The 72,089-nt window shown below is 35.0% G+C and overlaps 2 protein-coding genes across 2 annotated transcripts; both read right to left on the reverse strand.

Moving 5' to 3' along the window:
• Positions 1–21,154: 21,154 nt before the first annotated feature.
• LOC149827833 (AAA-ATPase At3g28580-like) lies at positions 21,155–23,502 on the reverse strand. The gene is made up of 2 exons (XM_090019677.1): positions 22,927–23,502; positions 21,155–22,476 (listed from the first exon to the last, which is right to left on the reverse strand). Exons 1-2 carry the CDS (start codon positions 23,352–23,354, stop codon positions 21,411–21,413), a joined length of 1,494 nt encoding a protein of 497 aa, XP_089875803.1. The 5' UTR covers positions 23,355–23,502; the 3' UTR covers positions 21,155–21,410.
• Positions 23,503–38,284: 14,782 nt separating this feature from the next.
• LOC149827834 (AAA-ATPase At3g28580-like) lies at positions 38,285–40,495 on the reverse strand. Its single transcript, XM_090019678.1, has 2 exons — positions 39,985–40,495; positions 38,285–39,459 (listed from the first exon to the last, which is right to left on the reverse strand). Exons 1-2 carry the CDS (start codon positions 40,410–40,412, stop codon positions 38,397–38,399), a joined length of 1,491 nt encoding a protein of 496 aa, XP_089875804.1. The 5' UTR covers positions 40,413–40,495; the 3' UTR covers positions 38,285–38,396.
• Between the last annotated feature and the right edge of the window lie 31,594 nt (positions 40,496–72,089).

Raw genomic sequence — 72,089 nt, forward strand, 5'->3', positions numbered from 1 at the left:
AAGAGAAGTTGCCATTTATGTAAAGAATTTTTTGACCTAATATTAAGATGAGCAACAATAAACTTCTTATCATATCATTAAATGACTAGATTCTAGTAATTTAAGTATTGCTGGGTAAAATAACATGGAGCAGATTTTTACTTCGGAAATAGATATCACACTACAAAAGATACATACTGTATTTTACTATAAACATTGTTCTACTTTTCAGTTGCATTTTGTTTGTGAGACTTTTTTCTTTCCTACTATGCTATACAAAATCACCCTCACTGGTTGAGGGATGTCCTGGCTTTGATTACGACCTTCAAGAAAATTGATCAGATGTGCTGCAAGGTCATGCCGACCAGTTTCCAAAATAACACTGGATTTAGCGTCAATCAATTCCAAAATAACTCAATGTGATGCTTGGTGCAAGATACACATAGGTATTTATAGGCTAGCATTAAGCCTAAAATTGAGAGACTTGGACATAACAACCAAGGAGGCTAGAAGCCATCCGCTTCCCAAGCTAGATGACTTAATTGGGAGTAAATACAACTTAATTTCTAAGAGGAGTAATTGCAAATTAATTTCTTTTAACATTCTCTTGGCTTTGACCTTACAGCAAGGGGCACACATCTAAGGTATCAAACCTGTGACATCCTTCAACTTGGAGGACTTAAGCTGACCTGCCTAGCTAAGTGTGCACCGCTGTTGTGAGCTTTGTTTGTCAAAGACTTGTCTGAAAAATGGTGTAATAGAAATATGTTAAAAGTGTGATGAACATGATGGATTTATTGATAGCTAAGTTTGCATAATAATATTTGCAAACATCCTTTTAAGCCAAAACCTTGAAGCTTTGCAAATACCTAACTAAGTTTGCATATATAATAAGAGATTTGTATAAAAAAACTATGTAAACTTTCTGCTAAATTGAAGCTCGTAACTTCGCAAATATCCTGCTTAATTCACATATATCTCACAAAGTTCACATAAAAATATATGTGAAGTTAATCTGAACCACGTAACTTCACAAATACTGGACTAGAGCTGCATATTTGGAGTGAACTTTCTGAAATTGAAACCTCTCAAAACTTGTGGGGTCAGCATAAAAATAACTTGTTCATACAACTTCATTCAATTCATTCCCTCTAAACATGGTTATAGATATATTCATTTCATTCATTAAAAAATGAACCTATTCAAACATATATATTCATTTCGGTCATTCAAAAATAAACTTGCTCATACATATAATCATTTTATTAATTAAAAAATAAACATGTTACAAACATTCAAAGTATATAACTCAACTTTAGAGGGTTCAACGAATTACGTCGCAGAGAGCCATTAATTGATGAATAGGGAAATACTCAATATCAGGGATATCATTTTTTGGCTTCTTAATGTTAGTCAAATTATTGTTTTTGTCCGCAAATCCTCTTTCCTCTCTAGCAAATGATTGAGGTGAAACCGCCTCCTCTACAATCCGACTCTTTAACCTGCAAATCTTGCAATCTAACCCGACTCTTTAGCATTTGTAGGTTCGATTTGTGGCTTCTTAATACTAGTCAAATTGCTATTTTTGTTTGTAGACCTTCTCTTCTCTCGAGTAAATGATTGAGGCAAAATCACCTTTTTTGAGCACTCTCCACAATTGAGACATGCTCCTCTTGATGAGGACCATCAATATCATTCACCACCACAACATCTCTACCTCCTATCTTTTCTAAAATCTTGTCCACCTCAGTCATGACATCCTCCCCTTGCGGTTCCAAAATCTTTTCCACAATTATTTTTTAAAGCGAAAACAAACCCTAAAATAAGAACCATCATTTTAAAAATTGAAGCATGATAATTAATGCTTGTACACACTTTCACAAAAATATGAGGGTGTTCACATTTAAGTCTTTAGTACATTTGTAAACCCCTTATGCAATATTTATGAAGTTTTGACATGTTTTAGTTACAAGAAGTTCACAAATACATTTGTGTAAACTTCATTCTATATATGCAAAGTTAAACTGAACCACATAACTTTGAAAATACTGAGCAAATTTTGTGTATATTTTATGCAAATACTGGACTAAGTTCACATATAGCTCACCGACTTCCTCATCCTCACAAATATTAGTCATTATTCACCTATATTTTATGAGAACTTTCTCATCCTCACAAATATTTGTCATTGTTTGGTTATATTTTCTGCGGACTTCCTCACAAGAGTTATTGGAGAAATTTATTAAAAAATACTAGATAAATACAAAGAAGCGATTCATTAAACAACTCAAAACAAATCCTATATTTTGCAAAGCATACATACTCTAACATACTCTTATTCATATTTTCGCCTATCGTGGACAACCTCAGCATATACACTACACTTGTATAGCACAATATCCTTGTGTTTTGTTTTGTCTTTTCACCTTAGGTCATCGTGCTTTACGAATTACTTTTATTGGATAGACATGTATAAGAGTTGATAAAGCAATGCGTGTGACATTATCCACCATCAAAAGGAATGTATATGCATTATATGTAGCTCAATATGATTTAACTGTAAAGAACTTGTTGCAGTAACCCTCTGGTAGCTTGCCCTCGTACAAAATGCATGTTATTTCATGTTCGCATGGAATTATGCTAACATGCTACTCTTCACAAGAGCATTTTACTTTTCAAGATCAATACTATAACTGTGAGATCGATCGCAGAATTTGGTGTAAGTTTTATGAAATAGATTTCTAAGAGATATTTTTGATAAAAATGGTTTATGCAAGCCAGACACCAAATAATAAAAACCAGCTCACAGGGTAAAAACTCTGAATCAAGCTTCACAACAGTCAATGTGCAGGTCAGTCGGTGCTTGATGGAGCAATGTAGGATCTTCTGCTGGATGTGCACAGAAGCAGAAAGAGAAGGGAGAGAGAGAGTGAGAGGGTTGATGTTCATGGCCTCCTTCAGGATAGATTTCTTTCTCGGATAATCCTGCAGTGCAGAGACTGAGTCTTAAATAATCATCTTCGGGGCACTTAAGTCTTTACAATCACTCTTTTTCTAGAATCGTTATTTTTTTTGGCACTAATGGAGGAGAGGGTACTTAAGTCTTTGCAATCGCATCAAACTCCAATGCTAATTAATGCTGACAAACATGGGGATACGAAACGCACAGGCTTAAATATGTGGTGCTTTTTGGGACCCCCGAGCATGAGTTGCCCTGTTCGGGGGGGGGGGGGGGGAGAACATATAACCTGCTTCGAAAACAAAAGGAGGAGAAGTTGGGCTTTTTTCTTTTTTTTCAAAATTGTCTGCATCTCTTACCTTTTCCTCTAGAGGACCGGAGTAGCCCCACAGGATACGTGGTTTGATGCACATGCTGGGTCAGTTGTCAATACAAAGTCCATCTTTCGTAGATTCAATTTGAAATTGGAGCGTGCCAGAAATCTCATCTTTGCAGCTTATATGATTTTTATGCAGTTTTTTTTTTCGTCTTTTGGAATAATGGAAGAGGTAACTAGGGAAAACTCTCTCTCTCTCTCTCTCTCTCTCTCTCTCAATTGGAAAGATACCACAAATGGAGTGTAAATGGGTCGGTTAGGGTTGGATCTGGGTAAGGTCCTGTTAGGCTCGATTCCTAATCGGGTCCAAGAATTTGACCCAAATGCAACCCAGCCTGATTCTGGTATGGGTTCAATCCAGGTATGGTCAAAATTGAGGACTCATATAAGTTAACAAGATCGGGTATGTATTGGGTCGGGTCTTGAGTAAACACGTTTTTAATAGTGTCTAAGAATTAGACCCAGGCCTAACCATTTTAATTGGGTCGAGGTATGACAAAAAAAAATATAGAGCCATATGAATTAATGGGTTTGGGTATAATCGGTTTGGTGGCATTTTAGCTCGGGGATTAATATGATTGGTTACCATTTAGTCAAAATTTAAATATGTAAATTAATGGAATTGACAATTCATTAAGAAGATTATTTGCTAATATTACTTAGCAAAACGGGTGTGAACCAGTTCTAATGGTGGATCATGTCTCAATAGGTTCGGGTTTGGTTCAGTTCAAGTACAAAACAGGTTTAGGTACATCCCGTCAGTCGGGGTATCAAACAGTTTTGAGTACATGTCGAGTTTGGGTTTGGGTTGATCGATTTTATATTTTGTGGAACTGTATAGGTCAGTTATAGAAAATGGGTCAAGTCAAAATGGATTCAGGTTTTGCATTCACCATAATCAAGAACCTACCCGTTTTTATCTATCGAATCTATATTTTGGGCCTGACCTGAACCATGAGTCTACAAGTATCGGGTCAAGCCGGGTCTAATCGGCTCGGAATGTCGAGTATACCCCCACAAAGTAGTTTGCTTCCATTTTAATCCCCATCAAAAGGTTGTTAAGGTCTGACACCAAAGGCTCTGTTTGGAAGCCGGTATTTGGGAATAAAATGCCAAATGTTAGATCTGCTAAATCCAGGATTTCAAAACATTGGTAATTGACAAATCTGTCATCTTTTAGAATCCATTTGCAAGATTCCAAATAGAGCTCACATTTTTCCTGCCAACTACCAGCTCCCAAACAGCAATAGAATACTTGAAAGCTAGAAAAACACTTTCATAATCCCATGGCAACTAGAAAATATCATTACCATCACTATTAGAAATAGGGGAAAACCATGTTATAGTTCAAACTATCAATTTTAAAATCACCGGCCCTTGTTACTGTTAAATAGAAGGTCCACGATCCAGATCCAGGGATGTCTCATGAGCTGGGGTCTACACTCAAATTCCTTACAATCAGAGTCCAAGAAGCATGACACATCTTGTAAAAGCTCATGCAAGAGGACTCTCTCCAAGAGTCTCTCATTCAATAAAGAGCTAGCAAGAAAGATTTCTCAAGGTGAAACAGTCTTGTATGCTTCCCAAAATCAGTTGTACTCTTGAGAGTTAAATCCGCAAGAACTCTCTCTAACGCAGTACAACAATATAAATAAAGGGTGACCCTCTCCTCCTCTCCGTCGAGGGAGATAGAGAGAAATCATTGACGTAGGTCACATTAAGATTGCACCACATTAAATATTTGTGTGGACATGTGTGTGTTCCTCTTCCTTGAGCGTGTGCACCAACGTGTTTTGAAGCTTTACATGGTATTAGAGCCAACCAAGGGGAGGGGGGGGGGGGGGCAAACAAGGGTGTAGCAAAAAAAAAAAAATTGTTTGATAGTCGGGGGGGGGGGGGGGTTCGAGTGCCCCCGAAAAAAAAATTTGAGATAAAATAAAAAATGGCTACAATTATTAATAAAAATCTATTTCATATGGACAAATCAAACTATTTGCTGCAGTCAGGGCTGGGCTGGGCTACAGAAATGAATAAAAATCTATTTCATATGGAATCAGGGCTGGGCTAGGACTGGGCTTTAAAAAAAAAATGTAACTGTTTCGGGAAGTTACAGCCCAGTCCTGCGCCCCTTTAGCTACGCCTTTGGAGCCAACCAGCTCCTAGCAACTTCCTGGGCGTGTAATCCTCATTCCCTTGGTCATGATCCTCATGACATCTAACCCAGGTTCAGCTATGTCAGGCTTTTCTTCCCTTGCGCCCAATCATGCTACTCAGTGAAATGTTTTCTTGATGCTGAGGTAAATCAGGCTTGATAGACACAACTATCTCCTATGGATATCACAAATAGAATCAATAATGTTCTCACAAGATCTCATCAAGTATGTTGATGAGTCATTTCTTACTCTCAGTCAATTCATAAAAAAAGAAGCAAAATTGAAACCAAATCTTGAATTCATGGTATGGAAGCGGGCAGATCAACTAGCCTTAAGTTGGATCAAGGCTACTATCATAAAGCCCATTCTTAGTGAAATTATTTGCATATCTTTAGCTCAGGAAGCATGGATCACGCTGAAATGATTCTATGATTTTCAGTCTAGTCTTTGTATTCTACAGTTAAAGAAAGATATTCAGAACATCACGATGAAAGAGAAAATTATGGTAGAGTATTTAAACAATATTAAGTTTCTTGCGTGAGTGAACCAATTTCCGATGAAAATCTCATTCGCTACACCCTAAATAGACTTTCTATTGAATATGAGAAATTTACTATTTTCGTCTCTATTCAAGATAAATTACCCATATTTAATAGTTGATGTTAGCTCCCAGATCGAAAGCCGGAGTGTGTTAGTACGTGGATTCCATCTTTTTATGAGCATCAAAATAAGTGAGCCCTTAACCTCAAAAGCATAGAGTCAAGCAGCTAACAAGTTGAATATGATCAAGTACTCCTCGTAATAGAGCGCAAACAGTCACTCGATTAGTAAACCAAGAAGGAGGAGTGATAGATGGAACAATCCAAGGGTTGATTCCTACTAAATCAACCATGTTGAACAATCTACAAGTTTTGGTCAAGTCAAAATGACTTGTATTGTGTGATCCCCACTATGTAAATAATATTTGATATTTGCTTGGAATTAATTAATTAGAAAAATCTACAGTAGTTGATTTTGGTTTTTTGTAGTATTTTTAATTCTTTTTAATTTTTGGTACTTAGATCTAATGTTTCCAGTACTTAGATTTGAACCTCTCCCTGCTCTAGCTGAGACATCAACCCAGTTTTTGATAGATTGTCCCCTAGAGCTTGACTTGAGACTCATATCGTCTTTACTCAAATATGCATATCACGAAAACAACCATACATTACATGTTATCATCTCCGCAGACTTCACTAACGATCAAGAGAATAGATTAATTGAGGTTTTACAAGAACATAAAGCAGTGATAGGGTGGGCAGTGGCTGATCTTAGGGGGATCAACTCATCATTTTGCATACACAGGATTCATTGCGAAGAAGGATTTAAACATGTGCAAGACATGCAAAAGAAGTTAAATTCCAACATGAACGAAGTGGTAAAGAAAGAGGTTGTCAAGTGGCTAGATGCAAGAATAATCTACCCTATCTTAAACGGTCTATGGGTGAGCCCAGTTCAAGTGGTCCCTAAGAAATATGGACTCATATTAGTTGAGAATGAGAAGGGGGGAGTATTCCTATGAGAACCACGACAGGGTGGTGAGTCTACATCGATTATAGAAAGCTTAATGTAGCAACGAGGAATGACCACTTTTTGTTGTCATTCATTGATCAGATCTTGTAGAGACTTGCCAGGCAGAGCTACTTCTGTTTCTTGAATGGTTATTCAAGTTACAACCAAGTAGTTGTGCACCCTGATGACTAGGAGAAGACTACATTCGTGTGTCCCTATGGCACCTTTGATTTCTAGTATATGTCGTTTGGGCTTTGCAATACCCTGACTACTTTTCAGCGGTGCATGATGACAATCTTATCAGATATGATGGATGATGTGATGAAGATTTTCATGAACGATTTCTCTGTGTATGGCTCTTCTTTTCATAATTGTCTCTACAAGTTGATAAGAGTACTCAAATGTTGTATGCAGATAAATCTTGTGATCAGTTGAGAAAAGAGTCACTTTATGGTCTAAGAGAAGATTGTGCTCGAGCATATTGTGTCCAAGAGAGAAATTGAAGTGGACTGAGCCAAGGTGGAGTCAATCTCCCACCTACTACTATGAGATAGCATTTTTAGGGCATACAGACTTTTATCGACGGTTCATTAAGGATTTTAGTAAAAATTCAAGATTGTTGTGTGCTTTATTGGCCAAAGACCAACCTTTTGATTTTGATAAGGAGTGTAGGGAAGCGTTTGATACTCTTAAGGTGGCTTTGACCACTACACGAATTCTGAGGTCCCTTTATTGGACACTCCCATTTGAGATAATGTGTGATGCTATCGACTATAACATTGGAGCTATTTTAGGATAGAGGATTGATAGGAAACCCTATGTGATTTACTACGTAAGTAGGACTTTTTTTTATGCCCAAAATGAATTATACCACAATAGAGAAAGAGTTGCTCATTGTATCCTTCTCATCGACTTCCTCGGTTAGGTCGTAAGTTGAGTTTCATATAAACAATATAAATAAATATATATATATATATATATTGTTATATTGTAATATTTTATTCCAAACTTTTTTTATAGATATAAGCATTTAATAGCCTCTTGCATATTTGTGGATGGTTTTTGTATGTTTCTTTATGTTTTATTTAATATTTGCCAAACTTTTTTTGTAAAAATGTTTCTCTATGATTCCATTTAATAGCCTCTTGCATATATGTTTCTCTATGATTCCAAACTTTTTTTATAGATATAAGCATGTATGTTATATTGTAAAAATTTATTGTTGAGGATTTACTATGTTTAGGTTATATATATATATATTTATATATATATATATATATTTGTTTGTGTTCTAGCTGATTTATGTTTGTTTGTCCTTTAGTTAATATTTGATATTTTTTATATTGGTGTAATGAGGCTAGGGTTTACTATGCACAACCATTGGTTAGAGGTCAGGGGGTTATTGTGGGAAAATGATTTTTAGAGTGGTTGTTGTAGGTAGTTATATTAATTGAATGTATAAAGTATATATAGATGATCTTTTCTCACATGCTATTTTTATTCGATAATTGATATGTTGTGTTGTTAGTGTAGGCAGTTAATGATGAACTCTTAAATGGTTAGAGTACACTACCATAGCACTAATGACCCTACTTGGAGATCTATAATCGTCTCTAAAAATGGGAGTTATAATGAATTTATGATTTTGATATCTTATAAAATCATATATGTGAAGGAGTTAATGATCCTTCGATACAGTTTTTCTTCAAACCTAGATAACCAACTTTTAGGGATGAATGTATTGGATGATGATGATGTAAAATCGATGTCATTTCGTAATGATGTTTATTTAGTTTCTTACAAAGTTAAAGAAGAAGTGGAGAATGTGCATCTATCTATTTGAGGCACCATCTATCGAGCTCAATCCTTTGGTGATCATCCATCTGTCCCAAATAGTGAGTGATATTGACATCTCAAACATTCAACTCAGTCAAGTAGAGGACATGCAATTGCTTGAACCGATTAGGTGATATAGATATTCGACTTGTAGGCAATGAAGAATGAACAATTGATGTAGTACATGATCAAAGGATCATTATAGAGAATGTGGAACCACATGGGATGACCAATTGTGATCATCGCAAAATTTTTCCTCTTGTAGTTTCCTTCTCTTCCTTCTCTTTTCCTTTCTAACCTCTATTTTCCCTTTTTGAAGGATAAAATAAAAGACAGAAAAAGAAGAGAGAAGAGAAAATAAAAGAAGAGAGAGATGAACTCTTTTGCGAAGGTCTCACTTGACCTTAATTTTGAAAATATTTAGAAAAATTACTCGCCTTCGTTTTGAAATATTTGCGAAAAAATTGGGAGACGGGATTCGCTCGTCGGTACGAGGTTCGACCATTCTTGGCGCCTTTACCAGGGGTAATCGAACCAATGATCGAATTTATGCCTTTTTGCTTTGCCTTAATATTATCTAAGAATTTATGCTAAGTCAAAAAAATGCACAGAGAATCATGCTTGTGCAATGTAAATACAGAAATGTATGCTTTTGAGAAAACACTTTTGGAAATCTGAGATTTTTCAAGTGATTCTGAAGTAAATGTGATAAGGGAATGAAAAAATGATTTTTGAATAGTTGAAATTTAACTTAGAACTTGAGATAAATCTGAAAAGATGTTTGAAGTTCTAAGTCTTTGAAATAATCAGAGTTGGGAAAATAAATCTTGAATTGAAAAGAATGAATTGAAGCTGAGAGAAAAAGAAATGAAGTTTCAGAGTCAGAATTCATAATTGGGGTAATAATTGTTACCCGTTTGGGGCGTGCGACGAAACAACAAGAACTATGTTCTGCGGAACCGTTGCTATTTCATTCCATTCTATTCAACAATTGACCAAAATTGGAATTAATTGCAATTGGATCAATCAATCATCAAATCTTGATATGGGATGATTCGCTTTGATGAATCTCTTCGTTTGTATCCATGTGAGATAATGATAAAGACAAGAAAGAGTTCACGAATAAGATTAAAAATCAAGTAGGTTAGGTGGGTCGAGCTACATAGCCGTAGCTACATATTATATGTGAACTCCGGTGTATGCTTAGAAGAATGATTCCAGGGTCCGATCCGATACTTTGAATTTGAATTTTGAACCTGGATTCAGGAGAGGAGATGAAATTTGAAATGGAATTGAATTCCAGATTCGAAGTTTAAAATCAGGATGGAATTTGGATTTTGAGAAATCCAAATGGAGTTTGAAAATAGAATTGGGTTTAAGAGATCAAGATGAGAAATAAAAAATGGAATTGGTTTTTGGAATCTGGAAATCAAGATAGACTTGGATTTAAAATCTAGCATCCTAAATAGATTTGGATCCAAAGTCTGGAATCCAAAATGGAGTTGAATCCGGAATCTGGAATCCTAAATGAAGTTGGATCCGAAGTCTGGAATTCTAAAATGGAATTGGATCCAAAGTCTGGGATCCAAGAGGGAGCTGAATCCGAAATCTTAAATAAGATCTGGATCCAAAGTCTGAGATCCAGAATGGGGTTGCATTTAAAATTTGAAATCCTAAATGGGATCTGGATCCGGAGTCTGAGATCCAAGATGGGGTTGGATTCGGAATCTGGAAACCTAAATGGAATCTGGATCCAAAATCTGAGATCCAAAATGAAGTTGAATTATAGAATCCTAAATGGAATTTGGATCTGAAGTCTAGAGAAAAATGAAGATTGGATTTGGAAATCTGAATCCAAAGCGGAATTGGGTTCTAATTGAGATTTTGAAAGTCCAAAAATGGGACTTTTGAAGATGAATCTGGGTTTTGAAAACCCAGATTAAATTTAAAGCTTAGGAAAAATTGAATTTTGAGATTCGAAATAAATCTCAAAACTTTGATTTTGAATTTGAGAATCAAGACTCAATGAAAAATAAAGGATAGACTTGATTTAAAGTTTGAGTTTTTGAGATGAATCAAGAATCTTAAAGTTGAACTTTGAAATTGGATTGAAAATTAAATCCTGAAAATGAATTTGGAATTTTAAAGTCAAATTGAACTTTGAAATTTGATTTGAATTGGAATTTTGAAATTTCAAAGTCAAATTGGACTTTGAAATCGGATTTTGAACTTTTGTAATGAGATAGAATTGATGAATTGAAATAGAAATTGAAGAAAGGATATTCAAGATTACTTGGATTTTGAAAAAAAAGAAATTTGAAAATATGATATAATTCTATCCTAAATGATGAATGAATTTAGAGAGTTTGAAATTGGATTTGAAAAGCATATTTCATTCTTTAAATGAATTGAAATAAGATTGAAGATATGATACATCACTGACTATGGTCATTGAATGTATCATATAGTAATCATATTTAAATTCAAGTGAAGAATAAAACATATTTTGGTGTTTTTATAGAGTTTAAAATGAAATTAACTCTCAATTATATCCTGACTATGGCCATTGATATATATTTTGAGTTAATTTTAAGTTAAACCCTAATAAAAGAAGAAAATATTTAAAAAAAATATGATGATTTTTCAAGAGAGATCCAGTGTGGATTCAGTGTTATTCCATAAAAAATAAAAATCCTAAGTTTTGTTCACATCTTGACTATGGCCATTGATGCAAATCATCAACTTAGGATTTACTCACCTCTTATAAAACGGTGCACGTTTCATTCGTGTGCCCATTTGTAAATTTTTGAGAAATAAGAGGAAAATGATATAAAAACAAGTAATTCTATGAAAATGCATGCTCATACATTCTAATCTAGTACAAAAATGTAAATGTTCTCATTGATATGAGAACAAGTATTTCTAAACTAGGAAGGGAAAATCACATTTTCTACATGATCCCTGCAAAATTTCAAGTTTTTAGCACAAATGTAAGATACTAAATATAGAAAGGAATCTAAGATGCTAATTCAAGATTAAGAATGTATATAATAATGAGATGATATTTATTAATGAGAGCATTTGAAATGTATATCCATATACTCCTAGATATAATGTTTAGAAGAGTGCCTACACACTTGCATCCTTGGAGAAAATCCATTTGGACAAATGTTAATTGCATGCAAATTAACCACTTTGCAAAATACAGGTGGTGTCTAGGCAAAGTGTAATGGAGTGTGGAGGCATATGATGTTGTGAAATCATCAAAGAAAAATATGGGAAATGAAATGGCTAAGGTTGAATATGAAACTGATGTGGTACCTAATGCAATGAATGGGATGGATGGTGGGAGTGTAAAATGAAGCTGTAAAGGCAATGAATACAATAGTACATGCATGTGAAGAAGTGAATATAATGCAAGTAAGGTAAAGTAGCTGATACAGGTGTTTGTGCACGCATTAACGAGGAAGTGAAGGTGAACATATAACGTGGGTGGTAGTAAGGAATGAAAGATATACAAGGGCAGCAGGGGCTATGACTGATGAAACAGTGGAGTGGATACATGGTGGAATATGCTTGTTGTGTAACGAAACACACAAATACACAGGGAATCTACTATATGTATGAAGTGTATGCTAAATGTAAGTAGCTGGGGTAGTTGACATGTGTTATGTAAAGGCCAGATATAGGCTGATGCAGGTGTTTCAGCAGTGTTGCTGAGTGAAGGGTAGCCTGTTATGGGTGTTTAGATGATGAAAGTGTGGGAAGCAATAAGCGATTTGCTGTTGTAGGTTTAGAGTATTGGGAGAATGGAAAGTGGAATGTCAGGTGGTGTGTAGAAGACGACAATGGCAGCATGTTGTTGGTGATGGAATAGTGATGGTGTTAATGGAGCTGTAGCTAATGGAGGTGAGACTATGAGGGACTGCTAGCAGGTAAAAGGGTGATGTAGGTGGGTTGTGTGGTGCGACATATGGAATGTGCTATACAACAGGTGGTGAATAGTACAGGTTGCAGAGAAAAAAAAAAGAAAGAATAAAAAGAAAAGGTTTTTTTCTTTTAACAACAAGTATATGGTGTGCTGGGGGGGGTGAAAATATATGGTCAGTGAGGTGAAATGTCAGGATGGGACTGGAGCTGGACTGTGGATGTGATTTAATTCTCTAGCATCAACAGGCATTTGATATTGTTCGCATATTGCAATGCAATCTTTGAAGTGTAACTTGATCTTCATCCTCTAATTCAACACAGATCTGTTTACTGGATTTCTCTTCCCTAAGATACCAGCAACACAATCAAGAGCCTTTGTTGGGTAATCGCTGGATTAACCATTGGAGTCGTTTCTTCTCAAGGTGCACCATTGGCCCGTATTTAGACACCAAGCTGTCAAGAAATTCATCAAGCCGACCCTCCATATGTAATTTTTTTTTTTTTTGACATTATAGCTCTTTGTAGCTCCTTCATATTACAAACAACCATTTTCTGAAAATAAACGAGCGATTTTTGACAGTTCTGTCCATTAGATCGACTTGCGATATGTCTCAATTGACGTATTGACAGGTTATGGTATTGTCATATGCCTTTTATGAGCAGAACTTCTGTCTTCCTCCACTAGAGTTATAAAAAAAAATGGGAATGTTGGTGTCTTGGAAGAGCTGAGTCTGTCCCTGCATCTTTTCCTCTCTTTTTTTTAGGCACATGATATCAACATGATGCACACCAGAGTAATGACATACGGATGATGCAAGGTATACAGCAAATGGATGCAAAAAATTAATAAAGATGGAGTGCATATTTATGTAGAAAAGAAAAAAAACATGGTATATAATACTGAATATGGAAGATGTTGATATATATATCTAGTGAAATGAGAAGAGTGAAAACATGGTGTTGTAGGTGGATGCAGCAACGGTTGTGGAAGTCAATGCATAGATATGAATTAGAAGCCACAGCAGGAGAGATACCATAATAGAGAAATGCAAGTATGCTTGACGGCAAAAGAAAAAAATATAATAATACTATGACACCCATCTCATTTGACTTCAGTAAAATAAAAATGCAGAGAGATAGAAACATAGGTTCAATTCCAGAGTTGCAAACTTCAAGATGCACAATGAAACCTCCTTACGTATCTTCAAAGCCTGACATGGATATACATAAAACAAGCTTGAACAGTATTTGCCAGGTAAGATCCTACTGAAAGGAAAGACCCCTCAGCTTCAATTATAACCAGATTTTGTCATTGGCACCCATGCTTTGGCTGTACCTCTTAGGGATTTGATGGCAAGAGATATCAATTTCATAACAATATCTGTTATGTTTATCTTATTTGCCAGAATCCCCTTTAGAGATTGTGGTGACATAACAAACACACATAATTGAAGGGTTACGAACTGTAACCAGGCTTCCTCCACCAGTAACAGTACTGATTTTCAAACTTATACAGGTTTTTTATTTGTACATGATAACACATCAATAATGCGGGTCACAATGCTATATGGATGCAGAATGGTGCTAAGTGTTGGAGAATGCCCTAGACACGACTGAATCCTGATGTGGATGGGATTGGTTTTGGATAGAAACCATTGCGATATGAACAGAATACACTCAGTAATGCCCGATATGCCTATATGGTAAATCAATGGATGTGATTTCTTTTTTTTTTAACACTTAGTTGGACATCACATAGAGGCTGGATGATGAAATTTAACAGATGGAACGATGCTAACAGGCTTGCACCACCCCTTTTGAATATGAATGGGTGATTCTCTATCACCAGACTAGAGATTTTGACGCTCACAGGAGATCAATCATGCATTGTTTTGGGGAATTTAATCTAAGGCTTATGGGATGGCTAAACCAGACCACGTATATGCCTAATACAAACCATATAGGCGTTGGGTGGAGATCGAAAATACTGAAGTCTAGATGTTTTGCAGAAATAACAAGATAATGAGATGAAACTAAGACGCTAAAATGCAAGAATCTTGTGCCCAAAATGTTGGAGTATGAAGGAAAGGCATACAACCAGAAAATATGAATCTAAGTAACAAAACATCATAAGTGAACCAAAAGAAAGCAGTGGATGACCCATGAGCTAACAAATAAAATAAAATAAAAAAAGATACAACGAGCAATCTAATGTAATGAAATTTAAGACTAGAATGGAATATGGTGAAACTGGAATGAACGAAATATAATTCTAGGCTTATTAAAACAAGAAATCGAATGCAAAAAGACAGAAAAGAAAAGAAAAAAAAAGGGAAAGGAAAATAGGAAATTATATATTGGAATCGATGGATTCCGTCAATATGGCATATCCATGGACCGAATTTGCTATATGCAAATCGGGGTTAGGGAGAATGTGTTAATGAGACAGGATAAGAGAAAACCAACGGAAATGTAAAAGAAAACAGAAAACAACAGGGAAGAGGGAAAGAAGAGGGGTTCTTACCTTGTTCGCAGAAGTTCTGAAGGAGAGAGCTCCCTCTTTTCCTAACGTTGAAATCCTCTATCGCTGAAGAGAAAGGGGGAGAAGATGAGCGTCCAGAAGGAGAAGGCAGAAGACTGGATGGGAGAAGAAAGGAATGCGGAGGATCGAAGATGATCGATACGAATGGCAACTTAGTGGATGCCCCTCCTGCTTCTCCGTTCCTTTCTTTTATAGAGAAAGGAAGAAGAATCGAGAAGGAGGGGTTTGTTAGGAATCAACGGGGGGAGGCGAGATCGACTGATCGAAGGGTCCTCCGCCCTTTGGTCCCTGCAATGAACTTTCGAGAGGGAGTCGTTGCACATCTTGCTGCAGGGGTCCTACTTTTTTTGAAATTTTTGAAACAATGGTTGTTTTCAAAGGAGTTCTTTCTAAAAAAGGGTTCTAGTGAAAGTAAGTTTCAGAAGAGGTTTTTAAACTATTTTTTTTTCATTTTCTGTATTTTTTGTATTTTTTTGTTATTTTTCTTGATATTTTCTGTATTTTTTGTATTTTTCGACAATAATACTCTAAAATTTACGAGAAAACAAAGGATTTCTAATTTTTTTTTGTAAAATTTGAAAATATTTACAAGGGAAGGATTTTCCCAGAATTCAAGGTGATTCTCGTAAAAATCCTTAGAAAAATGGGTTTGGATTCAGAATTTGAGGAAATTTTTGAGTTTGGACCTCGAATCGAGAAATATAGAGCAGTGAATCCAAACGGGTGCCAGATGGACTGTCCGAGCCATTCAAAACTATTTTTTGGTATTTTTGTAATTTGAGAATTTGGACACCGAGACTCTTATTTGGATTTTGAACTGGATCTGAATTTTAGTTAGATATGTAAAATGACTTTGACTCCAGTAAATCCGAGAAATAAACTGAAATTTTGAGCGAAAATGACTCAAATTACTCAAAAAATGAGGATTAGGGGCAAAAGAGGGAATATTTACGACATTTTAAAAAATTTGGGATGTTCACACCAATGTCAGTGATCTTTATTACAGTAATTTAAATGGCATCTTGCCTTCTTGGGTAGATGACAAAGTTTGATACAAGTTGTTGGACTTAATAATTTATGCAGTAATTTGAATGGACTTTATAAAATTTTATGTGTTATTAAAGTTTTTATGGTTAATCTTGAATGTTAAAAATACAAGAATGTTGATGCATGAAAGCAAAATAAGTGATAAATATAATGAATTTTGATTTAGTTTGTGTAATTGAACGGTCAATTAGTGGCAGCAGCTATCACGTCGATAATAAAAAAATAGATGATATTAATGATGATGATGACTATTCCTTGTCGATGAGAGAGGAGGAAGAAAGTGATGACATGGGATAAATGATATTTGAGAAGTCGAACCCTTGGTATGTTGTATAAGTTATATGAATATGTGTTGGGCAGTATAATTGTTTTATGTTATTATACTAATGACATATGGTTGAATAGGTTTTCATTTAATGAATTCTCCTACAACGCAGATCAATTAAAAATCACTAAGGTAGAGGCATTTTGTTTGTATGATAACTTGCGTAATAAACAAGTTAATGAATGTGAACAATTTTAGTGGCTAACAACAAGCTTAAATGATCAAAAAATTGCTTTCGACAAAATGTTTAATGATCTCTGATACTGTCACAAGTTTTTGAAAGATCGTGTGATAAAAAATAGCTATAAAGCAAAATTCATAAAGAGTTATAATAATAGTCACTATCATATGCACAAAAAAGAACCCATATATGACAATTGATTGCCCCTAGAAGATCCATTGCAAAAAAGTGCACATAATATTGTTCTTTCAAGTGACGAATATCAAAGCAAGCATACATGTGGTGGACTAGAAAATGTTGTTTCACAACCAATGATCTCCTATATCTTGCTTAGGGGCTAAGTAAATGCGATGAGTAATCAAAGCTTCTCCCTAATATGTATAAAGTGTCTCTTCCTCACATTCTTTCTTAACATCTTCATCGTAAATAAGCTTACTATCAAACTTCTGACTTGGTTCTTTGTGAACCTTGTCAACAAAAAGAACCTTGGACCTGCATGCAAATGCCCTATGACCCATTCCACCACAAGTATAGCACTTGATGGTGTTGCTTGATCCTACAGATCATGATTGAGAGGTGGGGTGGGCTAGGAACCTGCCCTAACTAGGTTCATGATTGCATGGCTTGTTTCGAAGTTGTCTTTCAATAAGTCATAAACTTGTTGCACCAACTCTAAGGGTATGTACAAGTTGTCTAGCATCAATTACAAGATGCCTGACAACAGCTCAAATCCCTTAATGAAGGTGGTGGATTTCTCGAGGTGAAAAGTGACAAGCCGAAGGAGAAGAATGCGCCAGGACACGTTCATGATGAATATGTGAGGGTGGACCAAGTTCTCATAAATGAGAATTTGGATGTGGTTTGTGATGAGCTTGTTGATGCAACCCCCTGCAACTGACATGCATCATCTTTACCTACAGCCAATTAAGGAGGTTACAACCACTTTTTTGTTGGGAAAATGAACTAAGGAGTTGCTATATGGTTCGTTCGAAGAGTTCTTCAGGATGCTTTTCTCCTATTTGAATCATTTGATGAAGGTTAACTGAGGATCGCTAGGGTATATTGAGATCAATCAAAAATATCAATTTTAGTATATGTTCTTATCCTTTCATCTAAGCATCGGTGGTATTTGAAATGATGTCCTCTGGTTCTTATGGTTGATGGCATACTACTAAAAGAAGATACACAAGTATATTATTGTCGATTCATAATATTGATTCTTATGGTGAGATATTTTCGGTAGCATTTTCCGTTATTGATAAGAAGTTGAAAAATTCATAGATATGGTTTTTGAAACATCTAAATAAAGAACTCATATAATTCAATGAAATTAATGAGAAAATACAATTTATAGTTATCTCAGATAGGCATGAAGGTCTAAAGTATGATGTCCATCACACATGGCCTATATGTCATGTTTGATATTTCATGAAGCATTTGACAAAGAAGTTTTCTAAAAAAATTGATTCATAACTCAGTGCACTTTAGTGGAGTGCAACTCCAGCAGTCACGAGATGAGAATGTAATTATTTTCTTTAAAAAATTGAGAGCAAAACAAAGACGTATTCAATTATGTTGTCACTGATGTGAAATCAGAAGATTGAGATAATAGTCACTTTCCAGTAAAAAGATATATGTGCTTAACGTCTAATATAGCAAAGAGCTTCAATTCGTGGATGCTCTCTGTATGTGACAAATCCCTAATTTCTCTTATTAAAAGACTTCATCTCATGTTGATTGAACTTTTTAAAAAAAGAAACAACATCGAGTGGCATATGTCAGGTGTCGTGGTGCCGAAGGTCAAAAAAAACTATAAAGAAAGGCACAACAACTACATGTTCAAGTAAACAATGACATGTGAATATTTGATTTTTTGAGAATAAAGCATAGATGATTATAGTTTTTTTAGAAAAGTAAAAGAAAAAGTTTTACTCTATATTGGCATGTAAAAGACTCTAAGTATATTTTGAAAGTATAGTGGCACGAAATATTTGTGAAAACAAACTCCTTAATTGCCTAATGCTTCTTGAATTTGAATCTTATGCATACATGACAGAGATGTTTGTGGGTAGCATGACTGCAAACCCTCACAAGAACTTACTCATCTAATGGGTTAACCCAGGGGTTTAAAGGGTTTGTTGTATATGCTAAATGCAATTATGGTTCCTATGAAAGTGAGTTAGGTTTTTGTTTTGTTTTGTTTTGTTTTGTTTTTTTTTTTTTATTCACGGTCAGTTTGCTCGAGGACTAGCAAACGATAAGCATGGAGGAATTTGAACATGCATGTATTTTGCATCTTATTCATATATTTTTATGCATGATTCATCAAAAAATTACATTAAAAGCCCATTCTTGTCAATATTTTTAAGAAACTATTTTAAATTAGCCCTTACAGAAGGGGGGTTTGGGGGCTCCTCCCAGCGTGGGTAGCATCGTTCAAAGTGGTGTCTTTGTTGTTGAGTCTAGTTTATTCCTATAAATTTTCAGCGATTTCTATTGTCATTTCATTCCCCATTTTAACTAAAAACCAGACCCCTATTATCCTGTGTTATTTGAGTTGCACAACACCATTCTCGCTTGACATCCACATCTTGATTCTGACATGCTTCTTGTTGGATTTTTCATTGATTTCTTTTAACCTTGCTTGAAACAAACATATGTCTTTCTCACCACGACACCTTGTGCATTTTTTAACCAAGAAAACCTGCTGACACTGAATCCAACTTTTAAGTCATAATCATTATAAAATTTATATGCCGCTTCCTCATTATTAAACTGCATTTCTTCTACCGGAACATAGTCAATTGTACTTCCATGTACATTCTCAGTGCCTACACTTTTGTAGTGTTGTGCAACTCAAATAACACAGAATAATAAGGGTCTGGTTTTTAGTCAAAATAGGGAATGAAATGACAATAGAAATCACTAAAAATTTACAGAAATAAACTAGACTCAATAACAAAGACACCACTTTTTACGGATTTAGAATTTGACATTTGATTAGAGAGATATGACCCTGACAAGTTGGTCCTAATTCGGGTAGCAATTTACAACGATTTGCTTACTGAATAACACTACAAATCGCTATAGTGATTTGCAAAAGGCACTACAAATCGCTATAGTGAGATCCAACAACACTATAAATTGCTATGATGCTCGTTGGAGACCCAAAAACACTATAAATCACTATAGTGATGAATACACTACAAATCGTTGTTGAAAGACCGGATAACACTATAAATCGTTGTGGGGCTCGTTGGAGACCCGAAAATACTACAAATCGCTGTAGGAAAGCCCGACAATACTAAAAATCACTGTTGGAAGGCCGAATAACACTATAAATCGTTGTGGGGAGAAAACACAATAAATCGTTGTAGGAAGGTCCGACAATACTACAAATCATTGTTAAAAGACCGGACAACACTATAAATCGCCATGGGGCTTGTTAGAGACCCGACAACTCTAAAAATCACTGTAGGGGAGTCATTGAAAAAATCATGGGATAGAAACAGAAAAAAAATAGAAAAATCGTGGGAAGGGTTGTTATGAAAACCTCGAGCAAGAAACAATCGAAGGAAACATGAGCCCCACGATTAAATAAAACGCTTTATTGCACTTTTTTGATAGTTAAAAGAGGGAAAGAAAATAAAAAAATTATACAAGGCCCCAAAAAAATTTGGCTAGGACAGATCCGCGCCGGGGGAAGCCCCCACCCCCCCCCCCCTCCTGTAAGGGCAAAAACTCTAAATAAGGCTCCACAACGAATCAAGTTGAACGATGCTACCTACGCTGGGAGGAGCTCCCAAAGCCCCCTCCTGTAAGGGCAAAAACTTTGAATCAGGCTCCACAACGAATGAAGTTAAACGATGCTACAGCCAATGTGCAGGTCAGTCGGTGTTTGATGGAGCAATGTAGGATCGTCTGCTGAATGTGCACAGAAGTAGAAAGAAAAGGGAGAGAGAGTGAGAGGGTTGATGTTCATGGCCTTCTCTAGGGGAAACTCTTTGCCTCCCTTGATTTCTTCTCTCTCTCTCTATAGAGAGAGAGAGAGAGAGAGAGAGTTTTACAGTATTTTACGGAGAAGGAAGAAGAAGAAGATGACAATGAAAAGTTCAAACAAACATTTTTTATGGCTCATGTTCGTTTCGTCGAATGACCATCGGATCGCCGACTCACCATCGTTTTGCCGGATCACCATCGGATCGTCGGCTAAGATTCGTTTCGCTGTGTAGACTTTGAAGAGTCAACATCATCCTCGACTTTCTGGATAAAGGATTTGTTTTCCTTTTTTGATGAAAGGGTACTTAAGTCTTTGCAACCGAACCAGACTCCAATGCTGAGTAATGTCAATATACACGGGAATGCGAGCCCCATGTGCTTATATACGTGGTGCTTTTGGGACGCCCTAACAGAGACATGGGATTAGTGAATCATTGGGGGTACCACTCTCTCTTTTGTTTTACATAATTTGCATATTCAAACTAGCAAATACAATGAACTATCCTATAAAGTATAAAACTAAACTTGTGGTCTAATCACTCCCTTCTCTTACAGTGATGCCATCCTCTTCCACTGTGGTCTCTTGAGGAACCCTATCCTTGTCCTTCTTCAACTTGTTCTCGTTTGCCTTCTTCATGAATTCTATCACATTCGTGAGACAAGGAATCTTGCTTTCTTTCTCCCGCCTGGTCCTGGGCATCAGCCTCTCTGCAACATCTGCAGGTGTCACCTCCACCCCATCAACCTCAAACAGTTCCCTAACTTCTTTAAAGAGATCATGCGAGTCCAAGTCCAGGAAATTCTTGGCAAGAATAGTAAACCCTTCAAAGGTGCAGTAAGACATCTCTATGTGCTTGTCCATCCTGCCTGTCCTGATCAAGGCAGGGTCCAACTTCTCTATGTGGTTGGTAGTGAAGATTATCAGCCTCTCCCCACCACATGAAGACCACAACCCATCAATGAAGTTCAGCAGCCCTGACAGTGTCACCTTGCTGTCTTCTTTCTCCCGAAAATCCATTCCCGGAATTTTCCCCATTTCGCCGTCCGCCTCGTCGTCGTCCGCCTTCTTCTTCTTCTTCTTCCGCTCACCTGTAAGATCCGAAGAGCAATCTATATCTTCGATCACGATGATCGACTTACTGCTTGTTTCGATCAAGAGCTTCCTCAAGTCAGTGTTGCTCTTGACGGCCGTTAGCTCGAGGTCGTAGACATCATAGTCCATATAGTTAGCTATGGCTGCAATCATGGTAGACTTACCGGTTCCAGGGGGACCATATAGCAAGTAACCGCGCTTCCATGGTTTCCCGATCTTGGCGTAGTAATCCTTGCTGTTCCTGAAGAATTCGAGATCTTCTATGATCTCGGCTTTCTTGTCGTGGTCCATCGCTAGCGTGCCGAATGAGGCGGGGTGCTCAAAGATAACAGGACTCCATACACGATTCTTGGATCTGAATGAATGGTCATCGTTTGGTGTGTTGGTGAATAGCTTCCTTCGCCGGTTCTTCACCTCGATGACTTTCGCCTCGTCGAAGACGTGCTTGAGGTAGGAGTCTATGATCAGTTTCCTGTGACGCTTGTTGTAGGTGAGCACGTAATACCTGCATAATTACCAGCGAAAGAAATGTTTAAGAAATGCTTCAATTTGTGAAGCAGAAGCATTTAGGAAGCGAAAGGGTAGCTAGTAAGAAACATAGTAAAGTGACAAAGATACAGTTCTTTTTAATGACAACATAATTAAGCTGGTGTTGGAGAGGAGATGAAAAGGGTGATTTGAATTTTGAGCGGAGAAGAAAATGGGTGATGAGGCTTGGAGTTGTGAACTACATTCTTGTGAGAATATAGTTAAAAATGGCCCATCTCCGCTCTTTTCTCCACTCTCAAAACCAAACTCGTCTCTCAAATCAAGGTCCCCAAACTGCAGTGGAACCCTCATTAAATTCCATCTTCCCTCCCATCTCGGGCTTTCATAAATATTTACTAAGCATATAGCCTCATGCTTCTGAAGGTCTCTTTCAAAAATTTTAAGAAGCCTCCTGTAACTATGGTACCTGCGTCCCTCAGACGAACCGCGGTAGACGGAAAAGGGAGAGGAAGGAGGAGAGGTTCTGTGCGATGACCACCAGACAGTGATGCCTTTGAACTCGTCTGTGATCTCCTGGAATTCATCCATGCTCAAGTTGATGTTCTCAGTGTCTTTGTCCAAGTTGGCTCTGAGTTTCCTGGCCGACTTGGTGGAGTTTGCTGCAAGGTAGGTGGACACCAGGTTGAAAAACTTGCTCTTTCTAATGAACCAGTCGTCGAACTGCTCGTCGATTCGGATATCCGCGTATGGATAGAGGAAACCGAAGAGCCTGTGAGACACCTTCATCAAGAGTTTGCGAGGGGAGAAAGGAAGGTAGTCTTTGGCAAAGGCAGATATGAACATGAAGGAGGCTAGGACAGATCCCCAGTTGGTCCATGACTGAGGAGGCTCCATGGTGTTGCTTCAATCTTGGAACTATTGAGCAAAGATCTCCTCACTGCCTATGCCTTATGATTTGTTAGTTTGCCCCTTCTTTATATATGTGCAGAGAGAGAGAGAGAGATCATAGTTTCAATCTTATTGATTTTTGGAAGATTTCATTAAGGGCCTACTTTTGCCCTTAATTAAAAAAAAATGAGCCTCATGTTTTGTTTCTTGAAAATGGCCAAACAAAAGGCCTACTTTTTATTATTGTCTACAAGTTCAGGCTAAATTATACGTCTGATTACAATACTAAGCTTTATAATCAAATGTTAAGCATATGTTTCCCTTTTCTTTCTTATATATGAATAATTTTAAACTCCAAAAGATAATATGGGAAACCAAAAAAATGAATCATGTTTCTCGTAAATGTATGTTAAACTCATATCAGGAATTTGAATTTAAAAAAGTGAATCCCATTTTTTAAGTTAAGAGCAAAAGGTTGGTCCAAATGATTTTTTTTTCTTGGTTGTTCATCATCATAGCATCTACAGAGAGAAAGAGAGAGAGGGCGAAGTTATCCAATGGTTTTCATTTATATGTTTTTCATATTGCCATCATTATGATGCGGCATGGTTAGGTGGTGAGGGGAGAGGCGTGGGCCCCCCTTTTTTTTTTAATAAGCAGTGACTGACGTGGTGGCCAGTGGGTTGGTAATTGTTACATCAGCATGGTCCCGCATCTTAGCTAGCCTCCCATGCAGTTTCATGGAAGATCGCTTGATCACTACTTATCTTCTTTTTTTTATATGTACATCAGCATGGTCATCTTAGCTAGCCGCCCACGCAGTTTCATGGAAGATCGCTTGATCACTACATATCTTCTTTTTTTTTTATATATATGTTAAATATTAGAAAGGTGTGTTGGGTGATGCTTGGTCATTTCTTCAGGCTGAAGGAACCAATGCATTGGTTGTCCTTTTGTGGGGGCAGGACTCGGCTTGTGAAAAAGGAACCTACCTTTTCCTCAGCAGGAGACGTTTCACAGCCACAAGCTTACAAGGGGGCCAAGGAAAGACTACGACATTATAGCCAGTGGAAGAGCGGAGCCACCGACTCCAATTTGTCGTTAACGATGAGATTTATGTTTTGTAAAACCTTTTGGGTTCTTGTGTTCACACTGCACCAAGAGACCGAAGAAAACAAAAAAGAAAAGACGGATTTATAGTCTATATTTTCCGTTGCCAAACTTGGTTTTATATATATATATATATATATATATATATATATATATATATATATATATATATATATAAAATCAATTATTTGGTACTTCATGGGTAAAGAATCCCTTAGTTGAAACTTATCGTTGGAGGTTGTTTTGAGTAAATTTAACCCCATGTATGTCTTATCGTAAAAAAGAAATCATGTATGTATTTAACAAGAATAAAATAGTAGGAATTGACTCTTCTAGTGTATTATTTTCACTAAAAAATATGATTTTATGTAAGTTGAAAATTAGAAATATTTGATGGCCGTTTGATTTTTTCAACCCTTACAAAAATCTTATATATTGGATTAATATGATGAAACCATCCATTCGGAGAACCCAAACATTTGGATCAGATGAGCAAACAAGTCAAAAGAATTCAAAATATTATCGTTTTTTACTAAAGAATTTCTTAACCATGAAAGGTAGCAAACACTAACCCTAACACATTGTTTTCATAAGTTTTTCTGTTTTTCTCATAAATTTCACCTTACAGATGCAATCTAGATGTTTATTTTTATAGTGACTAGCTCTTGGATCATCAGATTATGATGCATAAACATGCTTTTTCAAGGCTTCAAAATCTACGGCTAATTTTTTTTATCAATATTCAAGAATTCAAAATCATGTTTTTTTTATCAAAAAATATACGATCCAACAGTCAATTCCTAGTAAATGTGCTGTGCTAAACACATTTGCAAGGTCAGATTTGCAAAAAGTGTTTTGGAAATACTTAGTTCACACTATAGTTCATATACTTCCAGTTAGCATATTCTAGTGACTATATATATATATATATATATGAAGAGAGAGAGAGAATTATATATACATAAGATCCATGCTTACCGTTAGCATGCCAGGCTTCTAAAGTGCTTCTTGGTGTTCTCAAATCTGACTCTCTCTCTCTCTCTCTCTCTCTCTCTCTCTCTCTCTCTCTCTCTCTACACACACACACACACAATTCTTGCTTACCATTAGCATACCAGGCTTGTAAAGTGCTTTTTCATGTTCTCAGATATGACCACACAACTTGATTTTATCGGAATGAACTCTTGGATCACTTGATTCCGATAGGTAAGTAGGTTTTTATAAGGTTTGAAAATTTAGTGTAAAAATTGTCATCAAAATTCAAGCTTAAAAATGTATATTTTTCATCAAAAAAATATGATCCCGGTATCCTTTTCTAGCCAATCAACTTTGCCCAACACACCTCGAGGGGTCATATTTGTTGAAAACACCCCAAAAATCCACCATTCACTCTCAGTAAGCACCTAATTTTGGTACTTCCCATTATATACAATTCTTAAAAGGCGGGAACTGATGTGAACTAGGCATTTCTGACACTTTTTTGCAAAAAATCTCCGTAGCCATTTGCTAGGATTCTTTATGAAAAATCTGAACCATTGATTTTGATGTCCTAAGAAAATATGCATATTTGTCATAATTGGATGATTGAAGAACAGATTATTATAAAACAAAGTATGTAGATCACATCTGCATGATTATATTTCAAAAAAACAGCCTATAAAAAGCTCAATTCAAACAAAAAATCATATATGTCCAATTCTCATATTTTAGGGACCATATACCTTATAAGGTTTATATACAATTAAACTAGTTGCATTGTTAACAATGGATGTATTCAACTTATTCAAATGACAAAAATATCATTAAAAATAGTGATAATTTTTCAAATACATAATTATTTTCTAGGCAAAAAGAGTTTTAACAAAAATCAAAACACATTTTTCAAAAAAATGAAGTGTACTTTATAATTTTCAAATTGAAAAATTAATAATTTACCTTTTTAACCCAAAAAGCATGTTCATGTGCTTTTAAAAATATCAATGCTTTTAAATGTGTTTGTCATTTCATTCAGTAAAATAAAGCAAATATTCAACACAATTAGTTTAATATTATATAAGCTTTTAATCTCTCTTTATATATAGGATTTATATTTGGTACTAATGAAGGTACTAAACTATTGAGATAGAAATTACATGTTTAAGTTGTTTCAGCTCAACTCTAACCATATCGATGTGTTCAGCATTGTTTATTTACTAAGTATTGAACATTTGATCATGCTTTTCAATGTAAAAGTATGCACAAAGTTAATGAAACTGTTACATTGTAGGCCATTATTTTTAAGTTCTTGAAAAACATGTTTACATATCATAATTACATGATTTAGAACTCATTTCTTACTCAACAAACATTGTAGATCACATCCATAAAGTCTGATCTACAAAAGAATCTAAAAGGGTATAAAATGAAGGCAAAATAGTCATGTACATAATTAATACCAAATGTTATCTACGTCTAGTCAATTTGCTAACCTGGATTATGTTTTTGTGATGAAAAACGGTTCTTTGAGCATTGAAAATTAACAAAAAAATTAGATTATTAATTTTCAAACCCCATAAAAGCATACATACTCTCACAATTGGATGATCCAAGTGCTTATGCATATGAAATCAAGTAGATCACATATGTATTCTTAGAATTTAAGAAACAAATGCTTAAAAATACTCCCTTCATTTCATATATTTTGTTTTGTATGGTGTGTGTCTTATAAATACAAATATATATATATATATATATATATATATATATATATATATATGTGTGTGTGTGTGTGTGTGTGTGTGTGTGTGTGTGTGTGTGTGTGTGTGTGTTCTCATGTGTTGTTTATTTATTTATTTATGACAACAAATTTCACCTACAGTCGACATTGCAAAACCCTTTTCTTTATTTGTGATAAATCTAACCACATGACTATGATTTACTTGTTGTCTGTAGTAGGAATTGACTTTTGGATCACCAGAATTGTTTGTACAAGTTTTTCCTATGATGCACAAAATGAACAGCCATAAAAGCACCAAAATTTTATATCTAAAAAAAAACATGTTTTTTCACCTAAAAACATAATCCAAGGGTTGATTTTCACAAACTCAACCATGTTAAACAATCTACAAGGTTTGGGTGAACCACACTAGATTATAGGTGTAAATACAATCTAAGGTTGATTCCTACTATTTTGAACATGTTGGATATATTTATTGGGTAATTTGGTCAAACACGACCTGCCCCTATAAGTTATCAAACAATTAGGGGTCTTCGAACCCACAAGCGTAGCCAATATTTTTGGGAGGGTCTTGTGTGTTCTCCCCCGAAGACACACTATTCGAGGGTCCGAATGAGTGCCACATGTATAAGCTTGTGGGGCTCGTATCCCCATGCATGTTGGCATCACTTAGCATCGGAGTCTGGTGCGATTGCAAAGACTTAAGTACCCTTTCCTGCTATTCTCTTCATAAAACAACAGTTCAAGAAAAGGACAAAATGCCCTCCATCCAAAAAAGGTAAACGACGGTTCGAGAAAAGGACAAAAATGTCCTCCATCTAAAAAGTCGAGGATGATGTCAACTCTTCAAAGTCCAAACGTTCCATTTTTGCCCTAAGCAGTAAACTTTTGCACCATCTGCTGTAACAAGAGCTCCCGTTGATGACACACCCTTTACCATCATCTGCTGCCATCAGATCATCCGTTGCCGTCGTCTCGAGTCCAGGTTCCCTCCTTGGTTTTTAGATTGTGTTATAACACATTACCGCCTCCTCGTTCCTGCCTTGTGTTACAAAACATTTCCGGGTTCGATCCCACCTCGTGGGGATAACTATGAATCAATCGACTGGTCCGATCATTGGTGGGCATCATAGGGGCATTTGTTGGCCATCTCTTTTTACAGTCTTATCTTCTTTTTCGTTTTTGTTAGGCAGTATGGAAAAAAGCAATGACACATAAACATTCCAACAAGTGCTATTAAGGCATTGTGAGTACCTTTCCATGTCATGCTATTATTAAAGAACGTATGTCGTCATGAGTGCCATTAAGGCATTGTTTTGTTATTGCAGGTGGATCATGTCCTTTCGATAGTTGGAAAATTAACGATATTTGTAAGACGTTGGGACCTATTGACAAGAATGCTTGTTTACAGATGCGAGGAAGGGCCTCTACCCCATCCGATATCATCCATTCACCCAGTATATGCAATGTATCACAAATCACAGTATTAGTAACATACTACCAATTTATGAGATATTGTTTTGTTTGTTAATATCGATTTGTAAGCTATTATGCTGAATTTCCGTATCGATTTGTAATATATTTTACGATATGTATATCTATTTGTAAGATATTATGTGTTTTGTAGTGTCGATTTGTAAGCTATTATGCTGAATTTCGGTATCGATTTATAATATAATTTGTGATATGTATATTGATTTGTAAGATATTATGTGTTTTGTAGTATCAATTTGTAAGCTATTATGCTGAATTGTCGTATCAATTTGTAATATATTATATGATATGTATATCGATTTGTAAGATATTATATGTTTTCTAGTATCGATTTATAATATATTTGTAGAAAGACTTAAAATGTGTGTGTGTGGAAATACACTATTTCGCGCTTGCGGTGGCAATTTTCGTATTTAAATCGCTGCTCATTTAGCGATTTCTATTGAAACCTAAATCCTAAACCCTAAACCCCAATCTATAAACCCCTAAAACCTAAACCCTAAACCCTACACCATAAAACCTAAACCCTAAACCCCAATCCCTACAACATAAAACCCTAAAAACCTAAATCCTAAACCCTAAAACCTAAACCCTAAACCCTAAACCCCTAAAACCCTAAAACCCTAAAACCCTAAGCCTAATTCCTAAAATCTAAACACCTGAAACCCTAAACCTAAATCCTAAAACCTAAACCCTGAACCCTAAACGTTAAACACTAAACACTAAACACCATTGGTCGTGATGTATTGTATCTAAGCCAAATGATTGGTCATGATGTATATATTTTGTGAGTAAATGTGGTTGTAAATCATGTGTATTTGTAGTTATAAAGTTACCACGACAACAATATGTTTTTGTTTGTAGTTGTCAACGATGTCGATTTATATTTATGAAGTTACCTCGATTTGTAGTTTACTAAGTCTAAACATCGTGTTGATTTATTTATTGTTTTTCCTTTCCGCCTTTTATGAATTAGTCATTACGTAAATCACGATACGACATATCGTTCATGTAGAAAATGTTCATAAAAGCAAATCGCAATAGGACAACAAACCCTAATCCCGATTCTTACTAATATAGCATTATTGTGTAAATCATAATTTTTGTTTATGAGTGCTAAACGTGAGATGACGATTTATAATAACGGGTTCTTACTAATATAGCATTATGTAAATCGCGATAGGACATCATTCACATATACAAAGCTCGCAAACGCAAATTGTGATAGGACAGTGATAGTGATTTTTAACTTTTACTTAAATAGTTATCAAGTTATAAATTAATTTGTACTTTACTAAGTCTAAACATTATGTCGATTTGTGTACACGGGTGTAAAACCCTATTCTATGTAAAACCCTAATATAGATCTGTGTAAAACCCTATTCTATGTAAAATCCTACACGACCCGTTGTCTACGTCTAAAACCCTAATCTATTTAACCTCACTTCCTCTTTTCTTCTATGGCAGCGCAACTTCTTCTTCTTCTTCTTATTTTTTCTCCTTTGCCTTCGTTTTTTTCTTCTTCTTCTTTTTCCTTGTATTTTTCTTTCTTCTTTGTTCTTCTGTGTTCCTTCTACCTGTGCTTGATAGATGGGGTTTGATGCTGATAACGTAGTTGTTTCACGTCGTCAGGAAAGATCTGTATAATCTTCGATGATGATTATGGTTGTTATCTTCTGTGTATACATCGATATATTCATGACACATACGACTATGATGTATTTGTCGTGAAGTATATTGAAGTTTACACAGAATATAATGACCATAATCATCTTCAATAGTTGCCGTGATACCAAAGCAAGCACAAATATTCTGTATGATAGACAGGGGGTGATGTTGATGTCCATCTATTTGATCTATTCCTACTGTCGATCCCTCAATTGTTCACAAACCATACTTTGTAGTTGAAAAAATATCTGTCTAATCTTCGATATACTTCATGACAAAATGGTGCAGTGAGATGCCATTACTAATGAACTCATTTTTTTTGGAGAGGATGTATCTGCAGTTGCACATCGAATCGCTTTGCAGCAGAAAATGAACTCGACGATGAACGATATGGATGTTAGGGCAGCTGCATATCTTGGTTGGCATAGGAAAAGAAACTAACAACTGAAATTATCAAAGGGCAACTGCATATCTTGGTAAAAGTGGCAGAGTGCATGAGATAGAGAAGGATGCAAAAGTTCTCCATGATCCACCCAGAGATCCTTCAAGCATCTCTTATACATTAAGAGGAACACATGTCGCAATTCATTTACCTTTGATATACTTCAATTCTGCCTGAAAGCAAGCTGAAATTCATGCGCACCTGGATTGCACTCGAAGCACATAACTATTTAGACGTGGGGATGCTGATGATGATGATATCTATTTTCTTTGATGATGATGGTCATGTATCGTAATTAAATACTCATATATTTTGTAAAAAAATATGGTTGTAATGTATCATTGAAGTGAACTTGATTTATAGTTTACTAAGTCTAAACATCGTGTCGATTTGTTTATTATTTTTCCTTTTTGCCTTTTATGAATCAGTTATTGTGTAAATCGCGGTAGGACATGTTGTTCACTCGATTACGAAGTCAATGACTTATGCTTGGCACTCGATTATGAAGTAAATCGCGGTAGGACATCATTTCTGCCTTTTATATACCAGCTATTGTCCCAAAGCGCTTTACACAATGACGTATGTATCTTTGAAGTTAACTCGATTTGTTTTTTACTAAGTCTAAACATCGTGTCGATTTGTTTAGTTTTCTTTTCTGCCATATATGAATCAGTCATTATGTAAATCGTAGTGGAACGTATCGTTCACTTAGATAAAGATCTTAAAGGCAAATCACAATAGGATATTCGAACGAATTTGGTTCAATTATTTGATGGATTTTGGTGGCATGGTTGTACAGATCGTAATGTAGCAAATCGCGATAGAACGTAGTCTTTATATGTAGAAATCGTTTTATTCTTTTATCAATGTTTGTATGAATCGTGATATGAAGACAACTCGTAAAAGAAATTCATAATTTGTGCAGTACACAACGTTAAACGCTTCTTCAATGAATGTTAAATATTAAAATAATTTATAATAACAAGTGCTAAATATATTACGACTGTTACTAATTAGAGCTTTATATTAAAATGATTTAAGCTAATGAATGCTACATATTACAACGATTTACAATAACGAATGCTAAAACAATAATGCTTTGTACTAACAAAGAAAAAATCCTGCAATGATCACTACTTAAGAAAGCTAATGATTACAATGATTTACAATAACGATTTATACTAAGGAATACAAAATCCTGCAATGATCATTACTTAGGAATGCTAACGATTACAAAGATTTATACTAATGAAAGTTAAATGCTAAAGCGATAGTGATTTGTATTAAGGAATACAAAATCCTGCAATGATGATTACTTAAGAATGTTAAACATTAGAACAATTTGTACTACACGATCATTACTTAAGAATAATAACGATTACAACCAGTTACACTAATAAAAGTTAAATGCTAAAGCAATAACGATTTGTACTAATGAATAAAAAATCCTACAACGATGATTAACTAACAATGTTAAACATTAGAACGATTTGTACTAAGGAATACAAAATCCTGCAACAATCATTACTTAAGAATGCTGACGATTACAACAATTTACACTAATGAAAGTTAAATGCTAAAGCGATAACGATTTGTACTAAGGAATACAAAATCCTACAATAATCATTACTTAAGAATGTTAAACATTAGAACGATTCTAACCAAGACAATCCTGCAACGATGATTACTTAAGAATGTTAAATATTTCAACGATTTATACTAATGAATGATAAATGCTGAAATGATTGTAAACGATTTTAATACGATTTACCTCATTTAATTGCAGACCATCTAAAATGAACTTAGTATTAGCTTGCTTTACATTTATTCTAGCCCACCGACCGATCTTTGGAAAATCATAAATCGCAGGGCCACACTGAGGACGCAAGGCGACAATATGCTCCCACAACCAGGCCTACAGATTCAATATATTAGTGAGACTATAACCTTTAACGATCTTAGTCTACAACTATAAAATATATAATAAATAATTACCTAAATAAATGGCCAAAACCCTACGACGGTTTTTGTACCATTACTCACATGGTTAAGTTGACTGTACAAGTGTACGAGCATAGCAGCACCTCATGCATAGTTGTCGACTTCATCTAAGTCTTCCAAGAATTGCAGTCACAAGTAACTTATTCTCAAACCAGACAAATCAGAAAATAAAGTAAGACAAAAAAAATAAAGAAGGAAGCCGCACAACTCTTGGTCAGCTCTTTCAGATACACATGTTGCGGACCGACCTCCCCATTTATTACAGAAAGAATAAAGTTTTATCGATGTGGAATTGCTTCCACCAGAAATACATTGCCTTCAGTCCTCCATCAACATTCCTAAAAGAGCCATGCACTTGTTCTTTGCGGTATAGTTTGAATATCGTAATAGGATAACACTTTCATGGCACTTAAAGCCCGTAATCCGTGCTACATCTTATAGGGTCATGGTGATCTCAAAAGAATCAAACTGGAATGTGTTTATCTTATTATTATACTTATTTACCAGGTGGGTCATTGTGTTCCAACACATTTCAAAAAAATGTTGGTCTAGAAGGCCGTCAAAGTGCATATTTTGCAATCGATCCTTCTGATATTCACTCAGTTGTCCATACCACGACAGAACTACAGGCTACTGACACCACTCTCTGAGCTTTTCACCTGGTACTCTACTTTTCTTGTGACCTCCTTGTAACACAAAATAACATATTATTCGTATCAAATCAAAATTAGTCTCATTTATACTTTTACTTGTCGTTGTACACAGTAATCGCTATAAATAATAATCGTTGCACACTCGTTATAAATAATAATCATTGCACACTCGCTATATATAGTAATCGCTATACATAATCATACCTATAACAGTAAATCATTCGAAGACAACCCTATCACAGTAATCGCAATACATACTAATCGCTATCATAGTAAATCGTTTACAGTAATCGCTATCACATTAATCGCTATAAATAGTAATAACTATCATAGTAAATCGTGACAGACATGATCAATTTACGTACTTTGGTCACACTTTTCTTCTCTTCATTCCTTTCCTCTATCCTCTGCGTTTCTTCTTCCTTCCTTCGCTCTTTCGGCTTCCTCCTATGTTTTTCAATTTCTTCCTTCCTTTCTCTTTCCTTCTCTTCCTCCTCCTGCTTCCTTTCTCTTTTATTCTCTTCCTCCTCTTGCTTCTTTGTTTCTCTTTCTTTATCTTCCTCGTCTTCCTTCTCCTTTCTTTGCTTTTCCTTCTCTTCCACATCCTCCTTCTCCTTCTTTTGCATTTCCTTCTCTTCTTTGTCCTCCTTCTCTTTCCTTTACCTTTCCTTCTCTTCCTCATCCCGATGCTTCTTTCTTTGCCTTTCTTTTTCCATCTCCATCATTTGCCTTTCCTTCTCTTTCTCCTCCTTCTTCAATTGCCTTTTCTTCTCTTCCTCCTCCTCCTCCTTATTCTTTCTTTGTCTTTTCCTCTCCTCCTCCTCCTCCTTCATTTGCCTTTGCTTTTTATTCTCCTTCTCCTTTCTTTGCCTTTCCCTCTCCCTCTCTTCCTCCTTCTCCATTTGCCTTTCCCTCTCCTCCTCCTCCTTCTTCCTTTGCCTTTCCCTCTCCTCCTCCTCCTTCTTCCTTTGCCTTTCCCTCTCCTCCTCTTCCTTCTTCATTTGTCTTTTCATTTTTCTCCTCCTTCTTCCTTTGCTTTTCCTTCTCTTCATCATTCTTCTTTTTCTTCTTCAATGATCGTTCTTCCTCGTACTTCTTTTGATCTTCAGCCTCAATATCTGATGGATATTGCTTCGCATCATACAATTTCAACGCGTTCTCCATTTCTTTATCATTCTCAATCTTCAATATATTTTGGTACCCTTCATAACGCTCATATAGATGAGAATGGCAGATCATTTCATTAAGTCTCATGAAATCGAACGGTAAGAGATTTTTTGTCTGACGAGCTTTAGAAATTGCTAACTTGCACAACACATAAATTTAACTGCATCATTATATGTTATAACCGCCTCCTCAAGTATATAATATTACAAATTATCTCATTCGTTAAACAATCACCAACATTACAAATCATCACAATATTTGGCTTCATAAGTAAACATCGTTGTAAGATTAAGCAAACTTAAGTACAAATCAAGGTAACTTCATAAATACACATCACTAATGCTTAAAATGTATAAATCATTGTTGTTTCAAACTTATAAATCGTTGTACAAATTGCACCCTTTATAAGTACATATCGTTATAACGTTTGAGCTTCATGTGTAAACATTGATGTACGATTTATCAAACTTAACTACAAATCGTGGTAATTTTATTAAATCGTTACTGCTTTAAACGTATAAATCATTGCTGCTTCATGAGAACAAATCATGCTAACTGTTTTTTGATGCCTAGAAGGTGGATATGTACACATTGATTTGTTTCAGTGTGAAAATAGGTGTTATTTAGCATGAATAGTAAAACTAGTTGTAAGATTTATCATTCAAATTTACAAATCGATTTGTTTGTATAACGAAACCTTACAAAACTCACCGAAATATACGAGTTTTGATAATCCGACAATGGAGGAGAAACACCCAGAAGGTAGACACAGTCAATGGTGGCAACGAGGCTGCCACTGCAAAATCATTGTCTCAAGGATGCTCTGGAGACAGCAGACGACAACAAAGGGTGCTCCAGCAGCAGCAGACAAAAACAAAGGTTGCTCCGACGACAATAGACGATGGTAAAGGGTGCTCCAGCTGCAACAGACAACGACAAAGGGTGCTCCGGTGAAAGCAGACGATGACAAAGGAGGGTTCGGTGGCAGGAGATGATGACAATTGGTGCGTCGTCAAAGGGAGCTTCTCTTACAGCAGATGGTGCAAAAGTTTACTGCTTAGGGTAAAAATGAAATGTTTGGACTTTGAAGAGTTAACATCATTCTCGAACCGACGTTTCACTTTTCTAGATGGAGAATCTCGAACTGTCGTTTTACTTTTCTAGATGGAGGATATTTTTGCCCTTTTCTCGAACCGTTGTTTCTTGGCGGGAATGGCTGGAAAGGGTACTTAAGTCTTTGCAACTGCACCAGACTCTGATGCTAAGTGATGTCGACACATACGGGGATACGAGTCCCATGTGCTTATATAAGTGGCACTCATTCAGACCCCCAAACACGCACTGTAGCAAATAGTGCGTCTTCGAGGAGGGGGGGGAGACATATAACCTGCTTCGAATATCTTCTCATATATTTGCTATAATGTTTGTACGTGTAAATGACAGTTTCTTTTTGTTTTTTTTTACTTTTTGTTGTTCAACCGTGCCTTATAGATGTGATATGCATGGTATCTTTTGTGATAATCAGCACTTGGTTTGCTAGATTTTTTATGTGTGAGTAAGTTTTCTTTGTGATCTAAAAATAATGATCATAAATGTTTTAAGTTTTGTCAATTTAGAAAAATATTTTTTATTAAAAAATATGATACAAGGGTCAATGACCAAGCTAAACATATTTAAGGTGTCAAATTGAATATAAACATCTTGCATCATGAGATTGCAACTAGATTGTGCATACAAACGATTGTAACAAATATCTACAAGCATACACTACAAAAAATTACCTCTTTATTGGTACGCCTCATATTCACACCAGGAATGGGAAACCTTTCCTAGCACAAAATATGCTTGCTCTGTTAAAGAGTTGTGTTATTATACTGGCGCGACATACATTTATAAAATATGATTGTAGAGGTGTGATCTACAAGCCTGGTTTTATAGGAATCAAGTGTTTGATCATCCAATTACATCACATAATCAACTATTTAAGGGCTTGAAAGTCAATGACCAAAAATTTCTTCAATATTCATGCCTCAAAAAAATAAAATCTCATTTAAAAAGATTGATTTAGTACTGATTCCAAACAAATGAACTATGTTGAGTACATACGTGGTTGGATTTACCAAAAAAACAACAAAAACGTTTTGTGAAAAACACCAAAAACGTTCTGCCCACAAAAAAGTGCACATATTTCTGTCACATTTTCCAACAACCTTTTATATATATATAGCAAAATGAAAACCTACAAAATGGGCATGGTGCTAAATGAAACATATTAATGGATTTTTTTGGAAATTCTAACTCCCTATAGATGTGCTCAACGTGATTGACTTACTAGAATTTGACACTTGGATCATGCATTTTGGATGAAAATTATGGTATTTAGAGCGTCAAAAATTTATAAAAATTGTACCCGATTATTGAAACCTTATAAAAAGCTATCCAAATCAAATGCTTTAAGATGTGATTCTTATAAAAACAAACATTTAAATCACATTTGTATGGTCAGAATTTGGAAAAAAAACATAAAAAATCCGCATGTTTTATTTAGCACAGTGCCCTTTTTAGTAATAGCATGACCCTATTTATTAATGCATGGATAAAAGAGTGGACACTGTTCTACTATGTGTTTCTTTTTTCTTTTGTGAAATCAAATGAGTGATGGTTGTTGGTTACACTCCAACTGAAGGGAAGCCACTTTCCTTTGAATGGGCCATTTTGGAGGAAAAGTGCTTCCCCAAGAGAGAAGGTATGAACCCAATTTGGTAGGAAATTTTTTTTTTTGCATTTATTATGTACCTCACCCCCATATATTTCTCATAAAAATGTTTGTTTTACCCTTTGTAGGGAAGTGGTGTTATTTTCTATGAAAGAGAGCCTCTTTCATAGGAAAGAGCATGAAACAAACGCCCACAAATAAAATCCGTTGAACCCTCTTCTTCAAGTGAACCTTAGCCAGCCAAGCTGAGAGAGGGATAGGTTCAGCGTAGGGTTGCACATACGTCAGATTTATGCTGGATCAGGCTGGACTTGACACTGGATCTGGCCTTTCAAGGGTGGCTCTGGGTTCGGATATGAATTCAACTCAGATCTTACAACTAAATTCTGGATCCAGTTACGAAATGAGATATATACTATGGTATTGTATCCAATGAAATTGAGCAAAACCTGTCATTTTTAATTGAGAAATGATAAACAAATCGATCCAACCCAGACCAGACTACATGTGCTTATCTGATTTTGACCTAAATCTGAACCGACCCGACCATATCATCTTTGGATCTGGCCCATATACATATAAATATACTATCTGTGTTCAACAATGTCGGTTGTATTTGGGTTGGATCCGGGTCACACCTCAAACCAATTGCGTCCTGGTTTTGGGTATCTAACCGGCTATATCACCACCATTCGTGGACATGATGACCCATGACGCAGGTAGGATTTTTTTTTTCAAAAAAGTTTAATGAATAAAAACTATTTTTGATATTTTAATATAAAAAAATATTGGAAAACCTTTAAAAGAATAAAAATATTATCAAAATACTAAAATAAATGGCTTTACGTCATTGTCCATGTTATCGTGTCTCGTGTCACTAACCTCGAATCCTGTGCATGTGCATCCAACCACGTATTTGTGGGGGGCCCACTCGGGCCCTCCATAGGAAAAGGTAAGAGAAGCAGACAATTTTGAAAAAAAAGGCCCAAATTTTCAAGCTTTACATGTCCGCGGTCCGCCTCTTTTTTTTTAGGCAAAATACAATGAACTATCCTATAAAGTATAAAACTAAACTTGTGGTCTAATCACTCCCTTCACTTGCAGTGATGCCATCCTCTTCCACTGTGGTCTCTTGAGGAACCCTATCCTTGTCCTTCTTCAACTTGTTCTCGTTTGCCTTCATGAATTCTATCACCTTCGTGAGACAAGGAATCTTGCTTTCTTTCTCCCGCCTGGTCCTGGGCATCAGCCTCTCTGCAACATCTGCAGGTGTCACCTCCACCCCATCAACCTCAAATAGCTCCCTAACTTCTTTAAAGAGATCATGCGAGTCCAAGTCCAGAAAATTCTTGGCAAGAATAGTAAACCCTTCAAAGGTGCAGTAAGACATCTCTATGTGCTTGTCCATCCTGCCTGTCCTGATCAAGGCAGGGTCCAACTTCTCTATGTGGTTGGTAGTGAAGATTATCAGCCTCTCCCCACCACATGAAGACCACAACCCATCAATGAAGTTCAGCAGCCCTGACAGTGTCACCTTGCTGTCTTCTTTCTCCCGAAAATCCATTCCCGGAATTTTTCCCATTTCGCCGTCCGCCTCGTCGTCGTCCGCCTTCTTCTTCTTCTTCTTCCGCTCACCTGTAAGATCCGAAGAGCAATCTATATCTTCGATCACGATGATCGACTTACTGCTTGTTTCGATCAAGAGCTTCCTCAAGTCAGTGTTGCTCTTGACGGCCGTTAGCTCGAGGTCGTAGACATCATAGTCCATATAGTTAGCTATGGCTGCAATCATGGTAGACTTACCGGTTCCAGGGGGACCATATAGCAAGTAACCGCGCTTCCATGGTTTCCCGATCTTGGCGTAGTAATCCTTGTTGTTCCTGAAGAATTCGAGATCTTCAATGATCTCGGCTTTCTTGTCGTGGTCCATCGCGAGAGTGCCGAATGAGGCGGGGTGCTCAAAGATAACAGGACTCCATGCCCGTTTCTTGGAACTGAATGAATGATCACTGTTTGGTGTGTTGGTGAAGAGCTTCCTTCGCCGGTTCTTCACCTCGATGGCTTTCGCCTCGTCGAAGACGTGCTTGAGGTAGGAGTCTATGATCAGTTTCCTGTGACGCTTGTTGTAGGTGAGCACGTAATACCTGCATGATTACAAGAGCAAGAACTGTTTAAGAAATGCTTCAATTTGTGAAGCTGAAAATGCTTCAATTTCTGAAGCTGAACGAAAGAAGCGAAAGAGAAACGAGTAAAAAACAACAGAAAAGTGACAAAAGATACAACTTTTTTTAATGAAAACTCTGTTTGAGGGTGTTGGAGAGGGGATTAAAAGGAGTGATTTGAGTGGATAAAAAAATTGGGTGATGAGGCTAGAGATGTCATCATGTCAACTACTTCCTTGTGAGAATATAGTTAAAAATGGCCAATCTTCGCTCTCTTTTCCACTCTCGACACCATCGTGGTCTCTCAAATCGAGCAAGGAGCGGCTATGTGCCATAACCAAAACATTTCATGTGCACTTAACCGCTCCTTTGATCTCAACTCCTCTCAAATCAGGTTCCCAAACTCCAGTGGCATTAATTAAACCCTCATTAAATTCCATCTTTCCTCCCGTCTCCAGCTCTCAAACAGAAACATGTCTTTCAAGAAGCCTCCTGTAACTATGGTACCTGCGTCCCTCAGACGAATCGCTGTTGAAGGAAAAAGGAGAGGAACGAGGAATGGTTATGTGGGATGACCACCAGACAGTGATGCCTTTGAACTCGTCTGTGATCTCTTGGAATTCATCCATGCTCAAGTTGAGGTTTTCAGTGTCTTTGTCCAAGTTGGCTCTGAGTTTCCGGGCCGACTTGGAGGAGTTTGCTGCAAGGTAGGTGGACACCTGGTCGAAGACCTTGCTCTTTCTAATGAACCAGTCGTCGAACTGCTCGTCGATTCGGATATCCGCGTATGGATAGAGAAAATCGAAGAGCCTGTGAGACACCTTCATCAAGAGACTGCGAGGGGAGAAAGGGAGATAGTCTTTAGCGAAGGCTGATATGAACATGAAGGAGGCTAGAACGGAGCCCCAGCTGGTCCATGACTGAGGAGGCTCCATGGTGTTGTTTCAATCTTGGAACTGTTGAGTAAAGATCTCCTCCCTTCCTATGCCTTCCGATTTGTTAGTTTGCCCATATATATATATATATATATATATATATATATATATATATATATATATATATATATATATATATATATATATATATATATATATATATATATATATATATATATATATATATAGAGAGAGAGAGAGAGAGAGAGAGAGAGAGAGACCAAAGTTTCAATCTTATTGATTTTTGGAAGATTTCATTAAGGGCTCAATTTTTTGCCCTTAATTTAAAAAATAAGCCTTATGTTTCTCAAATCCCTGATGTAGCTTTGTTTCTTGGAAATTTCTAAACAAAGGCCTACTTTTATTATTGTCTACAGGTTCAGGCTAATTACGTCTGATTACAATGAGAATCTTTATAATAAAATGTTCAGCATATTTACCTTTTTCTTTCTTGTGATGCTGAATATATTTGATTAAGGTTTTTCTTGTATTTGATTAGGGCTGTTTTTCAATGATTTTTTTATTAGGTTTGAATTAGGGTATTTTATATTTAATTTTATGGTTTATTTATGGTTGTTTTGTTTTTATGATTTATTTATAATTTGTTTTTCTTGTAGTTTAGGGTTTTTGGTTTATTTATGATTTTTTTCTTGCATTTTAGGGTTTTATGATTTATTTATTGTTTTTCTATTTGTGTATACAAATATGAATTTTTATTTTTTCTCAAATCATCCAAAATTTAAATATTTTTTTGATCCAGTTTGAGATCCATATTAAGGGATAAAATTCACAATTTTTTGATAAACTTTCATAGTTAAATCGAATATGACACTGATTAAAGCATTTATATATATAATATTGATTTTTATTTTTTTTAAATTACTCAAATTTTAAATATTTTTGTTATTTAGATCTAATCAGAGATCTATATCCGAGGCTAAAATATCTATAATAAACATGTTAAAACTCTCATATGCTGGTGAAGATCAAGTTGTATTATCCAATCCATTATCCATGTGTACAAGATCAAAGGTCGGACACAATGAATACAATTTCTTGTCCGGTAGAAACAAATGATGAATGTAGTACAGTTGTTACAAAACATATTTTATGTCGGTTACATTCTATTGTTTTGTCTAATCTTGGACAAGCAATCAAACAATCCCTTAATTAACACTTCTATAGAAGAGTGTCTTCTCCCTATTAAACCTCAAGAAACAGAAAGCTGTCCAAATTTTAAATTATGATTTAAATTGAAAGGTTACATTCTTAGTTAAATGTTTAACTTACTGTGCCATGAGGTTATAGGCTACACTTGCCAAACTGCACTCAGGCACAAAGACTTGGTCGTGCTGGCTCAGCCTACCATACCTATGGTCTTCATGCTGGCAGCGTAAAACTCTGAGGCTAAGACTTTGTCCCCAAGACCTATGTTATGCATTGGCTTGCGTAGGGAAGCGACGCCCATGAAAATCGAACCTTGACTGCTCATCTAGCAGCCAAAGCCCCACCCCACTATGCCAACCCCCTATGGGGCCTTTTTTTAGTTATTTACAAAGACACATATCTAGTTTTTTGATAATTTAATACATACCTAAATCCTTTTATTTCAAAATTATATGTTTGTCCTCAATTATTCAAGCTTCATACCTCAAGTAATTATAATCCCTTTAACTATGCTCACTGGTTAATAAATTGAAAGCTATACCAGGGTATACCCTCATTAAATCATATGATTCTCTTTGCTTGTTTTACCCTCATTACTCTCTCTCTCTCTCTCTCTCTCTCTCTCTCTCTCTCTCTCTCTCTCTCTGTGTGTGTGTGGCAAAATAGACTTTTCTCAAGGGCTAAAATCATGAATTGATCAACAAATTAAAAATAGAAAAGACCTTGGCCACTAACCACAGGTATATCTGCTTTTTGTTAATAAAAAAAACAATGATGTAGGCATTTAAATTATCAATTTTTTTTAGGTATCAATCAAAATTATAAAAGTTTTGGGACACGTTCTTAAATATATATTTATGTTTTTTTATATTAAAGATCTTAGAGAAAAGATAATTGTTGTTGATTTAAGAAAGATCTGTAGGGTGGTGATGCTTGGTCATTTCTTGAGGCCGAAGGAACCCTCCCATCCTATGCATTGGTTGTCCTTTTGTCTCCAATTGTGAAAAAGGAAGCTGACTTTTCCTCAGCCACAACCCACAAGCTTGCAAGGAAAGACTCTACGACATTGGGTGACGTTACAGCGAGTGGAAGAACCCCACGTCACGGCAGAGAAAAGAGCGGAGCCACCGACTTTAACAGACCAAAGAAAAAAACTTTTGGGTTCTTGTGTTCACACTCTACCAAGAGACCAAAGAAAGAGTGGCCACTGAAGGTTCCAATAACGGTGTAATGATATTTCCTCGAAACTTCCCCTTGTCAAACTTGACTACATATATATGAGAGAAAAAGTGACCTTTATTGATGCACTTAAAGTACGCCAATAAAGGTTTGGGACCCTTAGCTGTGCACTAAAAGTACAAGTAAACGCTGAAGGTCACTTACCTTTACTGGTGCACACTTATAGTGTGCCAGTAAAGATATTTTTGTGAAAATTGACTTTCTATGCTCAGCGTCATTATGCTGGCATTGCGCTCCTAGTGATTGCGCAACTATGCATTATTCTCTCTCTCTCTCTCTCTCTCTCTCTCTATATATATATATATATATATATATATATATATATATATATATATATATATATAAACTTTTTCAATAGAAAAACCCTTCCAAACCTCTTCAATAGAAGTTTTATTGGATTTTTTTATATTTTTTTTTCAAAATTTTGATGGTACAAATGTGATCTATATGCTTGTTTTTATAGGAATGTTTTATAACTTTCAAAATCGATGATATACAATTTTCATAAATTTTTGAGTCTCCAAATACTATTTTTCTACACAAAATTCATGATCCAAGTATCGATTTATAGTAAATCAATAATGCTTAACGCATTTGTACAATCAAAATTTTGAAAAAAAATGCCCAAAACTATTTCATTGAGAAGGTTTGGAATGGTTTTCATTGGGAAGGTTTTCATTCCTCTCTACACACACGAGAACTGAACATATTAGGCCCTCTTTTCTCGTTCTGCCTTATTAGGCCTCATAGTTTGAAGTGTTTTATGATGGTTCTGAACCGTTAGATGTGTTTATCATGCTGGATTTAGTGAGAATCGAGTCTTGGGTCATATTTTTTCAACACCAAAATATATTTATGAGCCGAAAAAAATTGATGCCTTTATAGCCATTGATTTTGGATCACCTAAAAACCCTGTGATCAGATTCCAGTGATCCAAAAGCCGGTTCCCACTAAACACAACCTACAGATCACATCTACGGTGTTAGATGTGAGAAACAACGCAAAAAATTATGATTTGGGGTAGGATGAGAAAAGGTATATATATATATATATATATATATATATATATATATATATATATATATATATATATATATATATATATATATATATAGAGAGAGAGAGAGAGAGAGAGAGAGAGAGAGAGAGAGTAATGTATTGGTGCTGCCCCCTTTTCTGATTCTACCTCATTAGGCCCCTTCAAAAATAGTAATTTTTTGCGTTATTTCTCACATCTAACACCATAGATGTGATCTATAGGTTTTGTTTAGTGGGAACCAACTTTTGGATTATCGGAATCTGATCTGTATATAGGGTTTTGGGTAATCCAAAATCAATGGCTATGAAGGCATCAATTTTTCTTGGCTCATAAAAACATATTTAGCATGATTTGCGAGTCAACTCCCAATAAACCGAGCATGATAAACACATCTAATGGTTCAGATCTATTATAAAACACTTCAGCCTATGAGGCAAAATGAGAAAAATGGGCCTAATATGTTCAGTTCACATGCACACACACACACACTATATATATATATATATATATATATATATATATATATATATATATATATATATATATATATATATATATATATATATATATATATATATATATATATATATAACTGAAAATATCAGACCCGCTTTTCTTGTTCAGCCCTGTTAGACCCTATAATTTGAAGTGCATGCTCGATTTAGTGGGAATCAACTCTTGTTTTATGTTTTTTGACAAAAAAATGTGATTTTATGAGTTGGGAAAAACTGATGCCTTCATAGCCATTGATTTTGGATCACCGAAAAACCCTGTATACATGTCAGATTTCGGTGATCCAAAAGCCAGTTCCCACTAAACAAAACCTATAGATCACATCCATGGTATTAGATGTGAGAAATATCACAAAAAAAATGTGATTTTTGAAGGGGTTTAATGGAGCATAACGATTAAAGGGGCAGCACCAGTATGTGTGTGTGTGTGTGTGTGTATATATATATATATATATATATATATATATAGAGAGAGAGAGAGAGAGAGAGAGAGAGAGAGAGAGAGAGAGCCAAGGGGTTTGGGCGTAGTGGGATGGGCCTAGACCCCTGGGGGCTAAGTGTTTAACTGCATGTATGTCTTTAACATGGTCAAAATAACAGGAATTGACTCTTGGATTGTATTCCTCACAAAAAAATACGATTTTATAAAGGTTGAAAATTAGGCACTTTTTTGGCCGTTGATTTTCCAAACCTAGCAAAAATCTTACATGTATGTTGGATTAACATGATCTAATCACCAATTTCTACTAATCCAAACATTTAGATCACAGATATATGAGCGAAAAAAAAATTAAAATTTAAAAATATTATAGCTTTTTACTAAAAAATTTCGTATCCACGAAAGTAGCAAACACTAACCCTAACACATAGACAACTGAGATTTTCATAAGTTTTTGTTTTTCTCTTAAATTTCAGCTTACATAAGCAATCTAGATGCTTGTTTTCATTGGGACTAGCTCTTGGATCACAATCTCATCTGATTATGATGCTTAAGCAAGATTTTTCAAGGCATATATATATGTGGTAAATATTGGCTACTAATGAAGGTAAAAAACTAATGAGTAGAAACCACTTTTTTCATCAATTTTTTTTAATTTTTTTCTAGATCAAATGTTTCAAATGTGATCTACATGGTTTGTTTAGTAGGAAACATTTTTTGAATCATGTGATTACAACAAGCGATTAGGTTTTTAAAGGGGTTCAAAAATCAACGGCCCACAATGTGCCAAAATTTCATAACTCAATAGATCACATTTTTACATATGAAATTAACAATCGAAGGCACGATCCTTAACAAACAAACCATGTTGAACACATATATGTGGTTAGATTGAGTCTATACAACTTGCACCTATGATTTCTAGCAAATCAGTTTCATACCTTTATTACTAGCAAATATTTTTACACACACACACACACACACACACACATATATATATATATATAAATATATATATATATATATATATATATATATATATATATATATATAATATTTGGTACAATTGAGTGTACCTACAATCTAATATGAATATCATGATGCGAGCTATTTTGAGAGAATCTAGCCTCATAGATGTGCTCAACATGCTCAATACAAAAGAAACATGTATATAGGTCAGATTCCAACAATCCAAAATTTGGTTCCCACTATATAAAATATGTAGGTTACATCTATTGTGTCATATGTGATCTTAAAAAACAAAAACAAAAACAAAAACAAAAACAAAAACAAAAACAAAAACAAAAACAAAAACAAAACAAAGAGTACTGCATCATTTGCTAGGTCATTTTCACTTGCAAACCACAAACTATAGCAAATCTTATATATATATATATATATATATATATATATATATATATATATATATATATATATATATATATATATATATAGAGAGAGAGAGAGAGAGAGAGAGAGAGAGTCACTGGAATATGAGAACTAGAAATATGGGCATTTGCAACAATTTTTTAGCAAATTCAACCATGTGGATGTACTTGGCATGGTGAAATTTCTAGGAATCAACCATTGGATCGTGTATTTTTTTATGAAAAGATGCAATTTTTGAATGATTGAATATTTATGAAGATTATAAGCCATTGATTTTAAAGCCTTAAAAACATCTTGTTTATGTATCAAAATCAAACCATTCAAGAGCGAATTCTTATAAAACCAAGCACGAGATCACATATATACGATTAGATTCAAGAGAAAAGAACAAAAAGTCCATGAAATCATGGTTCACAAATTAGTTCTTTTACAGATCCATGTTAATTCGACTTGATCAGATTCTTTCAATAATGCTGATTTGCGTGATTCTTAAATCACGTAAATCAACGTAAAGTGCTCATCACACATAAATTTTTTGCAAGATCAACATTGGAATCCATCTCTATTGTATCATGTTCTAGCGTGATCTTCATATCACGATCTTGGATTAACCCGATCGACCGATGCTTCATCAGTCGTGCAAATTTGTGATTCAGCAAGATCACGCTGATCACATTTTTAATTCAGGCTCACATGTCTTAATTTTCTGAGTTAGTTAGCTTGCATGTTTTGACTGGCTGTGTTAATCATTTAGATTGTGTTGGTATTTTTTGGAGTTAGGGTAATTAATTAGTTAATTTAATATTTCATCGTTAGTAGTTAAAACTATTTTATTTTTAATTATTTTCAGTTAGTAGCTTAGATCAGATTTTTATATTGTTTCATGTCATTAATTAGGTAGATTGATTTAAGCTTTCTTATAGTTAGTGTGTTAAATTTAGTATTGCATAGTTAATTAGTTAGAGTTAATTTTGAATTTGTTTTGTAGTTAGTTAGAATCTTTTAGTTTATTACATTATAGTTAGTTAGTTTATTACATTATAGTTAGTTTAGATTTAGTTGAGTAGTTTCTTGTTATAACTAACCTTTGTTTTAGAAATTGTTCCCTGTGTTTGTTCATTTGTTTTGTGTTTTGTAGGTAAGGCTTCTTGTGTGAAGGGACCTCCAAAGATCTCCTTAGGGACGTGCCCCTTGAGAAAGGAACCCTTAAGCTTGAAGATTTAACTGTAGTATCCAAGCGAACAAGAGAGGCTAGATCACAAGAGAAGAAGGCCCGACAAATTTTACTTTTCTTTATTTTATTTTTTTTAGGGCCACAAGTCCATTTACTTTAAGTTGGGTTGTAATAAGGCCTTTTTATTTTTGAGCCTTCCGTAGAGGGTAGCACATTTTATTTTACTTTTCATTTGAGAGCAATAGAGATTGCATTTGTGTGGGGTACAAAAGTTTTTTTTCTCGTTCTCTGTGTTCGACCCGGACTTCACCACTAGTGTGAGCCATAATTTGAAATTTGATGCACAGTTTATACAAGCGAGTTTTATTAAAAAATATCTTTTAAAATACTTTCTCAAAAAGTTGCATTAAATTTTTGGCACCGTTGCTGAGGAACGACGATTTAAAAACTGAGTACCTACTTTATTGCCTTTTCGTGTTTATTTACGATTGCTAGTTTATTTTTGTTCATTATTTTAGATTATTTAGTTTAATTTTTTGCTGATATTTAAGACTGTTAGTTTACTTTCGTTAATTAATTAGGATTGTTAGAACTACGCTGAGTGTAAACTATAGAGTTTGTTTATTTTTATTGCATGGCCCACCTATTAGGATACCCTCTTAGGTGACTTTGTATGTAGTTTGCTTTTGAGTTCTATAACTGCATTGAGTGGTGGTTGTTTATTTTTTGCTTTCAATTATTTTATTTTTACCTACTTTTGTGGTGTAGTTTGATCGCGATTGTACACTAAGATAGTTAGAAAACCAATCCTTAGGACACTTGCTATATAGGTCTCTACCCAAGGTGTATGCAAGGACGACGCTCGATTGACCCCGAGTTTGTTTTACCTGTAGAGGACCCTGAGTCCATCATTAGGAGATCCCACAGATCTGCCCCCATGGTTGAGGATCAACAACTTACCCGTCTCTTGACGTAGTATTTCATTCCCAATGAATATACTCATGTCTCCTGTATCGTGAGACCTGATGTAGGAGCGAACAAATTTGAAATTAAGGTCAGTGTCATACATATGTTATCTTCCTTCTATGGCCTTAGCAATAAGAACTCCTACCATCATCTCAATAAGTTCATAGAGATCTTCTCTACGAGGCAGATCAATAATTTTGGAGATGATACATTGAGACTGATCTTGTTTGCGTTCTCCCTCAAAGACAAAGCCAAGTACTAGCTAAAGACTTTAGATACGATTCAGATTACCACTTAGGACCAGATGCAAAAAGAAATTCAAAAAAAAAAAATCAATTGATAAGACGAATCAATTTCGTAAGACCATAACCAGTTTTTTACAAATTGAGGAAGAACAATTCTATAAGACTTGGGAGAGGATGAAAGATCTTCTCTGAAAGTGTCTCCACCACCAGGTGCTTTGTTGGCAACTAGTGAAATACTTTTACGATGGGCCGACAGAGAAGAATCGTTAGATGGTTGATGGAGCCTGTGGGAGCACTTTCATGCTGAAAAGTGAGAACGAAGCGTGGGCCTTGTTTGAGACCCTTAGTGAAAATTTCATGCATCACGCTTTAGCCTCTAGAACTGAAAGGACAACACCTGCCCCTGTTGGAGCGAAGAAGGTTAGCATGTACGAGATAGGGACACACCTTGAGTTGTAAAACAAGGTCGACCTACTGACCCAAAAATTGGATCAGCTGTTGTCGAATCCTTCACCAGCCATATAGGTGTGCTCGTTGTGTGCTAGCCTAGCACACCATGTTCTTGATTTCCCTACGATGCTATAGTACTCTGAATTTGTTTCAAGTGGCGCAAGGTTTCACCAAGCCCTCACCCAACCCATTTTTCAATACCTATAACCCGACTTGGTGAAACCATCCCAACTTCTCGGGAAAAAATCCATAACAACCCTCTGTCCCTTCTCAAAACCAACCCAGACCAGACATCTACCAGTCGAACTTTCAGAGACCTAACTATCTTCAAGCCCAGCCTTCCTTTAGTCAGCCCCAGTCTCAGGAGCCCACATCCAACCAGTCCTTTGAGGACAAGATGCTTCAGGCTTTTGCGGACATTATGGCAAACCTGAATTCTCATACTCGGTCCATTGCTAAGTTAGAAACACAGATAGGACAACTTGCTGATGTGATAAGCAGGTGAAGTGAGGGGACATTACCTAGCCAACCTTTGGTCAACCCTAAGGTAAGGAATTGATGCATGGCCTACACATGACAGATACACATTAAGAGCAGGCTCAGTCGATTACCACCCTTAGGAGCGGGAAAGAGTTCCATGGAACTAGGAAGACTGCAGAAGAAAGAGAGAGACAAATTGATGAACAATCAGTCACTATTGAGACATCCTAGGAAAATGGAAGGGCCCCTCCACCTAAGCCTTCCAGATCATATATATCTAAAGCCCCCCTTTCCCGAGGCATTAGAGAAACCAAAGTCGTTCGGCAAGCAAGGGGTGAAGATACAAGAGATGCTTGAGATTTTCAAGCACGTTCAGATTAACCACCCCTTGCTTAATGTCATTCAACAAGTCCCTGCATATGCAAAGTTCTTGAAAGAACTTTATACGCAAAAATGGAAGTTGAGGTCCAATATGCCCAAAAAGATCTATCTTACTAAGCAGGTTAGTGTAGTGTCACAATACCAAACTTCTCCTAAGCTCAAAGACCCAGGGGCTCCGATTATCTCATGAACATAGGGGACATCACTGTCGAGCGTGCTTTGCTTGACCTTGAGGCAAGCGTAAACATCTTGCCAGGTTTCTTTTATGATGTGTTTAGGTTAAAGGAGATGAAGTCAACACCGATGACCCTGCAACTGGTAGACAGATCGATCAAGGTCCCATGAGTGATTCTTGAAGATGTTCTGGTCAAGGTGGAGGACTTCTACTTCCCTGTTGACTTCTATTTGCCTATTGACTTCATTATCTTATATATAGAGGGAGTGGATAAAGTGAGGCAGACACCCATCATATTAGGTCGACCTTTCTTAGCTACTGCCAACACGTGCATTAACTATCGCACATATGCAATGGATGTGTGCGATGGATGTTTTTTTTGGCAACAAAATGATGTGGTTGAACATCTTTAATGCTACAATGAGCCATGTAGGAGTGGATGCATTTTTCCATGTTGATTTAGTCCAGGACCTGGTAGAAGCATAGTCGGTTTGGACATTGACTGATCCACCTCAGAAGGAGGAGGATGAATCACTCATGGGAGATAGGTTTGCACTGATTGATATATCATCATGAGAATTGTAGTGGATCTGGCATTTTGAGCCCCTCCCAGATTTGGCAGAGAAGTTTGCCAGACCTTCGATTGAGAGCTCACCAGAGCTTGAGCTAAAGCCCCTACCTGCTTCATTTAAGTATGCCTTCCTAGAAAAGGATCAGACTCTACCGGTCATTATGTCAGTAAACTTAACTAGCACTCAGAAGTGCCAGCTTCTCTAAGTTCTGCACAAGCATAAAGAGGTCATTGGTTGGTCTATGGCAGACCTCAAGGGGATAAACCCCTCCTTTTGTATACATCAGATTATCATGGAAGAGGGTGCTAAACCCTCAAGAGAAATGCAAAGGAGGTTAAATCCCCACATGAAGGAGGTGGTAAAGAAGGAGGTAGTCAAGTGGTTGAATGCAGGGATCATTTATCTCAATGGGTGAGCCCAACCCAGGTTGTCCCCAAGAAATCTGGGCTCACCATTACCATTAATGATAAAGGAGAGAGCATCCTCACGAGAACTACCACATGGTGGTGAGTTTGCATTGATTATCGAAAATTGAACAACGCAATGTAGAAAGATCATTTTTTGTTGTTGTTCATTGGCCATATATTAGAGCGACACACAAACCAACACTATTTTTGTTTCCTGGATGGCTATTTAGGATATAATTGAGTTGTTGTTCATCCTGAGGATTAGGAGAAGATGACGTTCACATGTCCATTTGGCACTTTTACATTTAGGAGAATGTCATTCAGGCTCTGCAATGCCCCAACAACATTTCAGAGGTGCATGGCGGCAATATTCTCCCACGTGGTGGATGATGTCCTTGAGATCTTCATGAAAGATTTTTTGGTTTATGACTCTTCATTTGATGATTGTCTCCAGAAGTTAGCGAAAGTGATTAAATGATGCATGGAGACAAATCTTGTGCCCAACTGAGAAAATAGTCATTTTATAGTTCAGTAGGGGATTGTTTTGGAACACATTATGTTCGAGAAAAGAATCAAGGTCGACAAAGCCAAAGTTGAGTCCATAGCTAAACTTTCTCCACCAACCTCAGTGCAACAAGTGCATTCATTCTTAGGGCACGTCAGTTTTTATCGATGGTTCATCAAAGATTTTAACAAAATCTCTAGACCGTTATGTAACCTACTATCTAAAGATCAACCATTTTGTTTTGACGATGCCTGTCTGAAGGCATTCTTATCTCTGAAGGAGGCCCTGACCATAACTCCTATTCTTCGATCTCCCGATTGGTCAGTGCCCTTTGAAATTATGTGTGATGCATTTGATTACACAGTTGGAGTCATTCTTGGCTAAAAGATCGAATGGAAATCTCATATTATTTACTATGCTAGCAGGACCCTTTTTGAGGCCCAAATAAACTACATTGCTAGGGAAAATAAACTGCTAGCTGTAGCGTTTGTATTAGGAAAATTTTCATTCTTATTTGTTGGGCTCCAAGGTTATCGTTTACTTGTATCATGCTGCCCTGCAGTATTTGATAAGTAAAAAGGATACCAAACCATGTCTTATCTGTTGAATCCTTCTGCTACAAGAATTTGATCTCAGGATTCGAGATAAGAGTGGATGTGAGAACCTTGTAGCAGATCATCTGTCCAGACTGACTGTGGAGTCATTCACTGATCAGGGACAAATTGATGATTCATTCTCGGATAAGCAACTTCTCCATGTGAAGTGTTTGTTCTGGTTTGCGGATATTATCAATTATTTGATGATTGGAAGGTTTCCTGTGCATTGACATAAAAATGAGAGAGATCGTTTTATGTCATAGGTGAAACATTACTTCTGGTAGGATCCTGAGTTGTTCAAGCTATGTCAGGACCAGATGATTAGAACGTGCATTTTCGAGGAAAAGATCGAGTCTGTCCTAGATTTTTGTCATTCTTTGGTCTATGGAGGCCACTTTTCCAATAGGAAAACCGCTGCGAAGGTCCTCAAATCTGGATTTTGGTAGCCAACACTGCATCAGGATTCACATGAGTTTTGTAGGATATGCTTACGTTGTTAGCAAACAGGAAATATTTCTAAGCGCAATATGATGCCCCTGCTCCCCATTCTTGTCATTGAGATTTTTGATGTTTGAGGAATTGATTTTATGGGTCCCTTCCCGCTCTCGTTCGACAATGTTTATATCTTGGTGGTGGTAGACTATGTGTCCAAGTAGGTCAAGGTTGTGGCCACTCGAACCAATGATCACAAAGAGGTGCTCAAATTCATCAAGCAAACTATCTTTATCAGGTTTGAGGTTTCAAGAGCCATTATTAGTGATGGAGGCTAGCACTTCAAGAATCTGCACGTTGCTTTTTTACTTAGGAAGTATTCGGTGCATCATCAGATTCCTACGCCATACCATCCATAGACTAGTGGTCAGGTAAAGGTCTCCAATAGAGAGATCAAATGGATTCTTAAAAAGATAATCAGGCCAGACCGAAAGGACTGGTGGCATGTCTCCGTACCAATTGATTTTTGGGAAACTATGTCATCTCCCTGTTGAATTGGAACACGGGGCCTATTGGGCAATTGAGAAATTTAATTTTGACATGGCCCAGGCTGGCGCAGAGCGGAAACTGCAGTTGAGTGAACTCGAGGAGTTGCAAAATGATGCATATGAGAGCACCAAAATCTACAAGGCTCGAACTAAGCATTTTCATGATAAGCATATTTTGACAAAACAGTTCAAACCAGGTCAAAAGGTTTGGCTTTTCAATTCACAACTTCAATTATTTCTAGGAAAGTTGAACTTGAGATGGGATGACCCGTTTATAGTCCAGGAAGTATTTCTGCATGGCACTATTGATATTTTGGATCCTCGAACAAGGGGAAACTTCAAGGTCAATGGGAAACAGCTGAAGCCCTGCATTTCAGATGTAGTCACCAGTCAAGACATCGAGGTCATTGACCTCGTGGATGTGTGAGGCAGTATGAAGTATATGTATGTTGTACCACTAGCCTTAGTTTTAGTTACTTCGTAGTTTGTCATAGTCTTTTGCATATTTCTCTTTTTTTGTTTATATGCATAAAGGATAAATCATGTACCTATTTCATTTTTTTTATGTTGTTATAAGTTGCATATAACAAGACAAGTTGGAATCTCTTCAAAATTCAGTACAGTGTGAAGCAGTAGGTAAGATTCCAAAGCACGGATCAAGTGACATCTATCCTTTCCCTTGTGTGTCTTTTGTTTCTTAGTGTGCATTCATTTAGTTACATATAAGCATAGGAGAGTTCCACTGAGGATAGTGTCATTCAAGCATAGGGGAGGGTGTAGTTTGCACACCCAAATATTTTCTGTCCATATATCTGCATTAATGAAAAACTCATAAAAATTAGGCTTTTAAGGAATGAGTTTTAAGTTTTATATGAATGCTTTACATAATCTAATATTTTAGAGATTTTTTAAGCCTCACAAAATATTTTTTTCTGACACTAATCTGGAAAAACATGATCATTTATGTAGATTTCAAAGAAATGATGATAGATTCATGTTAGAGTTTTATTTTGAATCACAAGTATGAATATACTCAGAGTTGTTTTTGAAAAACTAATCAAATAAACAACATAAAAAAAAAGTTCAAAAAGAGAAAAAGAGCACACATTTAGTTGTTTGATGTCTTTGTTAGTCCTTAGTAGCCGAACTCAGACACAAGTTGAAGTGTTTGGTTCCCATGCTGAAAAGGACAATGAAGAAAATCACTTATTTGTCTAAGCTAATATATGTGGCCTATTCAGTTCGAGCAAGTATAGACTGAGGGGTGTTTACACCTGGTAACCTAAAGTCATCTCGTTTGAGAGCCACCAGCTCGAAATCCCATTACATGGACTTTATAGAGAGCCTAATAGATATTGACATTGCACATGACAAGAAGAAAACTATACGTAAAACTATAAAAATTTAAGGTCTAGTGACTCAAGCAATTAAGTTCGAGGGATACTTTGTATCTGGTGCCCTGAAGTCATATGACCTGGTAGTCACTAACCCAAAGCTCATTACACGGGTCACGAAAATTGAAAATTTGATATAGTGCTCAACGAAAAAAAAGAAGAAAAAGTATGGAAAACTAAAAAATTGAAAAAGAAAAAGAAAAAAAATCAAGAGCATAAAGACAAAGTTCGCTGATTAATTTGCTTATCAACGTTTTCTTAAAAATGAAATAAATACACATACTTATCAATGTTTTCCAGGGCATTGATTAATTTGCAAAAAGAAGAAAAATCGCACAAAACAAGTTTACTTGAGTGTTTTTGAATTTTTGATTTATTTTAATAGCCTTCTTCTGAAAATATTTTTTAGAAAAGGTAGTTTTATGAATTTTATAAAAATAAGTAGAGTGTTTAGAAAATAATTAGTTTAACCTAATTTTATTTTATAAATAGTATTATGGAGAAGAGGGTCATCGTCCTCCCATTAGAAAAAATGCCAGCCTCTTTCTCTCTCTCTTTTCGTTCTATCACCAGTTTTTTCTCACTTCTTCCTCTCCTCCTCTTTGATTTCATCTTTCTTCTGATCCTTGCTATCATCGATGCTTCTTACCCTGTCGTCGGAGCATGCGTTCAACCACGGGAACAACCACTTCTCTTTCTCAAACCCCTCCATCGAAAGCGACTGTGAGGTATGTTTTTTCTCCCCCATTTCTTTATTTGTTTCACAGCTAGTTTAGATTGATTTTTTATTCCATATAGCGTAGGTTATGTTCTGCAGTTTTATTGCATATAGGATAACGTAAAAGTTAATTCAACATCATATAGTTAGCTTTTATTTCGTAGGTCATACTGTCTTCTTTTATATATAAATTTTTTTTGTGCACGCTGCAGCAATATAACCTGCGTGAAAGCTGGATCAGATCTGTCATCGTTGACAGATCTGATCGTTCTTTGGTATTGACGCTAAACAAAGTCTGACCGAATCCCGATCACGCTTGAACAGTCACAACAGTTTTCTTTTCATATTAAGCGAGTTCTGTGGATCTATGCATACAAGAAAGAATAATTTTTTTAGCCAGATCCATCGCCAAAGCCGATCTGATCGAGCCATTGAAAAATCTAGATTAGCATGATTTTCATATCACATTTTTCTTTATACTTTTTTTACAGATCCAATGTTAATTCAACTTGATCAGATTCTTTCAATAACGTTGATTTGCATGATTCTTAAATCACATAAATCAGCACGAAGTGCTGATCACACGAATATAATTTTTTTGCAAGATCAACAATGGAATCCATCTCTGTTGTATCACGTTCTAGCGTGATCTTCCGATCATGATCTTGGATTAACTCGATCGGCCGACACATCAGCAGTCGTGTGAATTCGTGATTCAACAAGATCACGCTTTCAATTCAGACCTGCATGTCTTAATTTTTTGAGTTAGCTTACATGTTTTGACTGGCTGTGTTAATCATTTAGATTGTGTTGATATTTTTTGGAGTTAGTTAGAATAGTTTTAATCTTTAGGGTAGTTAATTTAATATTGCAACGTTAGTAGTTAAAGTTGTTTTACTTTTAATTATTTTCAGTTAGTAGCTTAGATCAGATTTTTATATTGTTTCATGTCATTAATTAGGTAGATTGATTTGCGTTTTCTTATAGTTAGTTTGTTAAATTTAGTATTGCATAGTTAATTAGTTAGAGTTAGTTTTGAATTTGTTTTGTAGTTAGTTAAAATCTTTTAGTTTATTACATTATAGTTAGTTTAGATTTAGTTGAGGGATTTCTTGTTATAACTTACCTTTGTTTTAGAAATTGTTCTCTGCGTTTGTTCATTTGTTTTGTGTTTTTGTGTTTTGCAGGTAAAGTTTTTTGGGCGAAGGGCCCTCCAAAGATCCCCTCAAAGATGTGCCCCTTGAGAAAGGGACCCTTAAGCCTGGAGATTCAACTATAGCATCCAAGCGAACAAGAGAGGCTAGATCACAAGAGAAGAAGGCCCTGCAAATTTTAGTTTTCCTTGTTTTTATTTTTTTCAGGGCCATTTATTTTAAGTTGGGTTGTAATACGGCCTTTTTATTTTTGAGCCCTCCGTAAAAGGTAACACATTTTATTTGAGAGCAATAAAGATTGCATTTGTGTGGGGTACACAAGTTTTCTTTTTCTCGTTTCTTGTGTTCGACTCGAACTTCACCACTAGTGTGAACCGAAATTTAAAATTTGATGTACAGTTTACACAAGCGAGTTTTATTGAAAAATATCTTTTAAAATATTTTCTCAAAAAATTGCATCAATCACCATCAATAAAATTAGACTCAACAAAATCACAAGAAAAACCAAAACCAAAGAGGGCATACAGATGGTAAATAAAGTACAAATCCAAACCATCATAAAAAAAAACCAATCAAATGAGACCCTTAAAATCAAATGAGAAGGTTGCAAAGGTCCTACCCCCAAAAGCAAGATTTGGGCTGTTTATGGTGGTGGTGGAGATGGTCGTGGAGGGTCCTTTGAAGGCTGAGGAAACACACGACCCTCTTGGGATTTGGGTTTACACTATGATGAAACATCAAAAAAGAAGTGAAAAGGCAAAGATTAGAGCTCACCCACGACCACCGGTGGTCGGGCCCGACCTGCACAGAGGAGAGAGAGGGAGAGAGATGGTCAGGTTACCCATCTCTTGTGCTTTATTTTTCAAACCCGCCCCCTGCGTCCATGTTCTCACCGTAATAGGGGGTGGAATGAAAATTACATGGAATTTAGGATGTGTTCTTTGTGTCCACCTCATCCAAACCCGGATGCACGGATGCAGGTTATATGTTCCCCCCTGAAACATGCAGGTGCATGTTCTCAGGTCTGAATGAGCACCATGTATGCAAGCACGTGTGGCTCATTTCCCCATGTGTGTCAGCATCACTTGGCATCAGAGTCCAATGCATTTACAAAGACTTAAGTACCCTTTCCCGCCATTAGCATCATAAAATGACATTTTGAGTAAAGGACAAAAATGTCCTCCCTCAAAAAAGGGTTAAAATCATCATTGTTTTCACCCTAAGTAGTAAACTCCTCTACTTTAACAGGAGCTCTTCGCAATATGTCGCCCTAAACATTCTGGATCACCCTTTAACGACGCACCATCTGTTCTAACAGAAGCTCCCTTTGACAACGCAACCTTTAACTGATGCAGAGCATCCTGAAGATCTGAGCTTTGAAGATGAATTGGATCCAAATCCAATTCTTAAGATCCAATCCAGAGTGTGATCCAGGGCAGATCCAATCATGCAGGACTATCAGGGTCCAATTGGATCTCTACCAACCCAGACCCATTTTGATTATCGTGCTACAATATTTAAGATATTTTGCATCTTTCTCAGAGATTGTATTTTTATTATCTGATTCCATTTTGGCATGTAAGAAATCACATTAAATATGTTTTTATTTATAATCTTTATTCTTTATTTTTTGTTTTTTTTAGGAGCTAGATTCTACAGATCTGGATAGTTCTGGTACTCTGTAGGATCTTTTTGTGGTACTAGAGGGTGTATGGGGAATGCGGGTAGTTTTTTATTTTTTTGTATTTGCATTTTTTAATGTGTGTTTTGGTGCAGGATCCAATTCGCTGCACGATCCGGATCTAGATCTTGATCCATCTTAGTGGAGCCCTAGTTGGCACCAATTTGGGCCTGGTGTGAACATTGCAAAATTTTTCCTCTTGGTTCTCTCTTTTCCTTCTCTTTCTCTTTCTAGCCTCTATTCCCTTTTTGAAGGAGAATAAAAAGATAAAAAAGATCAGAGAAAAGAAAAAAAAGAAGAGAGAGGAACTCTTTTGCAAAAGGTCTCACTTAACCTTAATTTTGAAAATGTTTTGAAATTACTCGCCTCCGTTTTAAAAAATTTACGGGAAAATAGAGAGACGAGATTCGCTCGTCGGTACGAGGTTCGATCGTTCCTGGTGCCTTTACCAGGGGTAATCGAACCAAGGATCAAATTTATGCCTTTTTGCTTTTCCTAAATATTATCTAAGAATTTATTCTAAGTCTAGAATACACAAAAAATTATGCTTGTGTAAATGCAAATGCAGAGATGTATTCTTTTGAGAGAATAATTTAGAGATTTTGGGATTTCCCAAGTGATTCTGAAATAAATTTGATAATGGAGTGAAGAAATGATTCAAAGATTTGAAATTGGTTTGAAAAAGTTAGATTTTGAATCTAACTCAAAATTTGGAAATGGATTCGGAAGAAGAGACTTGAATTTCTAAGTTTTGGAATAATCAGAGTTTGAAAAATAAACTTTGAATTTGAAGAAAATAAAAGAAAAGGAGATTTCGAAACTTGAGATAGAATCTTGAAGAAAATGAAGTTTTAAAGTCAAAATGGATTTTGAATTTGAATTGATCGATTCTAAAAAAGGAATTCTTAATTTCAGAACCTGAAAGAGAAATTGAATTTGGATTTATATTTAAGAAATAAATTTAAAATTGGTTTTGGAAATAGGAATTGGGAATGGAACTGAATTTGAAGTCTGGAAATCCAAGATGGAGGTGAATCCGAAGTCTGGAATCCTAAATGAAATTGGATCTGAAGTCTGGAATCCAAGATGGAGGTGAATCTGAAATCTTAAATCCTAAATGAAATTGGATCCGAACTCTGGAATCCAAGATGGAGTTGAATCCGAAATCTGGAATCCTAAATGAGATTGGATCCGAAGTCTGGGATCCATGATGGAATTTAAATTCAAAGTCTAGAATCCTAAATGGAATAGAATCCGAAATCTGGAATCCTAAATGGGATTGGATTTGAAAATCTGAATCCAAGGAGGAAATGAGATTTGAAATCCGGAATCCAATATGGAATTGGATCCGAGAAATCCTAAATCGATTTTGAAAGGGAGATGGAATTAAAGAAAAATCGATTTTCAGAGTGAATACTAAGTTTTGTTTTAAAGTATGATTTAAGACATAAAATTTTGGAATTTTGAGAAATAAAGAATAAATCTTGAATTCAGACTTGAATTCTGAATTTAGAAGATGATCTGGAAGATTTGGGCACCTGAAGTGAAGAATAAAGAATAAAACTTAGATTTTAAAACTGGAATTTTTGAAATTAGGTGATGAATCTGGGAATTTCAAAGTTAAATTGAACTTTGAAATTTTGATCTGAAATGTTAAATTGAATTTGAAATTGAATCCTGAAAATGAATTTGGAATTTGAATTGAACTTTGAAATTTGATTTGAATTGGAAATTAAATTTTGAGTATAAAAATGAATTTGAAATTTTAAAGTCAAATTGGACTTTAAAATTGAAGTTTGAATTTTTGAAATAAGATAGAATTTGAGAATAGAAAGAAGAATTTTGAATTTACAAGAATTGAAGATTGATTCGAGAAGTGAAGAAGATATTTGAAGAATTATCTCAGAATCACTTGGATTTTGAAATAATATGAAAAGAATTTTGAAAATATGATATAATTCTATCCTAAATGATGAAATGAATCAAAAGAATTTAAAAATTGAATACTGAAAAACATATTTTATTATTTAAATGAATTGAAATAAGATTCAATATATAATACATTTCTAACTATGGCCATAAAATGTATTATATAATAATCTATATTTAAATTCATTTGAAGAATAAAATACATTTTGGTGCTTTTATAGAGTTTAAAATGAAATTAACTCTCAATATATCCTGACTATGGCCATTGATATATATTTTGAGCTAATTTTAGACCAAACTCTGATAAAGGAGAAAAATATTTAGAAAAATATGATGATTTTTTAAAAGAGACTCAGTGTGGATCCAATATTATTCCATAAAAGATTAAAATCCTAAGTTTTGTTCACATCTTGACTATGGCCATTAATGCAAATCGTCAACTTAGGATTTAATCACCTTTTATTAGAATAGTGCACGTGTCATTCGTGTTCCCATTTATGATTTTTTTTGAAATAAAAGAGAAAAATATCATGAAACAAGCAATTCTAGAAGATGTATGCTCATACATTCTAATCTAGAGCTGGAAATGTAAATATTCTCATTAATGCCTAGCTATTACATCCTTGAAATTGGATTTTAGAATATCAACGTCTCTTAAGAAAAGAAATCTGGGGTTTTCATTCATTCCTGCAAAAACAGAGTTAGCATGAAAAGCATTGAAGGTAATGGAAGGCATTACATCAAAAGCCTAGATACAGATATACAAAGGGGATGCCTATATGAAGGGAGTACATATGTGCCTGTTGCTCATATTTTAAATAAAAATGATTATGCGCATATGATATGCTTTACATGAGAATGAAATGAGACATCATCATACCTATGACCCAGTCATTATGAAATTCAGAAAAGAATACTCAGTTACATTGTGATCTAAGATGTGATTATGATTTAGGTGTGATGTTGTGTAATATGTAGTTGTGTGAATGAAGGGAATGAAGCAAGTGAGAGTGCAATAGGAAACGTATATGCAGCAAAGATGAAAGGAGCTGGGAATGAGGGTATGCACAAAAGAGATATGTTGTTGTGGCGAGGTGGGCTGAAAGTAGGTGGTATGGTGGCAGAGAAAAAGTATGGTAATGAAATGCACGTATGTTGTGCACAAGTAGCAAGTGATGAGTGTAATTGAATGTATTGGATTGATGTACAGGTGGGAGGAGATGCTGTGAGGGAGAGTGCTATGGGTGTTAGGTAGTGAAAATAGCAGCAGGGTGTTGCTGTATAGTTAATGAGAATACATAACAAAGGTGTGGGTGTTGAGGTGTAGATAAGATGCAGGGCAGTGGATGGAGAGTGTATTGGGTAAATAATGTTGCCGGTACAGTGGGTGTTGCTGAAGTAGCAGCGCAGTAATGGTGAGAGTGGGAAGGTATGTATAAGAATGGTGATTGCGAGAGCATTGATCATGATATGTATTAAACGAGGCAAATACAGATATTATGTTGTAAAACAAAAAATAAAATAACAAAACATAATCATAATAAAAAAATAAAGAAGAAGAACAAAATGTTATTAAACATGGAATGAATAGGAAAACCTCAATTTTTCCTTGTCAGGGTTTAGACCGACCCTAACCTACTGTGTTCCTTCAACCCGTAGACTGTATTTCAAAACTTCCAACATGAAAGTTGTTCCTAACCCTTCTCTATGTCATTTTCCAAAATTTGGGAATTTGTAGAACAGTCTAGGTATTTTTCTCGAAATTAATTTTCCTGTCTGTCAAATTCCAATGTCCAAAAATTCTAGAGATCTAGGTCTCTGATAACAGTGTGCTCATTTCTAAACCATAACCCAAATACCAATGATGTAAAAAGAGGAAATTTTCCTCCATTTGTCTAGAACATTTTACCATAATTTCAGCCATTTTATCATTTGTCTGCTATTTTTCCCATAATGTTTCCCAAAACCTGTCTGTCTGCCCTAAATCCTAGAGTCGCCGGATTCTGATCCGACTTGCCGGAGTTGTCCAGCTCCAACCATAGGTCAAACCAGAATCTGTAAAAGGAAAAAATATTTTCCTAACTGTCCTCTGTCACCCCATAAAATTTGGGAAATTTTTATGAAAGTTTAGTACCCTAAATTCAATTTAGAATCAGCATTTTAGGCAAAATTTTGACTTTTTAGCATTTTTAGTTATTTTCCACATTAAAAAAATAACAAAAAAATAGATTTTCGAGCTTCATTCTGTTTTTAGGGTTAGTCTAGGTGTCCATGCTAAATTTGTCTCAATTCCAAGCTTATTTACCTTATGTGTTAGTTTATTTTTAAATTTAGAGGCGAAAACCGAGTCAATTTTGATATTTTATGATATTTTTGTTATTTTAGGGTTTTATCGTAAAAATAAGCATGTCATGTCATATTTGGGTTAATTTCAATGTCATTTGCATTTCAATTTCCCATTTTTGCAAAATTTATTTCAGAAAACCCTGGTTTTAAGGCCATAGTCTTGTTATCGGGAGCATTTAGGTTATTTTGACCTAAATTTTGAAATTTCAAACTTCAATTCTCCAAATTTTCATGCATATCATCATATTTCATCATATTATGTTTGATTTTATTTTATTTTATTTTATTTTATTTTCAAATTTCCAAATTTTATAAAATTTCTTTCTAAAAACCCTGATTTCAAAGTCATCAGGGGTATTTTGGTCATTTTGACCTCAATTTCAAATTTCCAAGTTTATTTTTGAAATTTATTCATTATTTCTCATGTTTATATAAAGGGGAGTATGAATTTGGGTTTATATCTGAGTAATATCTGATAATTTCCAGTATTTTTGTATAAATTTAGAAAACCCTACATTTCTGTGCTAACATTGTTTTCTAGTTTTGCATTAACATTCAAGAAGAAGATTTAGTTATTTTATTTCTTTTCTTTATCCAATTCAATGTAAAAAACTGTGTAATATTTGGAATAAGAGTTATTTTTCAGCTTAGAATATGACTATATTGCATATAGTTTAAATTTCTGCGATTTCCAATATCTGATGTATGATGCATATGCATATTTTCCAAATCCACCATGGTTGACATGAATGGCACGTGCACAAGCTCTTAAGAATTTCACGAATTTGGTGAGATTCATATTTATAGCTACAGTCAGAGTATGAAGAAAATCAAGATTTATGATCTTCGTATTAGCCACATTCAACCTACACTCTTAGGCTAACTTCAAAAAAATGCACTGCATTTCTCAAAGTTTTAAAAGGATTTCCCAATTCCTCGATGAAATATCTTTCAAATTCATATTCATTCATTCAATTTTCATTATTTCTAAACTCATTTCCCAATTCCATTTCAGAAAAATCGATTTTCCCAAGAATTCTAACTCTTTTTCAGGATTTGATTTTCTCAGAACTCTGAATTTTCAAATGAGATTTCAAAGTATTTCCCAAGTCTAAATCAAGATCTCCCAAGAATTTACACATTCTCCATTTCATTTTCAAATCTCAAAATTGATTTTCTCTAAATTTTGAATTATTTCTGAAAACTGGTTTTCCCAGAATTCTCAAATCCATTTTAGAAATTGATTTTCTCATAAAAAGCAATTCCAAATCTCAAAATCGATTTTCTCAAAGTTCAAGTTTTCCTGAGAATTCATTTTCCAATGCAAATTCCTGATTTTCAATGAAATTCAATGATTTTCCCAGAAATTCCATTTTCAAAGCACTTTTCCAATCATTTTCCAAGTACATCTCAATTTTTCGAAGCAAACATCATATTTCTCAAACTTGCATCTTTTCAAAATTTTATAGCATAAGCCTGATTCTCTGTGCATTCTAGAAAAATAGAGCATAATTTAGATAATTTAACTTAGTCAAAGCACACATTTGATCCTTGGTTCGATTACCACTGGTAAAGGCGCCAGGAATGGTTGAAACTCGTACCGACAGGCGGATCCCATTCCACGGAATTTTCACGCAAATTTTCAAAATGGAGGCGAGTAATTTTCAAAACCAATTTTTGAAACTTTAGTCGAGTTTGACTCGCAGAATCGTTTCTCTCACTCTCGCAGAGGGAGGGGGGAAAATTTTGCAATGATAACACCTGCCAATGTGATTTCAAGTTTATATTTGTCCGGATGTTATTGAATGGATATATCTTGTTGTGAGTTTCTTAAACTGATTTATGTTTCAATGTATTTACATTTGACTATTATATGAATGTATGTTGGTGCATACTTGTTACTGAGTACACACCTATTTCTTTGGTGTTCCTACTGCTCAAGTTGGTTGTAGTCTGACCCTACTATTTAAACATTTTAGGTGAGGAATAGATGGTGCAGAGTGGTTGCAGGGTGTTGTAGGGGCCTTGATGCATGAATTTTTGACATTCTTAGGACAACTTTTAGATAGTTTAATTGTTTTTAGTTAATCTCCTATAATGAACTTATAATTTTATCTGATGTTAGACTTTATCAAATATGTAGAATGATATCTTTGGTACGAATGCATGTGATGCGCCCGAGACGTTTGATCCAAGGCGAAATCATTATTTTCGTTGTTTTAAAAAAAAAAGAAATTTGTCAAAATTTTGGGTTAAAGTTTTGGGGCATTACAGTGAAAGCCAAACATTTGTAAATAAATTAATATGAAATGGTAGATGGTCCTTAATAAAGTTAACACACTTATAAATTATGATTATTGGAGATTTTTAAGAACCATTTTAAGGATTATTTGGTTATGAATGTATAAAACTAAACATGGGTATATAGAAAATTATCATGAAAGGATATGTGTGAGAGAGGGATAGAGAGTTAAGAAATTAGAGGAGATTAGAGAGAGAGAGTTAAGGTACTTTAATTCAATAGTTTTATCCCATGAATCTATAAGTATGAATTATAGGAGCACGGAATTATCATCATTGCATAAGTGTAAATCCTTTTGAAACACACTTAGGTAACCAACTTAACAAGAAAAGAGGTAGGTGTTGAATACCTTAGAGCCCAAAAGACTAAACAGATCTTGGATTCATTCGATTATTTATGTTTTACTCGTGCTTTTATATTTATTTTTTATTATTTGTTGTGTGATATGTACTTTCTTGATCTGAATTTCATGTTATAGTGTTTCGCTGAGAGTTAGACTTTGGATCCGGATTCTTCTAATAGTGGATTTCCTACATCTTCTAGATTGATTTTGAAAATCAATTTTGTGAAATCAAAGTGAGTGAGTACACTTCATTTGTCGCAAAATTTTTGTTAACATAATGTAATTTCTTTATTTTGAAAGAAAATATTGTTGCTTTATTGATTGGAAGAATAAGCTAATTCTTTCAATTAATAATGTGACAATATTTTTCTTTAAAAAAAATACATGAATTTGTGATTCTTATTTTTGTATGACAGCTCATACAATGTTTGATTTGATGTATTCTTTGGATATGCTCTTTCTAAAAGATTGTATGTAATTTAGATATTCATTAGCGAAATTGGAAAAGGGCTTACATCTAGTGTCTTCTCATAAAACTGGCAATCAAAGCTCTTCCCTTAATAAATACAGTTATTTTCTATAATTACAAAAGATGGCAACTGAAGTTCTTCCCTTAATAAATACAATTATTTTCTATAATTACAAAAGCTGGCAACGTGGAATGATAGTGACTTGGCATTTGGGGTTCTATCTAGGACAAGCATGTCTCTACTACACTCCAAAAATTGCCAAGCCTTGGTAAGTTAAAGTGATCATTTATTTCTTGTGTGGATCCCACTGCAAATTGTACTTATTTCTTTTCCAAAGTGTAGAGTGTGGAACTATTCCTACCATGACCTCCAATTCTGACACAGAAAATTTTTATATATTTATTTTAAATATTTTAATAAAGAGGAATCTAGTGGACTTGAAACGGTTGAGCCAACTATATAATATTATTTATTAAAAACTATGTTCAGTTTGTCTTTACATTTAAAACTTTGTCTTTACATTTAAAACTAGACGGCAACTTAATAACCATAACTTTAAAATAGGTAAAGAAGATTTTAAATGGAGAGAGACATCCACAACTTTATATATAAACGTCTTATAGGACTTAATTTTTCAAACTCAATGTCATTCAGAATCATTTTCCTTGCATCAATATAAAAGAAATCCACTAGCTTGAGTAATCTATCCACTAAAATTCACCGAATTGTTTCTAGTTTGCTTTATTGATAATTAAAAGCATAGTTACTAGGGCAATAAGTGTGTGCAAGTAAGCAAAGTGTGATGCACGAAGCAAATTTCTAAGACATGTAAAGCATAATGAAAAATAAGTAGAAGCAAAAATGGAAGCGAATAGGAAGTAGCATTAAAAAAAAGACAGGTTAATATAACCATTTTTTTTTGCTTGAGTATATCATTAAACTTTTTAATCCAAAAAATACTCATACTCTAATAAAAATAAATAAAGAGATACAATTCGTTTAACATGAAAAGTGTATTTCCAAATCAATAGAAAATGAATTTTATATTGAGGAAAATGAGCTTGCAATAAAGTTTTGGAAATGTGGCCGCAGTTTGTGGTTTCATGTTTCACAAGAACACTTCTAAAGTTTTTAGAAACCTAAGCACATTACGTAGAGATCCAAAACCCAGGTTCTCTTGGTTAAGCCTTTGTTTGGAAATTGGTAGATGGAATTAGAGTTTATGCATTTGGTAAAAACCTGGTCAAACTATCTTGTTGCACTAGCTGTTTAGAAACTGGCATTTGAGATGTGAGCTTTTGCATTTGGGAAGGAAAATGAGACTTGTCTCCTAAAAATGCATGAAATGCATATCATTTTATCATAAATTCATGCATTTATATGTGTTTTTATAGCTTAAATACTTGTGTTTATGATGTTTTAGGTACGAAGAAGCTTCGGTTCAAATTTCATCAGAAACTGAGTTAAAAGTAGAAAATTAGAGTTTTTTCAAGCTAACTGGATTTGTACTGATGTAATTTGGATCTAGATCTGAACCAAAACCTTTCTCAGTAGATCTTAGATCTGATCCACACTCCAAATGAACCAAGGTCCATAGATCTAAAGAGGAAATTTTTGAAAAAGCCCTTCTTAAAGTGGCGCATAGAGGTTTTAGGAATTTCTAGGGAATTTGAGGTAGTTTTTAGAAATAGTTTTACATTAGGCTTGTTTTTTTTTAAATTGTAATAAAATTTTCTTTAAATAGGGGATGTCCAGCAAGGGATAGGCGTCTTTTGCCTAGGGTTTCATGCCAGCCCCTTTCTATCCCTCTTCTTCTTCTTCTTCTTCTTCTCTTCTTTCTTCTCCATGCCATCTTCTTCTCTTCTTTCTTCTTTCTTCTTTCTCCATTGTTTTCTCACGTTTTTCTTTTTCTTTTCATTGTTTGGTTTCTTATTTGTTGCTGATACATATGGATGGAGCATCTACCTCAAATTTGGTGAGAACCACCATCTACCATCACAATCGACGGTCAAAAAACTCTCTCCCTGCAACCAACCGATCTCTTTTCTTCTCAATCGTTTCTCCTGCTTCGACGACTCAACTCTAACGTGCTACAACAAAGAACGATACTCCAACAACAAAAGAACATGTGTGGCATGATATTCTAGCAAAAGTCTGCACTCTTTTACCCCCAAACTCGTCGAGTATCCCTTGAGGTGCGTCTTCTCATCCCATTCTACTTTTTGGTTTTTAATTTTTTATATATATTTTAAAGAATTTGAGTCTTGGTCAGTTTTTCTTCGAGTTTAGCATTGGGTTTCGGGTATGTCATGGTATTTTTCATGTAAAATCAGATTCTAGGGTCTGATCATTTTCTTGGAGTTGTTTTAATCGAGTCTTGAGTTGTTTTGACCAAAGACCCTAGCCGAGTAGGCTAGCCAATTAGAGGTTGTGTAAACAACTCATATTTTCTAAGTCCATTCTAGACAGCCTCGTTTCATAGATGCCAGTCCTCTGTAGGGCAGTATCGAGTCTCACCCCTAGGTTTATCCCAGTTTACCCCCGTTCAGTCAATAAAATTACCATTTTACCCCTAGGTCACTCTTAGACTTTTTGTCAGTTAGGTTTAACCAAACTCATCTCAAGCTCAGAGAAGTTAGAATATTTGTCATTTCTAGCTCCCCTGAGATCGCGAGAAGCAAATCCTGATCATTTTTTACCATTTCAGCTAATTTAGCTTATTTCGGGCAAAATAAGCTCATTTTAGGTCAAATCTTAATTGAATTGTCCCCGAGTCAGTCAAATCCATTAAATCTCATATCGATGAGTCTAATCTAAGTTCACTAGGAGTTTGAATAGCTTAGTTTCAGTTTAAAGTCACTCATACCTCTATTCCAGCCCATTTTAGCTCATTCGAGCTCAATTCAGTCCAAATTGAGCTGACTCCAGCTGGTTGAGCTAGTGTTCTGGTTTCGAATTTAGTTCATCTAAGTATTACTACATTGAGATTCAGTTTATTCTGACCCAATCCAACTCAAATTAGTTAAGATTAGTTCTGTACCGTGTTTCTACCCCCTACAAGGCGAAAACAAAAAAATACAAAAATTCTTCAGGACATTGTTTCTGACATTTTTTTAAACTGAGACAAGTCCTAATTCAGACTCAGATCAATTTTTTCATCTAATATCTTATCAATATCCGAGATCCGATCCATTTCAATTCGGATATTAGATCCAATGCTGGATTTGGTATCTAGTTTCATCCTGGACCTGGATTTTTCATCTGATTCATTCAGAAATCTATACCTAGAGTCCAATTCATTCTTTGAACTTGGAATATCTCATTAGATATCTAGGATCCAATTAATCCATTTCGGATCCAATTTAGTCTGGATCCACCTTCTGATCCATTCAGAAGTTTAATTCAATCAATTTATGAACTCTGATTCATCTAACATCTAAGATTCAATCCTACTTATTGGTTTCTGATTCAAATCAAGATCCAATTTCATTATCTGAACTGGATCTAAATCCAAAATTCTAATTTTATTATGAATTTGTGGCTTTTTCCATTTTCAATTCTTCAGAAATCCATGTTTAGGGTTCGATTCCCATTTCGAACCAATTTTTCATTCAGATTGAGATCCAGATCCCGTCTTTTTCAAAACTTCGGATCCAAATCCCTTTTAAAACTCAATTTTTATCCTAATTTCAAAATCAATCTTTAGAGTTCACATTAAAATCTACCATTTTGCAAAATTCTTTTGAAAAATACCCTGGATCCAGTTCAAAAGTTAATTTGGATTTCAAAATATCAAAATGGATCCAGATCTAGTTTCAAAATCTAATTTTTATTTAAAATCAATTTGGGGATTTCAAATTCAAAATCAAAATCCAATTTTTATCCCCAATTTCAAAATAATCTTTAAAATTTCATAAACCAAAACGAGTGTTTGGCAAAAATTCTCAAAATTTCAAACTGGATCTGGTTTTTACCCAATTTGGATTTTATAAATCAAAGATTGAATTTTGAAGTTCAATTATTTCTAAAAATCCTATTTTCAATTTCATGTTTCATTCCCCTTTCATCTTTAATTTCTTAATAAAAAATCAAAAATATATTTTTTTCAAAGAGGCGCCACTTGGTATTGTCAAAATAAAAAATAAAAATTGTTTTTAACAAAACCTTTAAAAACCCATTTTCTTTTAAAAATCCACATGAGCATCACCCACAAGGTGATGCCATGTGTCAAATTTTCAAATAAAAGGCCATTTTACCCATTTACAAAACCAAAAAATGACACACATGGTCACCCTCTTGCAAGAGGGTGCCATGTGTCAAAAATTTGACAAAAGGGCACTTTTGCCTATTCAACAAAGGAGTAATGCCCACATGGGCTTGGCACCACCTTTTTGAAGATTTTTTAGCCCCATATCACTCATTTTTGCTTAAGCTATCCCTAATCTCAACTATAAATAGACCCCTTGGGGGTCTCTCTTTTCCATAAGTTGAAGTTTGAGAAATTGAGAGAATCAAAGAATTCTCTCTTCCTCTTCTCTTCTCTTCTCTTCTCTTCTCTTCTCTTCTCTTCTCCCTCTTCTTCATTTCTTCTTGAATTTGACGCCATTTTTGGGGAATATTCAAGCTCTCTTCAGCCCAAGGTAGGCCTCGTTCTTCCTTCTTTTGGATCTTTCTTTTCTTTTCTTTTCTTATAATTTTTAATTTTGTAAATTAGATCTTTTCTCAAATTTCTTGCTAATTTCAAAAGATAGAAATGTAGATCTATCTTAGTTCCATGTTAATTTCTATTTTCATATTTTGATCTATTCAATTTGCTATTTACTTTATGCATTTTCATTCTAGCCATTTAGAGTTGGGATTCGATCTTCAATAGATCAAATTTCATATTCTATGAGCAAAATCAATTTCAATTTATGCTTCAATGCTTTTAATTTCAATTTTAGATAGCTTAATTCTGTTTTTATATCATTTTTATCATCTATGATCTAGAATGGTAGATCTCATGTTTGATCATTGGATCAAATCACTTATGAGATTCTATTCTATTCAATTATGTTGAGATGATATTTTCAATTTTGGTCCATTTTTGCCTTCATCATTTCATATATAATTCAGTCTTATTTTGATCTGATTTCTTTATCACATATTTATTAGTATGTTATTGGAATCCACACAAAAAATCAGATTAATTTGAGTTGATTTGATTTCTCAAAAAAATCAGGATTCGAACCCCACTGTTTTGAGTCGTCTAAATTTTTCCTGAAATTAGACCAACGTGTTGGAGTGATTTCTCCCTAACCAGAGAGGATCTTTCAAATTTGTAAAAAAGGATGTCTCTATAATTGAGTCTAGTTTTTTCATGTAAATTTTAATCAATTTATATTTGTTTTTATATCTTATTTTGGTCAAAAACCATGACCCTATTACTCTATATCATTTTAATGGTTCAAAGTTTTATACATTTTGTCAGAGTCATATCTCCCTAATGGGATTTCATTTTTGAGATCTATAAAAAGGATCTTATTTATTTGCATGTCTAATTTCCATAAAAAAATTCATCTATTTCTATGAAGTATTTATATTTTGTTTTTATTTTAAGTCGAGACATTGTCTGTTTTCAATTTCGGGCATTTCTCAGACTTAAAATCAACTTATTGCATTCATATCTCCTTAATGGGAGATCAATTTTTAGATATGTAAAAAGGAATTTTCTTCTTAAATGTCTAGTTTATGCATACCAATTTTCATAAATTTTTATTAAGTTTTAGTCTGTTATTCGGATCAAAAACCAGAATCCGGTTGATTTTTCTTTCTCAGGCTTTTACAGATTTTTGGTCAACTTGATTGGATTAGATCTCTTCAATGGGAGATCATTTTCTAGATTTATAAATTGTAAATATTTTATGGTTGAACTGATCAACGGATCCCACAAATTTGGAAGAAATTGAATAAGTTTAGCTCCTGAAACTCAAAAATTACAAAAACTTGTCTGTCAAAGCTCAATTTTCTGATTTCAGAATTTATTTCTCAATGTTTTAATCATATCTCGAGTTTTAAAAATGATTTTTGAGATCTGTAAAAAAGTAGAGATTTTTTTGAAGAGTTAGGAATCCATTAAATTAATTTTAAAATCAATCTGAGTTGTCTTAGGCTTCTATTCATTTGAAATACTCTAACAGGGTCGATTTACATATCTCGATTTTAAAATATCTTATTTTACTTGGATAAAAAAACCTAAATTTGGGTTTTCCTCTAATCTTTTTTTGCACTTCTCAATTCTAGGACACTTTTAAGGTTATTAGGAACCTTAAAATCAAATTTCATCAATTTCTAATATGTTTATGGATTTTTTCTTTATTTTTTGGCGTATAAAAAGGTTAAATTATGGATTTTTCTCAATTTTTCAATAATTGAAGAAAATCTATAAATACCTATATTTATTTATAACATGTTTGCTCATTTTTCAAGATTTTTTTTCTTTATTTTCAATTGATGTAGTGTTGTAATAATACATTAATGAGAATTTTTAATTTATGCTTTGCTTAGAGTGAATAAGCATTTAGATTAAATTTCATAATTGATTTATTTTATTTTTCTTTTCTTTTTAAGAAATTCACTATGAAA

Source organism: Nuphar pumila, chromosome 10 (genome assembly GCF_984573655.1).
Source record: "Nuphar pumila chromosome 10, dmNupPumi1.hap1.1, whole genome shotgun sequence".
In the NCBI taxonomy this organism is placed as follows: domain Eukaryota; kingdom Viridiplantae; phylum Streptophyta; class Magnoliopsida; order Nymphaeales; family Nymphaeaceae; genus Nuphar; species Nuphar pumila.

Excerpts from the sequence above, each read along its gene's own strand:
- LOC149827833 (XM_090019677.1), bottom strand. The coding sequence starts at position 23,354 with ATGGAGCCTCCTCAGTCATGGACCAACTGGGGATCTGTCCTAGCCTCC. Across the intron at positions 22,477-22,926 it reads GGTTCGTCTGAGGGACGCAG|GTATTACGTGCTCACCTACA; the intron begins GTACCATAGTTA and ends GTAATTATGCAG.
- LOC149827834 (XM_090019678.1), bottom strand. The coding sequence starts at position 40,412 with ATGGAGCCTCCTCAGTCATGGACCAGCTGGGGCTCCGTTCTAGCCTCC. Across the intron at positions 39,460-39,984 it reads GATTCGTCTGAGGGACGCAG|GTATTACGTGCTCACCTACA; the intron begins GTACCATAGTTA and ends GTAATCATGCAG.